Raw genomic sequence first — 71,658 nt, forward strand, 5'->3', positions numbered from 1 at the left:
ACTTATGTCTAGAGGCATCGTAAAACATTTGCCATGTGGTTATAAATATATTTAAATTCTTAGTCGTTAAAACTCTTTGTGTTCTAGCTTGGTTGCTGATTGAGCTAAGGTTGGGTTTGGTTTTTTTTACTTTTAAAGTTATTGTTGATACTATATTGTTTTTGTTGACCCTCTTTTCCACTTATGGAACTAGTTTACTGTTTTTCTTTGAAATAAATATTCAAAAACATTTAACCTACTGATGCCTCAAGTAATGTAATTTTATTGGTATCTATTTTTATTTTTGAAATTTACCAGTAGCTGCTGCATTTCCCACCTTAGGCTTATACTCGAGTCAATAAGTTTTCCCAGTTTTTTGTTGTAAAATTAGGTGCCTCAGCTTATATTCGGGTCGGCTTATACTCAAGTATATATGGTACTTGTTTTGCCTAGTGGGAGTCAATCCTGACCATTAAGGCCTCCCATGCTTGCTTGACAATTAGATTTCCTAAAGTCACACCTCTGTGTTCTAATGCTCATGAACTTCTTTCCCTTTTTTTGCATTGCAGATGCTTGCTACAAGCTCCTCAGGTGAGTGATAAGTCTGGCTAAAGAGGGGGAGTTTGCTACATCTGGAAAACTGGAAGCTGGAGGGTAGAGAGCTACTCCCCCCCTTTGGTAATGTAGTAATGGGCAGCCAGTGTCCAATGGTGAGTTAGACTACCTGGAATCAAGCTATCTGGGAGCAGAGAGACAGGACAGCACTCAGATACCAGGCACTGGAGGCTCTCGTGGTCTGTTGCGGGGATGGGAAACATCAGCAGCTGCCTAGATGCAGTTCGGCTACAACTCTCATCAGCCTCAACAAACATGGTCAACGGCCAGGGATGACGGCAACGAGCATCAAAGACCAAGAAACCTCAGGAGAGTTTCCCACTCCTGTTTGCAGCCAATCCTTTTTCCAGGGTGCAGTGACTGTCATTCAACAATCATTCGGGAGCCCAAGGAATCCTCAGACAAGTCCAGAAGCTTGTTTACAGGCAGATGTGGACTTTTCTCTCCCAAGGTTGTCAAGGGGAGGGAGGCGAGGTGTGCATCTATGTGCAGGAGCAATAGCAAACCAAGCCCCACAACAAGGGCCTGCCAACAGCTGCCCCAAGGAAACAGGGCCCTGGATTTTGCTGGCATCACACCAGGGCAAGTGTGGGGAAGCCTTGGCCATGCTGGCTGGGGCTGATAGGTGTTGTAGTTCAGGAGCTGCACCTGGAAGTCCAAACATTGACCAGCCCCACTGCAGGGCTTTTCTGAGCAGATCTGCCATCTGTTGGTTGCTGTGAAGAAGGTTTGTGAATGGACAATCCAAGAAGAAAAAGAGGAAGAGGTAGTAGTTGGGACAAAATTTTGATATAGTGCCAGTTGCACAGTTCAATGCTTTTTCCACATACCATCCTGCCTTTTGTTTTGCAGTGCCTGAAGAGAACCCAATTCATCAGCAGCCAAGGCTTGCCCTCCACCCCACTGCAGAAGTCCCGCTAATTCAGAAATCATTGCTGCTGATCCGAGCTCTCTCCCTTTTCCCACTACAAGCGTTCCCCACTCTGCAATCTGACTTCTGCTTCATCCACACCCCATCCCTTCCTGCTGAATAAACAGCTTTACAAGGTGGATTCTTTTTTAGTAATGTGTTTCTTTGAGATAGGCTGTTTTTAGCAAGGATGATGAGGTCTATTGCAGATATTAATATTGCACAGTTTGAAGCTACTGGATGCATGAAAACCGACTCCTTTTTGGAAATAAAACATTGTCAAGGTCAATAAGTTTAATTAAAACTTTACTTGCAGAACTTTCTTCAAAACATGACAAAAAGCAGTAAATGATACATCCAAACAGTTCCACAAGACATGTGCCAGTCCAAAGCATAGGCTCAGCATCTTAGAAAATATGAAATCCTCCAAACAGACCTATAAGCATTTTTATTTCCACAGAGCCTGCAAAGAAAAAACACGAAGGCAGCTCCCTTCTCATGTGAGCTAAGGTTAAACACTCACGCATTAGCTAGTAGAAAACAACAATAATTAATGATCAACTCAGTTAAAACTCAGTTTCCCCCATACTATGTGAATATAGTTTAAAAGTACCAGAACATCGGAAAATATCAAAAACTTCAGACCAAACGAAATATATCAGTGGACATACATGTACCATATGCTTCAATGAGGCCCTTGCAGCATCACAACCTCAGCATCTACCTGCCTGAGATGATGCCTTCCTGTACACCCATTTGGGTGGAACAATCTGCGTTTCAAATCCATTCTGTATAGCAGTGTTTCTCAACCAGTGTGCCTCCAGATGTTTTGGGACTACAACTCCCATCATTCCTGACCACTGGTCTTGCTAGCTAGGGATGATGGGAGTTGTAGTCCCAAAACATCTGGAGGCACACTGGTTGAGAAACACTGCTGTGTAGATCCTCAAGCGATTTCCCATAGTTAAGGTTGTATAGAATATTTTAATTTCCTATTCCACAACTCTACATTTTTAAACATCTGCTTTACAGAAATCCAAAGAGCATTTATAAACAGAGTTATAGATGTAGCTTTCTGAGAAGTTCTGGAAAGTCCCTCCAACAATTTAGGAGATGCCAAAGTGCTCAAAGCAGACACCAGCAGATGTTGCCTTTGTAGATATTGCCATTCAACATTCGCCGGTGAACCTATCTGCTGATCTAATATATAAATCCCACATATCAACCCACTTTTTCCAGGAAAGAGGCTGACTTTCCATCTTCAAATCTGTATTGCCCCATCAAATTAAACTGCCATGAGCAAAAGGGCCAAATTATAACTGATGAGACAATACATGCCATGTCTTTGCAGTTGCTAAAATTGTAGCTGCGATAAGGTGGTATTTCTCTTTTCTCCAAAGCTACCCATCCTAGGAGAGGTGCTAGAGAAGTCATCTCTAAAAATACCCATGCTGGGGTAGTCACAAAATAGTAAGGATTCGAAGGATGGCTGTCTTTCTGTTCCCGTACTTTTTCGGAAAGGATGGGTGTGGTATGTTTCTCATTCATTGTGAGCTGAAGGCGATGTTCCCCTCAGGGAGACCTCGGTTCTGCAACCCCGGTAGGTGCTGATCTTGTTATGCACACCACACACCCTGCAACCCTGGGACTTCCATTCACCCAAATGCACAAAGACTGATCTCTCACCCCCTGTCTCCTAGCCCCCTCCTCACTTTCCTTCCTTGCAGATCCTCCCATGCACCCTCCCCTGCAGCTCTCAGACCACCCCCCCCTTCACCCAAATGCACAAAGTCTGGGCTAGGTGCTCACCAGATTCGAGAAGGTGTTAACCTGCAGTGCTCAGGAGTGAAAGAAGCCAGCCAGGAGCCTGGCAGGATAAGACTTGTTGAATTCATTTGTGATGCAAAGCCATGGAAAGGACTTTGGGGGTGGAATGGGGGAGAAAATAATATTTCCTCTGCAAAATGATTCCTCCTTCTCACATTCCTCTCCTCCCCTTTCTGGGACGGAGCTGTGCACTTAGGAGGTGCTCCCTGCAACGGGGGGGTGAGGGGAGCTGCTGCTGCCATCACCACCGTTCAGCTGGTGCCTTTGGGGAGGCAGCCAGACCACTTCTCTTGGTGGGCTACGTTCACAGCTGCCTCTTTTGTGGGGCTGAAAGGAAGATTCTAGCTTCTCCTTCCTCAGCAGTCTGGGCTGGAAGGTGGGTCACTCCAGCTGTAGCCAAGGCTCAGAAGTGGGGAAACATCCCTCACCCAACTTGCACCCTTAAATTTTTGCACCCAGGGCAACTGCCCCAATGGCACCTACCATGCTATGTCCCTGCCTCCTATAGCCTACAGTGGACTAACACCAGCCTGCCTATTCCTTTCAATTATTACAGTTCCACATACTACAATTAACTATACTGGTGGTGCAATAAAATTGAATGGTTAGCATTGGCATCAATGCCTGGAAGGTTTCGTTCCAAAACTATTATATGGTATCAGACCATTAGCCTAATTGCCTTGTATAAAAGGGTGTTGTAAGTATGTGGACAGAGAAAGAACATCCTACACAGCCAGAAGTGCTAGATGGAAACAAGTGCCAGAGTGAGAGAGAGAAGGCAGGGAAATGTTGGGCATACGATTATTTTTGATCGCTCTGCTGGTGGGTCTTTTGATTCTGTACTTCCTGAAACAGCTCTGGTGGTCACGCAGACGCTTCCCTCCAGGGCCCCTTCCACATGCTTGGAAGCATGTGGCTTATTGCAATCAGGCTCTTTCAAGAGACATTCACTAAGGTACTTATTTCTAAATAATTGGCTGAGAAGGAGAATTCGTGAAGCGAAGCATGAATTATTTTCTTCTCATGGTAACTGTGGATAACTATGGTCTTTGGGAAACCTTCTGGCATGAATTTTATAGGAGAAATCCGTATGTGATATCTAGGAGACTTGGGGTGGCAATCTCCTGGGAGGTGAGGGATGTTGAAAGGCTGTTTAAGCACTTGTGTTATTTTCACACCAACCCTGTGGTTGGGCTGAGAGCTAGAGACTAGCCCAAGGTCACTCAGAGCGCTCTGGGGCAGAATTGCATTTCTGATTCTCCCCAACCCCAGTCCAACACTCTGACCATTGGAAAGTCATCAAATAAAAGCATCTCCCCAGGCCTGGGTACTCTAATAGTTCTAACTTGAAATACATTTTGAAAGTGCCCAACCAGGGAACAAATATCCTAGTATTTCTCGGTGGTCCACTCAGGAACTTACTTCTTGTTAGGATCTCTGGGTTACAGAAAAACTTCTGAAGTGTCCTCAGAGGCCAGTGCACTCTCGCACACTTGTGGGTAGAATGAAGATTCAGGGACAGAAAATCTGATAGCTTAGTTCAGACTGGAGAATAAATAGGCTTCTTCTTTTTTCAGCAGCCCAGATAAAAAGTGAAATGTGCAAATACTTTAAAATCCGAATCACAGTATGAATGACCAATGCCAAATGGGCAAACCCCACTTGCTCAAATAAATTAAAGGGGCAGGAAAGGTTAGCCATGTAGGCATGCTAGGATTGAAACATGAGGTTGTGCAATGAGAGTGGCTCAGAAAACTTTACAGAAGCGGGAAGAAAAAAGCTAAGCAATTTATCAGGAGCTAGTGATCAGTATGTCTATTTCAGTTCAGAAGCATAACATTTAGTGGATCCACAACTTACACTCTTTGCAATGATGTGTTCCCAGTAACTTCCAGCTAGGAGGCTTATAAGCTCATAAACACAGGTGCTGATTCATTTATCTGATTTAAAATGTTGTTGCACCAGCATTCCTCAAGTATTTAGTAGCAGTTGGCTCCAAAGGTGGATGGACTACCAGTCAGTGAAATTATCAGGCACCCTATCTAAAACATACCACACAGCTAGCTGAAGCATTTAATATGCTCCATAAGTAATATGCTTCAAATTAAGTGGAACAAAACCAAGAGCACAGGCATCTCTGGGTGCTGTCCTGTCTGTTTGCAACATCACTTTTTGTGATGGCCATACTTTTTGGTGTGGCTCCTGTGATGGCCTGGGACTTGGAGCCGGAGGACTTGCAGCCTGCACCGGACCCTTTGCCTGGGACGTCGGCTGAACTGAGGTTGGGACCCGATCCTGAGGAGCCTCAGTCTACTCAGCCTCCCCTGCAACCAGCACCAGCTGAGCCAAATCTGGGGCCTGAGCCTGTCTTGGGTCCAGGTGCAGAGGAGACCACTGCCGGCTAGAGCTGAGGTGGCTCCTAGGTCCAGCCACCCTCCGGGGTCTCCCAAGTTCTGTAACTTGGGAGGCTCAGGGCTGAGAGGAGGAGAGACCTAAGTACACGCAGGAGGAGTGCTTGCATTCAGGCAAGGCAAGGTGGTGAGTCATCAGGGGATCAGGACTGGCCATTACCTCGGCAGAGATAAAAGGTGGTCAGACCCTGTCCCAGGTTGCGGAAGCAACATTGCTGACTGCTAGACCCCACCTGTGTGCCAGTACCTGACCTGCCTGTGTTCCTGCTTCAGACCTGCCTTGGATTCCTGCCCGTGTTCCTGCTTCTGACCTCGCCTAGTTTCCTGCCTCAACTTCATTGGACTGACCTCTTGTGGACTCTCTAGACTTCAGACTGGCCCTGGACCTCACCTCTCAGTTTACCCTTGGACCAGCACAGCTGCATAAGGAGCTTACAGATGGGTGGAGATTTAAGACGGGCATGCACAGGGAACCCCTGATTTCTGCAGGGGTTGCAGTCTAGGTCCTTGCATGCAACAGCGGAGCACATGTAAGTCCTGTTAAGTATAATTATTTAATTGACACTGAAATGGGGAGTGCCTGTTTGTAATTGAAATGGACATGGGTGATTTTCCACTGGAGTATACCTGTCAGGGACTGGGCAGAGGAGGAATGGTGGAGATCGCCTCCCCATCCTGACCTTTCCAGGGAGGAGCAAGAGGAAGACAGTATAGAATAGATTTACAACAGGGGGTTGAGGGAAGTCGCAGCTCAGAGGCAGATGAGGGGGAAAGCTGGGAAATCATGGGAGAGCCAGAACAACACCCAGCTTGCCATCAGAAAGCATTCCAGACCCTCCATCTCCCAGAACCTGGCGAGCCTTAGAAGTAGAAGTAAAGAAGTAAAAGAGCTCAAAGACAGAGGGCACGGAGCAGCACATGTAGAGGAGACAATGAGAGTGATGAATGAGGGAGTGGGCAAGACAGGGAGAGGGGGTGGAGATTCACTTGGGACAACGCCATTATCCAAGAGGTTGGGTTCTATAGCCTCTCTCTAAATATTGAAATAAAGAAGGACGCTAAGAGACTTTTCCTTGTATTTATACTTTCCTGAGCAACCTTCCAGGAGTCACTAACAGCATGCTGACAATACCAAGTTAGAAACGGCTCTCTCTGAGTGCCCAGAACAGTTGATTCAGGTAGGTAGTCGTCGTAGTTGAAATAAATAAATAAATAAATATTGTCCAGTAGCACTTTAGAGACCAACTAAGTTTGTTCTGGGTATAAGCTTTCGTGTGCATACACACATCTTCAGATACACTGAAACAGAAGTCACCAAAACCATATATATAGTGGGAGGGTGGGGAGGGGTATTACTCAGAAGGGTGTGGGAATGGGTGATTGGCTGATAGGAGTGGTAAACCTGTTGACGACTTAAAACAAAATAAAATAAAAAATCCTTCCAGTAGCACCTTAGAGACCAACTAAGTTTGTCATAGGTATGAACTTTCATGTATCTGAAGAAGTGTGCATGCACACGAAAGCTCATACCTATGACGAAATTAGTTGGTCTCCAAGGTGCTACTGGAAGGATTTTTTTTCTTTTGTTTTGACTGCGTCAGACCAACACGGCTACCTACCGGTACCTGTAACTGTTAATGACTGTTAATGACTGCAATTGGTCTTGCAGGAAAAAGCAAGGGGTGAGGTGGCTAAAGATAGCTTCATCATGTATAATGAGATAAGACTCCAATGTCCTTATTCAGACCAGGTCTCTCCATGGTTTTAAGCTTGGTAATGAGTTGCAATTCAGCAACTTCTCTCTTTCCAGTCTGTTTCTGAAATTTTTCTGTAATAAGACAGCTACTTTGAGATCTTGTATAGAACGTCCTGGAAGATTGAAGTGTTCTCCTACTGGTTTCTCTGTCTTGTGATTCCTGATGTCAGATTTATGTCCATTTATCCTTTGACGTAGGGTTTGGCCTGTTTGTCCAATATAGAGAGCTGAAGGGCACTGTTGGCATTTGATGGCATACACAATGTTAGAAGATGAGCAATTAAATATTCCTGAGATGGTATGTTTGATGTTGTTGGGGCCAGTAATGGTGTTGTCCGGGTGTATGTAGCAGCAAAGTTGGCATCTGGGTTTATTGCAGGCTCTGGTACCAGTGTCCATGTTAAGTCTGGTGGTGGTATTATTGTGGGTGAGGAGTTGTTTAAGATTGGGTGGATGTCTGTAGGCAATGAAAGGTCTTCCTCCCAGAGCTTGAGAAAGGGAGCTGTCATTGTCCAGGAGAGGCTGTAGATCTCTGATGATGTGTTGTACTGTTTTAACTTGGGAGCTGTATGTGATGATTAGTGGTGTTCTGTTATTTTCTTTTTTGGGTCTGTCTTGTAGCAGGTTCTCTCTTGGTATCAGTCTGGCTCTGTTGATCTGTTGTTTAACTTCATCAGGTGGATATTTTAGTTCAAAAAAGGTTTGCTGTAGATCTCTTAGGTGAGATTCTCTGTCTGTAGAGTTGGAACAGATGCGGTTGTAACGTAGGGCCTGGCTGTATACGATGGATTGTTTGGTATGTTTGGGATGGTAGCTAGAAGCATGTAGATATGTTTGTCGGTCAGTTGGTTTTCTGTATAAGGTGGTGTCTATATGTCCATCCTGTATTTTTATAGTAGTGTCCAAAAAATGTATTTTGGATTCTTATCTCATTATGCATGATCTAGCTTTCTTTTGTGCCTTGCTTTTCCCCGTGTCCATGTTAAGTCTGGTGGTTAACCAGTGTCCATGTAAGTCTGGTGGTTGTATTATTGCGGGTGAGGAGTTGTTTAAGATTGGGTGGCTGTCTGTAGGCAATGAAAGGTCTTCCTCCCAGAGCTTGAGAAAGAGAACTGTCATTGTCTAGGAGAGGTTGTAGATCTCTGATGATGCATTGAACTGTTTTAACTTGGGAGCTGTATGTGATTGTACATAACCTTTAATTAGTTTATGTTTAAGTAAACAATTTTACTAGTCCAGTCGCGCTTCCGGACATAAATCTTCCTTTTCAGCAGAGCGTTTGCGCAACGGCAAAGGTTAAGGATCAGTCAGCGGGAGTCGTAAATTCAGGAACTCTGGAGCACGTTGCAAACTCAAAACATAGCCTGGAGATAAGGCAGACATCCTTCATCTCTGGGCAAGAAAAACTTAAACAAAACTTTGCCTCAGTGCACAAGCTTGAGGCATGATTTCTACTATGATTTCTACTACAAACAGCAACCAAGAGAAAAAAACCGTTACTAAGAGAGCGAGCACATGTAAGGAACTGACTATTTATACAGACAGACTGTCTAACATTCCCAGATGGTCCATGATGCTCAGCTGCTCAGTTTTCAGAGCGTCTAGTACAGGGGTCTGCAACCTTTAAGACATAAAGAGCCACTTGGACCCGTTTCCAAAGAAAACAAACAAACTGGGAGCCGCAAAACCATTGCGACATTTAAAACAAATATAACACTGCATATATTGTTTCTTACCTTAATGCTATATAATTCAGTGGGACTTACTTCTGAGAAACATGGTTAGGATCATTATCTACTGGCTTTTAGACTTCTCAGATGTTCAAATGTAGTTACTGGCCAAAAAAACCCCCTCTGTTTAAAAATGCCTATTTAAAAAAGCGAAAATATCTTTAGAAACATGTCTTTTTAAAAGAATATACATTTCAAAATGTGTGTTTTTTGGGTTCTTGTTTAAATAGGTGGCAGATTAATGGAATGGACTTGTGCAGAATTAGTATAGACCAGAAATAGATGGATTTGTCCAACCATACAAAAAAGCCACCAGCCCCCCCGGGGGGGGCTATATGCCAACGAGGGACGAAGGCGGTGAGGGGCAGTGGCACGGCTCCGACTCCTCACCGCTTCCCCGGGCGTCTGTCAGTGGCAGCAGCAGCAGCAGCAGGGGCCGGGGAACGGGAGCCTCCTCAGCGCTGGAGTGGCAGCAGCAGCAGCAACCGCAGGGGGCAGGCATGGCTAAAGCGCCCTCTGACTGTACCTTGGAGAGACTGAGTGGCTGGCGAAGGAAGGAAAGGGAGGGAGGGAAGGAAGGAAGGAAGGAAAGGATGGAGGGCGCCCGGGACGTGTGTGTGTGTGTCCCTCCTTTTCCTCCACACACACCCCGCCACCGCCCGCTCAGCTCTTCTCCTCCTTCCTCCCCTTCGGTTACATTTTTCCACAAGTAGCTGCTCGCCTCGTAAAAGCCCTTTCCAAGAAAGAAGACGTGGTGGAAATGTGAGACTGGAGGCGCGCGCGCTGCTGGCCCCCTCGGGAAAGCCAGCCGGAAAGCCGGAGTCATGTGCTGCCCTGCGCCTCTTTAAAATGCTGTTGATGGCGCACGGCAGTGGAGGTCGCCCGGCAAAAGTGCGTGCCTCGCGATCGAGAAAAGCCGGAGCGCGCCCGGCGGACAAGGGGCGGAGCCTTGTTGGCCCAGGCCAGTTGGCCTCGTTAGCAGGGCCGGTGCTAGGGTTTTTTACGCCCTAGGCAAGATCACCTTCTGGCGCCCCGCCCCCCCGAGGTGGTGGACTCTCCTTCTGGGAAGGCTTTGAAACAAAGGTTGGAGGACCATTTGGATACGTTAGTTGAGATTCCTGCATTGCAGGGGGTGGACTAGATGATCCCTGGGTGCCTTCCAATTCCACCCCATTCCATGATTCTATGATGCCTCTCTTAGAGGGTGGGGTAAAGCCTGACCAGCCTCCCTCTTCGGCCTCCCCTCCTTACACCCCTATTGGCCGATCACTCCATGCCTATCAAGCAATTCCCCACATGGCATTGGCCCACTTTGTACAGACTAGGGATGGGAGGGAGGGGAAGAAACAGAGAAGGGGGCAAGGCTCCCCCCTCTCCTTCACAGTCTGTTTGTCTGTCTGTCTGTCTCTCACTCACTCACTCGCACACACACACCCACACACACACACCTTCTATTTCCTCAGCTAAGTTCTCCCTGTCCCAGGAGACTCCGCTGAGGAACCAGGCACCCAAGGCTTGCTGGCTTGCCCAGCCGTCTCCGGCCCTGGCGCTTGGCAGCACGCCCTGGCAGGCAGGGCTGCCACTCCGTGCCCGCTGGCTCAGGCATAGGCTCTGTGCCCGGAGGGTTGCTGGGCGGGGCTCCTCGCTCGGCCGGTGCTTCCTTTTTAATTTTCTCTTTTCCCGGCGTTGTTGGGCGAGGGGCTGGCCAGCGAGGAGGGGCGTCACGCCAGTCAGCCACTAGCGTGGCGCCTCGCTAACCCGCCCCTCGCCCGGCAACGGCGGGAGGAGAAAAATAAAAGAGGAAGCTGCAGCCGGCATGGAGGCGAGGGGCGGGCCAGTTAGGAGGGAGGGGCGTCAGCGTCAGCCAGCCAATAACGCGCCGCCATGCTAGCCTAGCCCGCCCCTCACCTCCTCCCAGGTCCCGCCCCCCAGCCCGGCAGCTTCAGGAAAAAAAGAGAGGAATCCACACGCGCGCCGGGGGGAAAAAACCAAAAGAAAGGCGCACAGGGGCGCCGTGGGAGGGCGGCAGGCGACGGTGGCGTTAGTATCCGCCCCGGAGCCGCGGCAAAGGTGTAAAAGAGCCGCATGCGGCTCCGGAGCCGCGGGTTGCCGACCCCCGGTCTAGTATAACTTAACCCTTTAATACCAACAGTGATTAATAGTGGTGTTCCATTATTTTCTCTTTTGGGTGTGTCTTGCAGCAAGTTCTCTCTGGGTATCAGTCTGGCTTTGTTGTTGTTTAACTTCATCAGGCGGGTATTTTAGTTCCAAAAAGGTTTGCTATAGATCTTAGTTGAGAATCCCGGTCTGTTGAGTTGGAACAGATGCGGCTGTAACGTAGAGCCTGGCTATGTACGATTGATTGTTTGGCGTGTTTGGTATGGTAGCTGAAAGCATGTAGATATGTTTGTCTGTCAGATGGTTTTCGGTATAAGGTGGTGTCTATGCGTCCATCCTGTATTTTTATAGTAGTGTCCAGAAAATGTATTTATTGCATAGATTGGTTCATTGTTAAGTTGATGGTGGGGTGAAAGTTATTGAATGTCTGGTGGAAGGTGTCCAGGGTCTGTTGACCATGGGTCCAGATAATGAAAATATCATCACTGTATCACAGGTACAAGAGAGGTAGAATAGTTGATGATTAACTATTGTTTTTTTTCTCTGCTACCTAACACGTGAGTGTTTAACCTTAGATTACATGAGAGGTTTTGAATTGCAAAATCACCATCTTGGAAGGGTGTTGGCTGATTTTTTTGTTCTCATGCTTTCTGAGATTAAGGGTGCACAGCCTCAGGCAAAAGGGAGGTCTGTCTTATAGGTCTGTTTGGAATTATCTTTTATTTGTAAAATGGAATTATGATGTATGGAATTATTTGGTTGAATCATTTACTGCTTTTTTGTTCTGTTTTGAAGAAAGTTCTGCAAGTAAAGTTTGGGTTCAAACAAATGGGTCTAGACCATTTTTATTCCAAAAGGAGTCCATTTTTATGCATCCAGTCACTTCAAGCTGCACAATATTAAAATCTGAAATAAGCCCACTCCATTACACCCCGCCTCCTTTTACTGCTGCTTCCGGGTTGTGGCAAGGTGTGTATGCATGCTTACATCTGCAATATTTGTTGCCTTTATAGGAAGTGGAAGATGGGAAATCATAAAGAAGGAATATACACAAATAGCCAACAGTTGCAGGGTGAATGTCAGACGGGCTAATGCTCAGAATGAGCTCAGGCTTGCAAGAGAGGTAAAAAAAACTTTTAAAGGCTTCTTTGGCTGTGTTCAAAGCAAGAGGAAGAACAAGCAAGTGGTAGGTCCTCTGTGTGGAGAAGAAGGAGAAATGCTAGTGGGTGACAGATATAAGGCGGAACTACTCAACAACTACTTTGCTTCTGTTTTTACCCAAAAAGAAAGCAATGCCCAGCCTGGTGATAATAAATGGAGGGAGCTGCAGCCAAAAATAGATAAGGTGGTGGTAAAGGAACACCTAGTTACCTTAAAATGAATTAAAATCTCCAGGGCCTGATGAGCTGCAGACTGTTCTTGGAGAACAGGTGAGGTCCCTGTGGACATTTTCATATAATTTTCTCTAAGACCATAACATGCTGTAAGCATCAGGAAGAACTTTCTGACAGAAAGAGCTGTTTCTTAGTGGAACGGACTCCCTCAGGAGGTTGTGGACTATCATTCATTGGAAGTTTTAAAGCAGAGGTTGGATTGTCATCTGTCTGTCATGGATGCTTCATCTGAGATTTCTGCATTGTAGGGGGTTGGACCAGATGACCCTCAGGGTCCCTTCCAACACTACAATTCTTATGGTTTTTATGAGGAGCATGAAAGGGGGTGACCGAATCAGGAGAGAAAATGAAGTGCAGAAAGAGGAGTGATCTGTGTGTAGGAGAGAGTTGAGGAAAGTGACAAGGAGGGTGGAGGAAAAAAAGGGAGTGAGAGTAAGAATGAGGATGAGGATGCAAATTAAGTTGCAAAAAGGAGGGAGTAGGAGGCTTGGGGATAGGGTTGTAGATGAAAGGGCCTGAAAGGGCCTGAAAAACAGGAGATGGAATGAAGGTGTTATAAGAATTTTAAGATCATATATATATTTAAAGAAAAATGTTCATAACTGTATATATAAACCACATGTCTGAAACTTCACAGAAAAAAAGTCCTAAACAAATTGACCTCAAATATTTCTCTGCAAGGTCAAAGTGGGAAACCTCCCCATTGTCTCTTTCCTCACAAATCCTGGCTTAAGGGCACATTCAAGATATGAATAGGGTGTGAGCCTGTGACCTGGCTCAGGAACTAAGTATTTATCATTACAAAAGTATTTAAGTATTTATCATTACAAAAGACTAGCCAGGCTCCCCAGGTAATCCAGTCAAATGGCCATTAACAGGTAACTTGCCAGGCAGGATAAAAACAATGCACTTGGATTTCTGTTGTAGACTGCCTCTTCTGTGATGTAGGTGTGATGTGTTTGGGGGGTGGTCTTGGGCTACACCCCTTCTGTGATGTATCTATGATGTTTCTGGGGGTGGTCTTGGCAGGTGCGTAGTAAGGGAGGGACAAAGGGGGTGGGCCGCCCCTAGCTCCACTCTGGCGGGGGGCAACACCCCCAGCCCCTGGCCCGCCCCTCACCTCCTCTGCCTGAGCAGGAAGAAGCAGAGTGCGCTATGTAGCGGGTTGCCGCCAGGCGGCGGCGGCGCCAGCAAACTGCAAGGTAGCCTCTCTGCTTCAGAGCGTGCCGGCCGAGCAGAGCAGCAGCGCCAACTCGGACGGATTGCGCATGTGTGGACATTCACAGTCTGTCCGGGCTCGCCCTGGTGCGTGCGTCATGACGTCACGACACATGCGTCAGGACGCATGCGCGCTGCAGAGAGATGCCCCGCCCCCAGGGGGTGCCGCCACTGGGTCTTGGACTCTAGGGCGGGCAATTTAAAATGTCTATTAGGGTGATGACTTTTTTACAACCTCATTTCCCTGTATCATAATTTGATGAGCTTTCATTAAAGATTAGATTAAAACTTATTTCAAAGAGATTTGATTAAAAAAACCTCACGCACAAAATGATTTTAAAATTTTTATTTATCAGTTTTTTGACCATTTTTGAAGTCACTGTAAGCAGATATAAAATTTAACCCAAGCTTTAGAGTCACATATATACGACATTATATAGGGGCATCAAACACACAAGGAGGTTTTTTTTAGCTGCAGTAACAGTATAGATGCCGCTAGAGGACGATGTTTTGCTACCTCTCCTGTAGGTTCTTTTCCCAGCATGCCCGGCAAGGTCTGCTGGATGAGTTTTGAGGTCGCAAAAAGGGGCTTTTACCTTGCGCAGGTGTGACATTTGTATACCCTATGTTGCTAAGAACACTCCCCATTGTGGAATGTGGTGTTGTGTCCAAATTTGATATGAAATATATATAGAATTGTTAATACAATTTTATCAAATGGTAAAACGGCATACAAAAAAATAAAAACAGTTTGTGCATAACCTTTTTAAATATTTCAATGGAATATACCTCATTTTTGTCATTAATACGCAAAAGTTCATCCATTTGTGCTACAGGAAATAATTTTTGAGAAAAAAAATGAAAAAGTCATCACCGTAGTAGGCAACCTATGGCCCGGGGGGCGGATTCGGCCCAATCGGCTTCTCAATCTGGCCTGTGGACAGTCTGGGAATCAGCGTGTTTTCACATGAGTAGAATGTGTGCTTTTATTTAAAATGCATCTCCGGGTTATTTGTGGGGCATAAGAATTCTTTCATTTTTCCCCCAAAATATAGTCTGGCCCACCACATGGTCTGAGGGACGGTGGACCGAACCACGGCTGAAAAAGGTTGCTGACCCCTGCTCTAGGGGGATAAGGTTTCAGGAATGGCAAAGAGTTTGGCAAGTGGAGGAAGCATGAGTGCAGCTCCCTGGAACTTTCCTATTTTATTATGCCTTGCAGCGGGGAACAGCACAGAGTTTATACGGATGGGGATGTGTTGTACCCCCTGGCATAGCCTCCATATTGAGTTCTTTCACTCCTTCTGGCAGCTGGAAGCGGAACATTCTCAGCAGGCTGGTCAGGAAGATGAAAACTTCGATCTTTGCCAGCTGCATTCCCAAACACATGCGAGACCCTGAGGAGGAGACAAGGGGAAAGCAGCAAGTGAGCAATAATTTACTTTCCAGTGTCCATTTCTTTGTACTCTACATAATACTTTGGTGAACTAGACATAGTTAGGATAGGGAAATAATCAAGGCTGTTGTCAATTCCCTAGCCTGCTGAGTGCCAGCATTTCATGGCTGATTATGAAAGACAAACTTTGGTCAACTGCCCTGAGCAATAGCGGGGATAAGTCACAAACCCAGACTGAAGAAACTGAAAGAGATGGGAAGGGAGGGAGTAGAGGTTGTAGTAGCTGATTACCTTGTGCTTGCACCCCTGGCTTCAGTGTGAAGGTTTCTGGGTTTCTTTGTTTATTTGGTGCTCGACTTAAAGAGAGCTGTAAGGCTTTTAAAAAAATACTCATCTGCCTCTGCACAGTCCCCAAGGGTTATGTTCAATGAGCTTAATAGTCTTCTTCTAGACTCTAGAGTATAGCATTGTGCAAGAAGGTCCAGCACAGGGCCTTCTTGACAACCAATCAGAAGAACCTGTAAAACCATGCTGTATAATAATACAAAAATGGCTGGCTCATCTTTACTTTAAAACATCATCATCAACAATTGAATAGGCATAATTACTTGTATAAAAAGGTTAAGAGATGTTTGGAAGTTAGCAATGAGGATGTCTGCTGAATTTCTGCAGGAACAATACTTTACAGCATGTGGCAGATGAGGCTAAAAGCCCAGCTCGTGACAGATAACGGGACAAAAATATTCCTTTGCTCTTTCAAAAGGGAAAACTGACACATACCCCAATCTCCTATAGAGCTCGGGATGAAAGAAGTAGGAAATGGGGTGGTTTCATTGCAGACTCAGTTCTGAGTGTGGTTCCAGACCAGGCTAAATTACATCCCAGGAAAAGATGTAGGGTAGCTTTAGCCTAAATGTGCCACTGCCTTGCGATGTTCGGCTGCCCAGCAGTGCTACTCCTGCCAGAAGGATGTTACTTCTGCTCTGCCTCCCTTGGTGCTGCTGCTGTTGTCATCTCCTGGAATATCCCCAATAAGCATGCCTACAAATCACAACACAGCTTGGACATTGGCATTTACCTGCACCAAATGGCAGATATTCTTCTCTAGCCACATATTGTCCGTTCTTGTCCAAATAATGATTTGGGTTGAACTCTGTTGGTGTCTCCCATCGTGTGGGATCAAGAAGAACAGAACGCAGATCGGGAATAATAGCAGTCCCCTGCAAAGAAGAAACAATTGAATGGGAATGCACTCAGAACAATACATTTCTGGATTTGTGAAATTCAAACTGAATTTAAACTGGGTGAGGTTTTTGTGGGGAGAGTGGCATTTACCAGTGGCCAGATTCATCTCCAACTTTTTTACATTTAAAAGCTGCCAGTATGGGCAGGGGAAAGGACGGCCTCATTCTCTCCATCCCTCTTTTAAAAGGGAAGACCCAAAACCAGAGGAAGACTTCTGGTCACCATATTTTCCTCCCCTTGATACATGAATAATAGAATTCTAGAGCTGGAAGGATTCCAAAGGTCATCAAGTCCAATCATCTGCAATGCAGGAATCTGAACTAACGCTTAAATTACAGAAGACCTTTCAACCTCTGCTTTGAAATCTCCAATGAAGGAAAGTCCACAACAGCTCTGTCAGAAAGTTCTTCCTGATGTTTAGTTGGAATCTCCTTTCTTGTAACTTGAAGCCATTGGTTTACGTCCTGCGCTCTAGCAGGAGATAACAAGCTTTCTCCATTTTCCATGAGATAGCCCTTCACATAGTTGAAGATGACTATCATAGAATAGAATAGAATACTTTATTACGGTCAAAGACCAGCTCTTATAAAAATCCCTTTGGAGGAACAGTTGGGCCAGCGTTTTGGCCTTGAATAGCTTAAGGGCCGCAGGAACGAAAGAAACCCCTTGTGTTCTGAAAAATTTGAGGATGCAGTTTGCGGTTTTTTCCGCTGAGCTCCCGATAGAATTTATGTGAAGTTTGTTGGATCCTGAGGCCTGTACTACCATTCTGATATATTTGTAATTTGTAACTTGTTCTAATTTGTGGCCTTGAAGTTCCTAGCTTCTGAGCTTTGATTTTTTTCCCCAAAGACTATTATCTTGGTTTTTTTGGTAATTGATTTTGAGGCGTTTGGTTTCACAGTATGTAGCAAGCTTCCTTAGTGCCCGTTTGAGTCCAATAGGGGTTCTGGATAAGATTACTGCATCGTCGGCATATAGTAAGACCGAGATGTGCCGGTTTGCGAGCTTCGGTGGATGGAATTCTAAATCATTTAATGCGGCTACTAAGTTATTTAAATAAAAGTTGAATAGTAGTGGGGCCAGAAGGCACCCTTGTCTGACACCCTTATAGGTTTTAATGGGATCGGTTAGATGTCCTAGGTGGCTGCACCTAACTCTGAGGGCTGTGTTTGCGTGCAGTTCCTGAATTAATAGTAGAAGCTGTTTATCAATTGATGTGCCCTGCAGTCTGTCCCAAAGTCTAGTTCTGGATACAGTGTCAAAGGCTGCTTTGAAGTCTACGAAGGCGGCGTAAAGTGAGGCCTGCAACTATTATATCTCCTCTCAGTCTCCCTTTTCCCCAGGCTTTAGCATAACCAGCTTTCTCAACCATTCCTCATAAAGCTGAATTTCCATACCCTTTATAATCTTGCTCACCCTCCTCTGCACACATTCCAGCTTGTCAATATCCTTCTTAAACTGTGGTGCCCAGAACTGGACACAGGACTCCACATGTGGTCTGACCAAAGTAGAATAGAGCAGTACTATTACTCCCCTTGCTCTGGACACTATACTTCAGTTGATGCAGCCTCGTATAGCATTTGCTTTCTTTGATGCTGCATAACACTGTTGACACTATACTCCTGACCCCCCCCCCCAAAAAAATGTCCCATGGAATGGCACTACAGTAGCCGATGGTGAAACAAGTCTGCAGATGGAGCGCCTGCTCTTGTGTGGTTTTCTTGCTCTTCAGGTTTTAGACAACACAAGCTCCTGAATGGCTGCCTGCAACACTCAATACACTGCAGCCCAATGATGCTGTTTGTTCTTGGGATACAGAAGTGCAGTTGTATTATGCTTCTATACCTTGGGAATGAGGACACCATGAATCTTCACATCCTCTTTACATTGCCTGACAACCCCAAAAAGTAAGGCATATTTAAAGCGCTGCGTTTCATGAATCACAGCATTGATGTAGGGCAATTTCTTCTTATCTTGATAGCTGATTGAGTGAGCAGAACCTATGACATCTTCTATCTCCTTGTAGACTTTATCTGAAGAAAATGGTGGAAACATATGGTTTATTTTGAATATTGCATTTTTTTTCAGATGGACATTTATTTCCCATGAACTTATTCCATAAGATTCTGTGAATGAGTCCCTGTTTCTTACATTTATAGCCCACCTTTTCCTCCAAGGAGCTCATGTCAATGTACATGGTTCTTCCCCACTCTAGATCCCACGGGTGAAAAGGGGGAAAGTGAATCTCCTCTCAGCTGTTTCTGGTTACATGAGCTGGCTGGATTTGCTGAAGGGCTGTGATCCAAGACTGTCTGTTTTACACATTTTTGAAAAAACATAGCCCCCACCCCTCAATATTTCCTACTTTGTTTTATCAATCCTCTTTTCCTTATTTGATCTTGGCAAACATCAATCATGTAGTAGGCAAGGAGAGGGCTCAGGCACTTATTTCACAGCAGAGGCAATGATGGCATCTGCTGGGGACCTCTTGGCCTTTCCTCTGCATGGGATCCAACTGTTAGAGGTTGAGGTCCCTTTGCTCCCCCCAAAAAATATTTGAGGGGGCCAGACGTCCCAAAGTTGATGGATGTTACCATTCAAAGGGGTGGGGGTTGTGCCACATCTTGTAATCAATTATGTGGACTGGGGCTTACCTGCGCCCCAATCATTCATTCGATTTGGCACCCCTGCCTCTTTAGATCAAATAAATGAGCTTCTCTCAAAGAGAAAATCACCCGCTAAGCTGTGCAGAGGAAAAGGTGGCTTCATTGGCTATGTGTTAAACTGCCATTTATATTTTGAAAGATTCCAAAATCCTTTTATCATGGCCAAAGAAAATGCAAAGAGGGAGTGAGTGAGCCCACCAGAACTCTTCCAGGCTGAATGTTGAGCAAAGAAGGGGAGAGAGACTAAGAAAACAGGTGGCTTGTTACTGAAGTCATAATCTGTGCATTGGTTAACATTTCATATTTGTTTCAGTTTTAGAAGGGGCATGGCTTGCGGGTTGTCATGAAGGTACCTGAACTTCTGGATTCATCACTATACCCCTAGCAAAAACAATGACCTCTTTATGCATCTTTCTCTCCCTTCCTTTGGCCATGCCATTTCCCAATCTTCAAATTGTCTTCCCTCTATTTGCACAGCCATTCCTATCCTTCAGGAAAACTTTCATTGACTCACTTAGCTTCATCCACTGCCCACAACCGTCTCCTGTTCCAACTTCTTTACACATTCAGACCCTCCATCTCTTCCTGTCCCAGTAATAATAGATTGGAAGCTTCCTATGAGGACAGGGTATTCAGGGCATTTTACATTTCTGCTTCTGTCGACCTTGATTTTAGGTTCCAGAAGCTATGTAGGAAAATGTTGGTGGCGAAAAGGGTACTTTCTAGATGTGCAAGTCAAAAACATTTAACTGATTTTGATAACCCTTTGTCTTCCAAAACTTCCATCATAAACTCACTTACTTTTAACTATTTCTGTGCCTTTAAGTTCCTCATTTTAGCACCTCATTAGATGTGAATGAAACCTTTAAAGAACTACATTCCACTGTCAAGAGGTCAAGAGAAGCCCAGACTCCCATTGCTCCCTCTCTCACCTTGGATATCTGGATGAGTTGCCAGGAGGAGAAGAGCCCATTTCAGAGAAATGGTGGTTGTGTCTGTCCCTGCCACAAAGAGGTCAAAAATGCACTGGGCTAAGTTTTCTTCATCATAGGTGGACTCTGGGTCATTCTTGCTCTGATGTTGAAAATGGGGAAGGTGACAAGTCATTTACATGCATTACAATCTGTCCTTCAGTACTTACTTTATCTACTTTCACCCAGTTATTACCATACCACCAGGAAATGCTTAATAAGTGCCTGCAAAGTGGCAGCAGCAGCAACAGTGGTATCCAGTAAGATCTTGTGAGATTTTGATTCCACTGCCAAAGGCTGTTGGCAATTTCACCCCTCCCAACCTTCTTTTTAAATCTTATTTGAACAGTTTGTTATAATACTGTTGTTGTTGTTTTGTTGTTGTTGTTGTTTTAAAATAAATGTTTTAAAAGCCTTAGCCCCAGCCACTAAATTGCTTCAGGAAACAGGTGGTCCCTGGGGTGGCCTACAGAAAATTGGCCTGAATTGAGAGCCACAGATTGGGGCCACAGGCCACACTGGAGGAATTGTATACATTCCTGCAAAGGATAGCATGAGTTAGAACTATGTGCCAACATATCCTCCACTGAAGAAAAGTGAGATAAAAAAATGAAACCATTGAAGCAGTACAGCTTTTCTGTTGTCTCTGCCCATGTTTGAATGCGAGATGAACACCAATCCAGAATAATTTATGCACAGAAGCAGTGCTCCAAAGGGAAGACCCCTTACTTGACACACACAAATTTCCACTCATTCACACTCACGTTTGGGGTTATGGAAATGCCTGGCATTTCCTACCCATTTCAATAGATGCTTATGGGTGGAAGTCAACCTACTTTAGCAACTAAAATGACTAGAGGGAAATTTGGCGAAACTCAATGTGCTTTTCAGCTGAGATTCAGAATAAAAATATTGGTGTCTTGGCAAGAGATTAGTATTCATATGTAAGAGGGAATATAATGACTCTTTGGATGAGCAGTATTCAATTTCAAAGCAGGTAGAATCATAGAATCATAGAGTTGGAAGAGACCACAAGGGCCATCCAGTCCAACCCCCTGCCAAGCAGGAAACACCATCAAAGCATTCTTGACATAAGGCCGTCAAGCCTCCGCTTAAAGACCTCCAAAGAAGGAGACTCCACCACACTCCTTGGCAGCTCTTACTGTCAGGAAGTTCTTCCTAATGTTTAGGTGGAATCTTCTTTCTTGTAGCTTGAATCCATTGCTCTGTGTCCGCTTCTATGGAACAGCAGAAAACAACCTTTCTCCCTCCTCTATATGACATCCTTTATATATTTGAACATGGCTATCATATCACCCCTTAACATTTTCTTCTCCAGGCTAAACATACCCAGCTCCCTAAGCCGTTCTTCTTAAGGCATCATTTCCAGGCCTTTGACCATTTTGGTTGCTCTCTTCTGGACACGTTCCAGCGTGTCAGTATCCTTCTTGAACTGTGGTGCCCAGAACTGGACACAGTATTCCAGGTGAGGTCTGAACAGAGCAGAATACAGTGGTACTATTACTTCCCTTGATCTAGATGCTATACTCCTATTGATGCAGGCCAGAATTGCATTGGCTTTTTTAGCTGCTGCATCACACTGCTGACTCATGTCAAGTTTGTGGTCTACCTAGACTCCTAGATCCTTTTATCATGTACTGCTCTCAAGCCAGGTGTCATCCATCCTGTATTTGTGCCTTTCATTTTTTTTTGCCCAAGTGTAGTACTTTACATTCCTCCTTGTTAAAATTCATCTTGTTTGCTTTGGCCCAGTTGTCTAATCTGTTAAGGTCATTTTGAAGTGTGATCCTGTCCTCTGGGGTATTAGCCACCCCTCCCAATTTGGTGTCATCTGCAAACTTGCTCAGGATGCCCTCAAGCCCATCATCCAAGTCATTGATAAAGATGTTGAATAAGACTGGGCCCAAGACAGAACCCTGTGGCACCCCACTAGTCACTATTCTCCAGGATGAAGAGGAGGCATTGATGAGCACCCTTTGGGTTCGGTCAGTCAGCCAGTTACAAATCCACTGAATGGTAGCATTGTCTAGCCCGCATTTTACCAGCTTCTTTACAAGAATATCATGGGGCACCTTGTCAAAGGCCTTGCTGAAATCAAGATAGGCTATATCCACAGCATTCCCTTCATCTACCAGGCTTGTAATTGTCAAAAAATGAGACCAGATTAGTCTGACATGACCTATTTTTCAGAAACCCATGCTGACTTTTAGTGATCACAACATTCCTTTCTAGGTGCTTACAGACCGTTTGCTCTAGAAGATCTGCTCTAGAATCTTTCCTGGTATTGATGTCAGGCTGACCAGGCAGTATTTGTTTGGGTACTTACTTTCTCCATCTCAAGTAGATAGTAATCAATGAAATCCTGTGGTTCATGCAGAGCCAGATTCTCCTTATGCTTCGCTATCTCCTCCTTTGCGAATGAAACTACCATCTCTATGCAGGACAAGGCCTTCTTGTGGGGCCCTGGGAGATGTTTCATAAGCCATGGCAATATTTCATACAGCTAAAGGAAAGAGAGCAGAAATGCTTAGTCACATGTTTCATGTTAGCACTTTAATAATCTGCATAATTCTTCAGGGCTAGCATAGTACTTTGAGTCTAACTCAAATGATGAAATTTCATGAGAACTTTTTTTTAAGATCAGAAATTGACGTAGAAATGAGAATTGTACTGTATTTAAGACAGGAAAAATGAGAAACTGAAATTGACAGGTCTGCCCACCCCCCAGTTCAAAGGGGATTAGTTGGGTCATACAGAAGGGAGCTGCTTTTTTTAAGCAGTGGGAGCAACCATTAAAAAAATTCCAGGAAAGGTGGTGGCTGCAGGGGGCACACCATCATGACTGCCACTGCTAAATTCAATCTCCCCCCTCCCAATTCAAATCAGCAAATTGCTTTGCTCCCCCCCTTGGGAAAATCAGTGCACCTCTATTGAATTTAGGGTTGAACTCTTCAACAGTTATTGTAGCACTCTTGAAACATGGGCATTTATGGCTCTCTTTAAATGTTTCCAAAATTTAGAGATGCTCACATGCTCCAGTTGTAATCTTTGCAGTGTAGGGCTTACAGATCCAGCCAGCCTTGCTGTCTTTCAGGATATCCCCTTCTATGCCTCCTTAGTCCCTGCTTTACCAAGTTATTTCACCCACAGACTCTCAGGGTTCTGTGGCCATTGAATTTTGGGAGACAATCAGGGGTATCAAACTCAAATTCATCGGGGGCCGCATCAGCAGTTTGGTCACCCTCAAAGGGCCGGTTGTATCTGTAGGACTATGTGTCCACTCTTTATTCTCATAAATTATTGTCAGTGCATTCAATTATTACTGTTTTTTGTAATAATGTAAGTAATAACTAGCTCTGAAAGCAGAAACATAGTCAGAATAATGGCAAGTAGATATTCAAATGTACAATTATTGTACAATTTATTGAAAAATGATTTTTGGTAACTGCACTAGGTGGTGGAGGCTCGCTAGGGTTTCATGCAGGACCTTTGCAGAGCTACTAGTACCTGGAGATGGCTGGGGTCCTTCTGCATGCAGGACAGATGTTCTGCCAGTGAGCCACCACCCTTCACCAAAGGGACTGGCTGAGGTTGACTCACTGAAGCTGCTCTCCTGGTTCCAGGGTTTAAGGGCCAGAAGTATAAAGCAGCATCCTATGTTTCTGAGGAGAGGGAGAGGGAGAGGGAGAGGGAGAGGGAGAGGGAGAGGGAGAGGGAGAGGGAGAGGGAGAGGGAGTGGGAGTGGGAGTGGGAGTGGGAGAGGGAGGGGAAGGAAGGAAGGAAGGAAGGAAGGAAAGAGGGGAGAGAAAGAAGAGTAGGAAATAAGGAAGGGAATAGAGAAGGAAAGAAAAAGAAAGAGGGAGAGAAGACGGAAAGGGAGAAAGAAGGAAGGAAGTAGAGGGAAAGAAAGAATAAGAATGAGGGAGAGGAAGAAAGTTGGGAAGGACGGAAGGAAGGAAGGAAGGAAGGAAGGAAGAAAAGAGGGAGCAGGAGGGAGAGAGGAAGGAAAGAGGTGAGAGAAAGAAGAGTAGGAAAGAAGGAATAAAGAAGGAAAGAAAAAGAAAGAGGGAGAGAAGACAGAGATAAAGAAGGAAGGAAGGAGAGGGAAAGAAAGAATAAGAACGAGAGAGAGGAAGAAAGAAAGGGAAGGGGGGGGGTCGCCGCCTTGATTCAGCGCCAGAAAAGAGCGCGAAGGGACCCAGGGGCAAAAAGCATTTCCCCGGCCCCAGCTGTTTGTCGGCGCTTTGTTGCCGCGGCGCTTCAGCAGCAAGGTCCCACTGCTGGGTCCCGCTGGCTGGGGCGCTCGGTGGGCCACATGACTAGGTCTGGCGGGCCGGATTTGGCCCCAGGGCCTTGTGTTTGACACCCGTGCAATATACCATATTAGGTCCCAGTGCCTCAAAAATATTTTGTCTGTCTTAAAACCTGAAGATCTTAAACTGGTCCATAATAGATTACAGGTAGGTAGCCGTGTTGGTCTGGGTCGAAGTAAAATTAAAAAATTCCTTCAGTAGCACCTTAAAGACCAACTAAGTTTTTATTTTGGTATGAGTTTCGTGTGCATGCACACTTCTTCAGATACACTGAAATAGGAGTCCCCAGGCGCTTATGTGGAGAAGGGGTGGGGTGGGGAGGGGGTATCACTCAGAAGGGTAGTGGAAGTGGGTGATTGACTGACTGATAGCTGTTGATGGCTGAAAACGACTGCAAATGGTTTTGCATGAAAAAGCAAGGGTTGAGATGGCTGAAGATCGCTTTATCATGTATGAGATAAGAATCCAATTTCTCTGTTCAAACCAGGTCCCTCCATGGTTTTGAGCTTGGTGATAAGTTGTAATTCAGCAACTTCTCTTTCCAGTCTATTTCTGAAATTCTTTTGTAGTAAGACAGCTACTTTGAGATCTTGTATAGAATGTCCTGGGAGATTGAAGTGTTCCCCTACTGTTCTCCTACAGAAAAACCAGTAGGAGAACACTTCAATCTCCCAGGACATTCTATACAAGATCTCAAAGTAGCTGTCTTACTACAAAAGAATTTCAAAAATAGACTGGAAAGATAAGTTGCTGAATTACAACTTATCACCAAGCTCAAAACCATGGAGGGACCTGGTTTGAACAGAGACATTGGATTCTTATCTCATTATACATGATAAAGCGATCTTCAGCCATCTCAACCCTTGCTTTTTCATGCAAAACCATTTGCAGTCGTTTTCAGCCATCAACAGCTATCAGTCAGTCAATCACCCACTTCCACCACCCTTCTGAGTGATACCCCCTCCCCACCCCACCCCTTCTCCACATAAGCGCCTGGGGACTCCTATTTCAGTGTATCTGAAGAAGTGTGCATGCACACGAAAGCTCATACCAAAATAAAAACTTAGTTGGTCTTTAAAGTGCTACTGAAGGAATTTTTTAATTTTATTTGGTCCATAATAGGGCTGCCAATATATTACCTCAGGCTCAGTAAACAAGTCCCATGAGTCTTGATATTCAGTGGGCAGAGAGAAAACAAATTTAATTTCCTATGATGGCCACCAAACTATGTAATTCCCTTCTAGAGAAGATTATTATGCGAATCCCTGGGCTCTAGAAGACCTTTTTGAAGGTCATTGTTCCATTTTTATCCCATCTTTCCTCCAAAGAGTCCCCTGTGGCTGGACATAGTCTCCTCATTCTTTTTTTCAATCTTTATAAGAAAAAGAAGAAGAGTTTGGATTTGATATCCCACTTTATCACTACCCGAAGGAGTCTCAAAGCGGCTAACAATCTCCTTTCCTCTCCTCCCCCACAACAGACACCCTGTGAGGTGGGTGGGGCTGAGAGACTTCAGAGAAGTGTGACTAGCCCAAGGTCTCCCAGCAGCTGCATGTGGAGGAGCGGAGACGCGAACCCGGTTCCCCAGATTACGAGTCTACCGCTAGAATAATCTTGAGAAATGATTTATGCTATGAGATCATAAATGGCCCTTATCTTAGATTAGATTTAAACCTAATCTATCTTCTCCAACACTCTATCCTCTATCATAATGGATTCCAGAATGCTGAGTGGGGGGTCCTAAGACCCTTGGGAGACCTCTCTGGCTCAATAGGAATTAAAATGTCTACTCACAGACTGATAGATGCTGCCTTGAAATTTTAGGACAAAATCCATGTCTTCTATCAACTTTTGGAACCTTTCATCTTCAAGAGCAAACCGGTGCCCAAAAGCCATAGCACATATCACGTTGGAGACTGAATTAGTGATGGGCATGGAGGGGTCAAGTGGTTGTCCTGCAAAATAAAGTTATACTAATGTGAGTTCAGCTGCTCCAGTTGATACTGAGAGTGGGACTTTATGATGGTCAAGAGAAACCGCTATGATCTCCAGCACAATGGGTCAGTGTGTCTCACAGAAGGTTGGTGATTCAAGTCCACCCAGGGACAGCTGTGGTTAGGATTCCTGTATTGCAGAAGATTGGACTAGATGACCTCTGGGTCCCTTCCAAGCCTGCCATTCTGTGATTCTAAAGCATATCACATTCCTTTCCAAAATGGATAGAGGCAGGACACATAGATTTCTGCAGACTGGAAAATAAGAAAACCCATCACCATCACCTAGGATCATGTATGGTACCCTTTGAACGTGCAATGATCTCCACAAGCTGACGGGCCTCCTCTGCTATCTGGTGCTCTATGCCTTTCTTCCCCAATCCCAGCTTCCGCATAGCAACCACTCCAAGCCGTCTCTGCTGCTTCCAGACGTGACCATTTGATAATATAATACCTATGGGAAACCATTGAGAAATTATTATTTACAGAAATTAATGTAAATAATTAAGTTGCCAGCCTGGAAGAAACCATGTTCACTGAAGTTCATGTCCTTGAATTTAATAACCACCAGTACTTGCTCTCTCTGAAGCAAAGAATTAGAAGATGATGCAGAATCCGTCTCAGTGTATTATATGGGTGCATCTACGATATTGGCATAACACAACCTCACTTTCTGTTGTCTTTCGTCATTCAGAAATTCATTATTCATTATTGTGTGATAATAGAACAGAAATCAGGTGGTTCCAGAAGTCCCTGCACTTTACAGTATCAGAAAAATGTGAGATCTCCAGACATATGATATCTACGATGGGGGATTTTATCTGGCATTTAAAATTATGGAAAACTCAGGTGATACCCGCAAGTTCAGTCTTTCTTGCACAAACTACCAGTGTTGATAAAGATAAACCCAACTTCTGTAGCATTAGCTATCCCTCCCAGTTTGGTGTCATCTGCAAATTTGATGAGCATCCCCTCAATTCCATTTATAAAGACGTTGAACAACAACATGCCCAGGATGCGGCACCCCCTTGCCCCCCCCTTTCCAAAGTGATGAGGAACTATTAATGAATACTCTTTGGGTTCTGTCAGTCATCCAGCTACAAATCCACCTAAGAAGTACTTCATTCATCCCACATCTTAGCAACTTCCTTGCAAGAATATAATTGGGGGGGGTTGTCTTTGACTTCTGGGAAATGAAATTGTCAGCGAGGCAATGGAGGAATTTGCCGGACCTTACATTCTTGGCAGAGTTTGAGTTACAACAGATATCAGGGAAATTGAAGTCTCCCATGACTCTCCTTTTTGAATGTTTGGTAATCTGTTCTAGGGAGGCAGCATCTAAATCTTCATTCTGGTTTGGCAATCTATAGCAGAGTCCCACAGTAAGGTCACTGATGTTTCTCTCTCTCATACAATTTTTACCCATATAGTCTCAATCTGTTTTCCTTGCTCAAGGTCTCTTCAACAGGTGTATATTTTATATTGTTTTTGACTCATATTTAGTTGCTGATTCTGCACTGTTTTAAAACCATTTTAGCTGTTTTATATGTCTGTAAGTTGCTGTGAGACATTCATGCAGAAGGCAATTAATAAATTAATTAGTGACAATGATGGTGACTACCCACTAGGTCTACCCTAAGTAGGATTAAAATAAAAAAATTCGACTCAGACCAACACGGTTACCTACCTGTAACTAAGTAGGATTGTTGTTCAGTATAACCAAACTCAGCTGCTCTCTACACACTGGCAGATGAAGAGGAGTGCAGGGGAGCGCACCGCCCCGGGCAGCACAATCCCGGCGAGGTACCATTGCAGCTGCCCCCTCGCCAGTGCTGGGTGCCACGCCCCCGCAGGCAGCTCACCACGCCCCCAGGACGCGTGCCAGCCCCACCCACACCTGCTCTCCATCCCCCGGTGCCAGAGCATGAAGCTCCGCCACTGTCTCTATACTCCTTCCACATGTACTTGAGTTCTTGTACGTGGAGCAATATCGCTAGCTGTTACTATGCTATACACATATACCTATGTGCCTCTCTTCTACTCCCCTCAGTTTTCCTGCTCTGGCCTCTCATTAGTTTCCAAATCCTGCACCTGTCATCTGGCACCCTGCTGATTTCAAGCCAATAAGTTTTGCTCTTGAAGCCCCTTATCATAAATTTAACTACTTTTAAATCATTTATTAGTACGTTTATACCCCATTTTTTCTCCCAAAGGAATCCACAACTGCAAACAACAAGCAACACAACAACAATAAATCTTTTTTTAAAAAAATCCTTCATTTAAGGTGCTACTGAAGGAATCATTTTAAAAAATCAAATACAGATGCAGACTGGGAAAGTTTTCAAATGCTTCTTGGAAGGGGAAGGTCTTTGGAAAGTGCTGAAAAGACAACAGGGGGGGCACCTGTCTACTACTCAAAGGGAGGGAATTCTAAAGGGAAGGGACCAAAACACTAAGGATCCCATGCCTACATTGTGTGCAATGGGCCTCCTACGATGGTATCTGCAGGAGGCCCTCACCCACAGAGTGTGGTGATTGACTTAGGTATATAAGGAATCAGATGCTCTTTTGAGTATCATGATTCCAAGTTGTATATGCCTTTATACACCAAAACCAACATCATGAACTCATAGAATCATAGAGTTGGAAGAGACCACAAGGGCCATCCAGTCCAACCCCCTGCCAAGCAGGAAACACCACCAAAGCATTCTTGACATATGCCTGTCAAGCCTCTGCTTAAAGACCTCCAAAGAAGGAGACTCCACCACACTCCTTGGTAGCAAATTCCACTGCCGAACAGCTCTTACTGTCAGGAAGTTCTTCCTAATGTTTAGGTGGAATCTTCTTTCTTGTAGTTTGAATCCATTGCCCCGTGTCCGCTTCTCTGGAGCAGCAGAAAACAATCTTTCTCCCTCCTCTATATGACATCCTTTATATATTTGAACATGGCTATCATATCACCCCTTAACCTTCTCTTCTCCAGGCTAAACATACCCAGCTCCCTAAGCTGTTCCTCATAAGGCATCGTTTCCAGGCCTTTGACCATTTTGGTTGCCCTCTTCTGGACACGTTCCAGCTTCTCAGTATCATTCTTGAACTGTGGTGCCCAGAACTGGACACAGTACTCCAGGTGAGGTCTGACCAGAGCAGAATACAGTGGTACTATTACTTCCCTTGATCTAGATGCTATACTCCTATTGATGCAGGCCAGAATTGCATTGGCTTTTTTAGCTGCTGCATCACACTGTTGACTCATGTCAAGTTTGTGGTCTACCTAGACTCCTAGATCCTTTTATCATGTACTGCTCTCAAGCCAGTATTTGTATTTGTGCCTTTCATTTTTTTTGCCCAAGTGTAGTACTTTACATTTCTCCTTCTTTGCTTTGGCTCAGTTGTCTAATCTGTTAAGGTCATTTTGAAGTGTGATCCTGTCCTCTGGGGTATTAGCCACCCCTCCCAATTTGGTGTCATCTGCAAACTTGCTCAGGATGCCCTCAAGCCCATCATCCAAGTCATTGATAAAGATGTTGAATAAGACTGGGCCCAAGACAGAACCCTGTGGCACCCCAATAGTCACTACTCTCCAGGATGAAGAGGAGCCATTGATGAGCAGCCTTTGGGTTCGGTCAGTCAGCCAGTTACAAATCCACTGAATGGTAGCATTGTCTAGCCCACATTTTACCAGCTTCTTTACAAGAATATCATAGGGCACCTTGTCTAAGGCCTTGCTGAAATCAAGATAGGCTACATCCACAGCGTTCCCTTCATCTACCAGGCTTGTAATTCTGTCAAAAAAACTATTCTGTGAGCCACCCCGAGATCTTTTGATGAAGGGCAATATATAAATTTAATAAATAAAATAAAATAAACCCAGTAGCTAATTGGCAGCCAGTGGAATTCTTTCAACAGTTGCATAACTTGTTGGCTGTTCCTGCCCCCATGAGCAGTTGACCCATTGCATTATTCATCAGATGCAGCTTCTGGACTAACCTCAAGGGCAGCCCCAAATAACAAGCATTGCAGTAATCTAGCCTGGAGGTTACTAGTGCATGAATGGCAGTAGTTAGGCTATCCATAAAGCACTTGCTAGAGGATTGGGTTGTATCTAGGTAAGTTTTACTCAGAGTAGACTCATGGAAATTAATAGACCTTCATTAGCCATGCACATTAATTACAATGGATCTTCTGTAGAACTAGCATTGGCTCCAACAACCTATTTCGTGCAGTTAATAGAGAAGCTTTGTTCTGTATATCCAGACAGTCATTTAAATATAGGTAGGTAGCCGTGTTGGTCTGAAGTAGTCGAAACCAAATAAAAAAAAATTCCTTCCAGTAGCACCTTAGAGACCAACTAAGTTTGTTACAGTATTGGTATGAGCTTTCGTGTGCATGCACACTTCTTCAGATACACAGAAGTGTGCATGCACATGAAAGCTCATACCTGAAGAATATGTGTATCTGAAAAAGTGTGCATACACACGAAAGCTCATACCAATAACAAACTTAGTTGGTCTCTAAGGTGCTGCTGGAAGGATTTTTTATTATTATTTTGAGTCATTTAAATGTTTTCTCTGGGGGAAATACCAGTAGATTGTCTCATTCTTCACTACTCACCCTGTCCTTTTGCTGTAAAGAAAGACATCACTGGTCGCTCATCAAATTGTTCAGAGTGGTCAATGAGCGCTTCTTTCACTGCTTGGAATCCAGACAGGACTACAAAGGGTATATGTCCCATCCATAAGGTGTAAACGTTGCCATATTGCTTTGCTATCTACCATTTAGGTCAAAAGAGAGGAGAGGAATGTTATGTTCAAAGTAAACAGGTGGCTATTTCAACTTAACACATGAGCTCTAGCCTTCCTTACTTCTACAGCTTCTTTTGCCAGCATCTATTTTCCTTCCTTCCTTCCTTCCTTCCTTCCTTCCTTCCTTCCTTCCCAACCCATTTGTTTTACTCTCTCTTTTTGCAGGGATGTGGAAACTGGAGCTCACCAGAGGCTGTAAAACTGCAACTCCCATCATCCCTTCCCATTGGCCATGATGGTTGGGGCAGAAGGGCATTGTAGTCTGGAGGGCACCAGGTTGGCATAAGCTGGGCTAGAGCACTGGGTCAGGTTTCTGACCCACAGTGGGCCACAGCAGGAGCATTGCCACCATAAAAATGTATGGTAAGGAATTAAAAAGATACATCTCTGGGCTAGAGATTATTACCAATTTCAGATGTTTTAAAAGTTATGTTCTTATCTGATGGCTGAGTAGTCTTGTATTCTTGGAATTGTTTTCTCTGAAACAAATGGCTTATTAATGGATTGTTGTTGCTGTTGTTTAGTCGTTTAGTCGTATCCGACTCTTCGTGACCCCATGGACCAGAATACGCCAAGCACTCCTGTCTTCCACTGCCTCCCCCAGTTTGGTCAGACTCAAGTTGGTAGCTTCGAGAACATTGTCCAACCATCTCATCCTCTGTTGTCCCCTTCTCCTTGTGCCCTCAATCTTTCCCAACATCAGGTTCTTTTCCAGGGAGTCTTCTCTTCTCATGAGGTGGCGAAAGTATTGGAGCCTCAGCTTCACGATCTGTCCTTCCAGTGAGCACTCAGGGCTGATTTCCTTCAGAATGGATAGGTTTGATCTTCTTGCAGTCCATGGGACTCTCAAGAGTCTCTTCTAGCACCATAATTCAAAAGCATCAATTTTTCAGTGATCAGCCTTCTTTATGGTCCAGCTCTCACTTCCATACATCCATACATAAATGGATTAAATAATCAAATAAATAAAAGAAAATATGACAAGGAGTGAATTTTCTCTTGTTCTATCTAGCTGCATAGATTGCTGCTGCATCTAACAATGGTTCAGAAATTTCAGATAGTGCAGAATTCAGTGGCCAGGTTGCTCATCAGGAGAAGACTGTTTGAGCATATTACAGCGATTCTAGTCTGGCGGCATTGGCTGCCAATTAGTTTCTGGGTCCAATTAAAAGTGTTGGTTTTGATCTACAAAGCCTTAGGTTCTCAATACCTCAAGGACTGCATCTCCCCATATGATCTGATCAGGACCCTGTAATCATCATCTGAGGCTCATCTTTGTGTCCCTCCTCTACAAGAGGTCCAGAGGATGGCAACACAAAAGCTGGCATTTTCTGTAGCCTCTCCTTTTTTGCGGAATGTTCTCCCAAGGGAGGTTCAGCTGGTGCCTTCATTATACACTTTTAGGTGTTTAAGATGAAACTGTTCCTCTTTAACCAGACCTCTTGGTGATTAACATCTTATACCTTTTCAAAATGTGTTTGTGGAAAGGGTTACTGGTTTCTTAGTTTTTAGTTCTTGTTTTTAATCATGTATTTTATGTATGTTGTATTCTAACTTTTAGAAAACACCTGAAGGCAGCCCTGTTTGGGGAAATTTTTAACGTTTGAAGTTTTATTATGTTTTCATATTCTGCTGGAAGCCACCCAGAGTGGCTGGGGATACATAGCCAGATGGGTAGAGGGTATAAATAATAAAATTATTATTATTATTATTAGGTTGGGAACTGCCCTGAGCTGTGGATTAAGGGTGATATTTATAAATTTAATAACTAATAATAGCCACATGTGAGGTGCAAGCTCCACCTCCATTTTCTTGGAAAGAGATTAGGAGCTCCTACTTCATTGCCAAGAGGACTTGGTGCCCATTAATCTGTTGGAAGGGGAGAGGTTCCCAGCATTCTAGGTCATGGGCAGAATAAAATGGAAGAGAAGTAAGACAAATTCCAGAGCCTATTGTAATAAGCTGTTTGATTAGCTCAGCTTTTCATTTTGCAAGATGTGTTTCGGAGATAAGCCTCCTTAATCCAGCTGGAATGGATGAATCCCAAGCCAGAATTAAGATTGCCGGAAGAAATATCAACAACCTCAGATATGCTGATGACACAACCTTGATGGCAGAAAGTGAGGAGGAATTAAAAAACCTTTTAATGAGGGTGAAAGAGGAGAGTGCAAAATATGGTCTGAAGCTCAACATAAAAAAAAAAACTAAGATCATGGCCACTGGTCCCATCACCTCCTGGCAAATAGAAGGGGAAGAAATGGAGGCAGTGAGAAATGGAGGCAGTGAGAGATTTTATTTCTTGGGTTCCATGATCACTGCAGATGGTGACAGCAGTCACGAAATTAAAAGACGCCTGCTTCTTGGGAGAAAAGCAATGACAAACCTAGACAGCATCTTAAAAAGCAGAGACATCACCTTGCTGACAAAGGTCCATATAGTTAAAGCTATGGTTTTCCCAGTAGTGATGTATGGAAGTGAGAGCTGGACCATAAAGAAGGCTGATCGCCAAAGAATTGATGCTTTTGAATTATGGTGCTGGAGAGGAATCTTGAGAGTCCCATGGACTGCAAGAAGATCAAACCTATCCATTCTGAAGGAAATCAGCCTTGAGTGCTCACTGGAAGGACAGATCGTGAAGCTGAGGCTCCAATACTTTGGCCATCTCATGAGAAGAGAAGACTCCCTGGAAAAGACCCTGATGTTGGGAAAGATTGAGGGCACAAGGAGAAGGGAACGACAGAGGATGAGATGGTTGGGCAGTGTTCTTGAAGCTACCAACATGAGTCTGACCAAACTGCGGGAGGCAGTGGAAGACAGGAGTGCTTGGCGTACTCTGGTCCATGGGGTCACAAAGAGTCGGATACGACTAAACGACTAAACAACAACAACAACAATCCATTTATAAGCCATTTTTTTCAGAGAAAATAATTCAAAGAATACAAGACTACTCAGCCATCAGATAGGAGTGCCTGGCATTCTCTGGTCCATCGGGTCACAAAGAGTCGGAGACAACTAAACGTCTAAACAATCCAGCAGCTACAAGCAAGACACATAGTAATAATAAAGGGCAAGTGTTGAATTGTAAATGGTCCAATAAAAAACAGACCAAGATCTCAGGCAATATTAGATTCAATAGTGAGAATAATCCCTACTGACAAATCAAATATGAATAGCAAAAACAAGAATACATATAGCCACACAGAAGTTGTAAAAGCTAAAAGGATATATACAACAATAATCTGTTACAGCATTACATGTGAGAGTCTTTAAATTGGGTCAAGTTCATGCTAGTCCAAAATCGGGATATATCAGTGTCGTGTTTGTAAATGGTAGCAGGATCAGCCTGTGAACTTCCTGTCCCAGTCCCACTCTTTTCACAGTGGCAGTCAAAGGCGAAGTTTGTAATATAACGCTCTGGGCAAGAACAAAATTTGGCACCCCCAAATAGACCTTCTCAGTGAAGGATCTTCTCAGTTTTGCACACACACCCCTCGGTACCCTCAGTGCTGGACCTCAGTGGAGGCTGAACCTGAAGGCTGAATGATGGGGGCAGAGACGCTCCCTCAAGTATACTGGACCAAGGCCATTTAGGGCTTTAAAGGTCAGTACCAACACTTTGAATTGTACTTGGAAAGGGACTGGGAACCAATGTAGGTCTTTAAGGACTGGTGCAATATGGTCTCAGCTGCCACTCCAAGTCACCAGTCTGGCTGCCGCATTCTGAATTAGTTGTAGTTTCCAGATCACCTTCAAAGGTAGCCCTACGTAGAGTGCATTGCAGTAATTCAAGCAGGAGATAACCAGAGCATGCACCACTCTGGTGAGACAGTCTGCAGGCAGCTGGGTCTCAGCCTGCGTACCAGATGAAGATGGTAGAAGCTGCCCCGGACACAGAATTGACCTGCACCTCCATGGAAAGCTGTTAGTCCAGAATTACTCCCAGACTGCACACCTGGTCTTTCAGGGGCACAGTTACCCCATTCAGGACCAGGGAGTCCCCCACACCTGCTCGCCCCCTGTCCTCCAAAAAGAGGACTTCTGTCTTGTCAGGATTCAGCCTCAATCTGTTAGCTGCCATTCATCCTCCAACCAATCTGAGTAGGCTGAAAGCAAAGTGCAAGGTTACCATAATTTCCATCATAGAGCTTCAGTATGCTGATGACAATGTAGTGTGTGCACACTGAGAGGATGACCTCCAAGCCATCCTAAATATCTTCGCAGAAGCTTACAAAAAGCTTGGCCTATCACTCAACATCCAAAAACCAAAAAACCAAAGTGCTGCACCAACAAGCACAAAACAACTCCTCTGCAGCACCACAAGTCCAATTCAATAGTGCAACATTTGAAAATGTTGATCACTTCTCCTACCTGGGCAATTATCTTTCCACAAGGGCTGACATTGATGCCAAAATCCAGCATCGCCTGAGCTCTGCGGGTGCGGCTTTCTCCCGACTGAAGTGCAGAGTGTTTGAGGACTGGGACATTTGCAGGGAAATCAAAATGCTTGTTTACAAAGCTATTGTACTACCAACCTTACTGCATGGACCACTTATAAATGCCATCTCCAATTCCTCTACAGATTCCATTAACAGTGTCTCAAAAAGTTTTTACATATCACTTGGGAAGACAGGCAAACTAATGCCGGTGTACTGGAAGAAGCAAAGATCACCAATGTTTGTAAAAATTTGTAAAAATTCTGGGTGACTTGAAAATGAATTAAGTTACTTTTGCGATGGAACCTTGGATGATTTTTTAAATTAAATTCAGTTTTAATTTTAATTCAATGATTTTTAAGTGTAGGAGTTTCATCGCATTTAATTGTGTATTAAATTGTGGCCCTTGCAGTTAGCATTTAAAACCATGGTACTGTTTAAGGTTAAATACCAGAATGGTTCCCCTTCATGGATCAATGCCTTGTCGTGGCGAAGGGGCTTGAATAACTCAGAGAAGCTATGAGCTATGCCATGCAGGGCCACCCAAGATGGACAGGTCATAGTGGAGAGTTTTGACTAAACGTGATCCACCTGGAGAAGGAACTGGCAAGCCACTCCAGTATCCCTGCCAAGAAAACTCCATGGACAAAGACAACAGGCATATAAAAGTTATGACGCTGGAAGATGAGCCCCTCAGGTCGGAAGGCGTCCAACATGCTACTGAGGAAGAGCGGAGGACAAGTACAAGTAGATTCAGAGCTGATGAAGCGGCTGGGCCAAAGCCGAAAGGACGCTCAGTTGCGGATATGCCTGGAAGCGAAAGGAAAGTCCGATGCTGTAAAGAAAAATATTGCATAGGAACCTGGAATGTAAGAACCATGAGTGGAGGTAAGCTGGATGTGGTCAAAAATGAGATGACAAGAATAAATATCGACATCCTGGGCATCAGCGAACTAAAATGGAAGGGAATGGGCGAATTCAGTTCGGATGACTATCATATCTACTACTGTGGGCAAGAATCCTGTAGCAGAAATGGAGTGGCCCTCATAGTCAACAAAAGAGTGGCAAAAGCTGTAATGGGATGCAATCTCAAAAATGACAGAATGATCTCGATACGAATCCAAGGCAGACCTTTTAACATCACAGTAATCCAAGTTTATGCACCAACTACCGGTGCTGAAGAAAGTGAAATTGACCAATTCTATTAAGACCTACAACACCTTCTAGAAATGACACCAAAGAAGGATGTTCTTCTCATTACAGGGGACTGGAATGCTAAAGTAGGGAATCAAGAGATAAAAGGAACAACTGGCAAGTTTGGCCTTGGAGTTCAAAATGAAGCAGGGCAAAGGCTAATAGAGTTCTGTCAAGAGAACAAGCTGGTCATCACAAACACTCTATTCCAACAACACAAGAGACGACTCTACACATGGATATCACCAAATGGACAGCATCGAAATCAGATTGATTATATTCTCTGCAGCCAAAGATGGAGAAGCTCTATACAGTCAGCAAAAACAAGACCTGGAGCTGACTGTAACTCAGATCATCAGCTTCTTATAGCAAAATTCCAGCTTAAACTGAAGAAAGTAGGAAAAACCACTGGGCCAGTAAGATACAATCTGAATCAAATCCCTTATGAATACACAGTGGAAGTGAGGAACAGGTTTAAGGATTTAGATTTGGTGGACAGAGTGCCTGAAGAACTATGGATGGAGGCTCGTAACATTATACAGGAGGCAGCAATGAAAACCATCCCAAGGAAAAGGAAATGCAAGAAAGCAAAATGGCTGTCCAACGAGGCCTTACAAATAGCGGAGGAGAGGAGGCAAGCAAAATGCAAGGGAGATAGGGAAAGATACAGGAAACTGAATGCAGATTTCCAAAAAACAGCAAGGAGAGACAAGAGGGTCTTCTTAAATGAGCAATGCAAAGAAATAGAGGAAAACAATAGAATGGGGAAAACCAGAGATCTGTTCAAGAAAATTGGAGATATGAAAGGAACATTTCGTACAAAGATTACCATAATCAAGGACAAAAATGGTAAGGACCTAACAGAAGCAGAAGACATCAAGAAGAGGTGGCAAGAATACACAGAGGAATTATACCAGAAAGATATGGAGGTCTCGTACACCTCAGGTAGTGTGGTTGCTGACCTTGAGCCAGACATCTTGGAGAGTGAAGTCAAATGGGCCTTAGAAAGCATTGCTAATAACAAGGCCAGTGGAAGTGATGATATTCCAGCTGAACTGTTTAAAATTTTAAAAGATGATGCTGTTAAGGTGCTACACCCAATATGCCAGCAAGTTTGGAAAACTCAGCAATGGCCAGAGGATTGGAGAAGATCAGTCTACATCCCAATTCCAAAGAAGGGCAGTGCCAAAGAATGCTGCAACTACCGCACAATTGCGCTCATTTCACACGCTAGCAAGGTTATGCTTAAAATTCTACAAGGCAGGCTTAGGCAGTATGTGGACCGAGAACTCCCAGAAGTGCAAGCTGGATTTCGAAAGGGCAGAGGAACCAGAGACCAAATAGCAAACATGCGCTGGATTATGGAGAAAGCTAGAGAGTTCCAGAAAAACGTCTACTTCTGCTTCATTGACTATGCAAAAGCCTTTGACTGTGTCGACCACAGCAAACTATGGCAAGTTCTTAAAGAAATGGGAGTGCCTGATCACCTCATCTGTCTCCTGAGAAATCTCTATGTGGGACAAGAAGCTACAGTTAGAACTGGATATGGAACAACTGATTGGTTCAAAATTGGGAAAGGAGTACGACAAGGTTGTATATTGTCTCCCTGCTTATTTAACTTATATGCAGAATTCATCATGCGAAAGGCTGGACTAGATGAATCCCAAGCCGGAATTAAGATTGCCGGAAGAAATATCAACAACCTCAGATATGCAGATGACACAACCTTGATGGCAGAAAGCGAGGAGGAATTAAAGAACCTTTTAATGAGGGTGAAAGAGGAGAGCGCAAAATATGGTCTGAAGCTCAACATCAAAAAAACCAAGATCATGGCCACTGGTCCCATCACCTCCTGGCAAATAGAAGGGGAAGAAATGGAGGCAGTGAGAGATTTTACTTTCTTGGGCTCCTTGATCACTGCAGATGGTGACAGCAGTCACGAAATTAAAAGACGCCTGCTTCTTGGGAGAAAAGCAATGACAAACCTAGACAGCATCTTAAAAAGCAGAGACATCACCTTGCCGACAAAGGTCCGTATAGTTAAAGCTATGGTTTTCCCAGTAGTGATGTATGGAAGTGAGAGTTGGACCATAAAGAAGGCTGATCGCCGAAGAATTGATGCTTTTGAATTATGGTGCTGGAGGAGACTCTTGAGAGTCCCATGGACTGCAAGAAGATCAAACCTATCCATTCTTAAGGAAATCAGCCCTGAGTGCTCCCTGGAAGGACAGATCGTGAAGCTGAGGCTCCAATACTTTGGCCACCTCATGAGAAGAGAAGAATCCTTGGAAAAGACCCTGATGTTGGGAAAGATTGAGGGCACTAGGAGAAGGGGACGACAGAGGACAAGATGGTTGGACAGTGTTCTCGAAGCTACGAACATGAGTTTGACCAAACTGCGGGAGGCAGTGCAAGACAGGAGTGCCTGGCGTGCTCTGGTCCATGGGGTCACGAAGAGTCGGACACGACTAAACGACTAAACAACAACAACCAGAATGGTTGGGTAAAATTGATAAAACAATTATTGGCGTTAGACTGAGTTATTACTAAGAAGTAAGTACCTTAATTAAAGTATCTTCGCGAAGCTTCGCCCCGGATCGCCACAAACCTCCAATGAGAGGAAGCGGGAAAGGTCCTGGAGGATATTGCCTGCGTGACCAGAGTTGTTTCAGGAAGTGCAGAATCAGAAGAGCCACCAGCACAGCAATCAAAAATGCCCGAATCTCCATCCTTCTCTTGCTGTCTCTTTCACCTTGTTTCTTTCTAGGATCCCTGGTTAGGTCCAACTCTCCTTCTCCAAGAGCTTTTTGATTTCCTCAGAGACCTCGGCATTTCTCTCTTTTTATATACTCCATTATTAGAAGCAATTAAGAAACAAAGGTTCTGGCATCCCATCCAAATAGCACTGTAATGATACCTCGAGGCATGCACCACAGCCAGACTCTATAATCATTCTTATGTGTGTCACTCAAATGTCAGGAGTGTGTTTAATATGAATTCCAATTAGAATTCTAGGCAGTGTAAGACTGATTTGTGCCACAAACATTTGGGGAAATGCATACCATACATTCATGAAATTAAAAATGTATGTGAGAAAAGGCCTGCTGAATCAGACCAAAGTCCTATCGAGTGCAAGTCCCCATGGGAAGCCCTCAGGCACAACATGAAGGCAATATCCCTCACCCACTATTGTTCTCCAGTATTTGCAGAATCTGATCCTGGAAATCTGGCATTGTCCATGGGTGCAATGGGAAACCTGAGTCCTACACACACAGACACACACACATAGAATCATAGAGTTGGAAGAGACCACAAGGGCCATCCAGTCCAACCCCCTGCCGAGCAGGAAAGACCATCAAAGCATTCTTGACATATGCCTGTCAAGCCTCTGCTTAAAGACCTCCAAAGAAGGAGACTCCACCACACTCCTTGGTAGCAAATTCCACTGCCGAACAGCTCTTACTGTCAGGAAGTTCTTCCTAATGTTTAGGTGGAATCTTCTTTCTTGTAGTTTGAATCTATTGCTCCGTGTCCACTTCTCTGGAGCAGCAGAAAACAACCTTTCTCCCTCCTCTATATGACATCCTTTATATATTTGAACATGGCTATCATATCACCCCTTAACCTTCTCTTCTCCAGGCTAAACATACCCAGCTCCCTAAGCCGTTCCTCATAAGGCATCGTTTCCAGGCCTTTGACCATTTTGGTTGCCCTCTTCTGGACACGTTCCACCTTGTCAGTATCGTTCTTGAACTGTGGTGCCCAGAACTGGACACAGTACTCCAGGTGAGGTCTGACCAGAGTGGAATACAGTGGTACAATTACTTCCCTTGATCTAGATGCTATACTCCTATTGATGCAGGCCAGAATTGCATTGGCTTTTTTAGCTGCTACATCACACTGCTGACTCATGTCAAGTTTGTGGTCTACCAAGACTCCTAGATCCTTTTCATATGTACTGCTCTCAAGCCAGGTGTCTCCCATCCTGTATTTGTGCCTTTCATTTTTTTTTGCCCAAGTGTAGTACTTTACATTTCTCCTTGTTAAAATTCATCTTGTTTGCTTTGGCCCAGTTGTCTAATCTGTTAAGGTCATTTTGAAGTGTGATCCTGTCCTCTGGGGTATTAGCCACCCCTCCCAATTTGGTGTCATCTGCAGACTTGCTCAGGATGCCCTCAAGCCCAAGCTTGGACATGGACAGTCTTTCTCACATCTTCTTTCTGCTCTATGTGTACTGGATCCAACTTTGGAAAAGCAAAGTGTGTATGAGCAAATTCTCCTCTCTCCTTCTCTCTTCCTCCTTTGGTGGTGGTGGGGCTCACCTGGGAGAGTGAGCCAAATGCATGGTGCTCATAGCACTAATCCCAAATTCCCAAGGTGTCCATGTGCCTAAAATGGTTTGTGATCCCTCCTGGAAGTGGAAGAGAATTATCACCTGCAGTTTCTTGAAGATGGACTTCTGGCAAGTGATGGGCTGCACCTCACAAAGGTTGGGAGGAATGTTTTTGCCATGAATCTCAAAAACCTCATCAGGAGGGCTTTAAACTGACTTATGTGGGGGAGGGAGACAGTGGTCCTGAAGGTAGGAGTCTATCAAGTGCTGAATATGATCATCCAAATGTCAAGGACCAAATGGAGCAAACAGCACGCAGACCTAGTGGTGGGACGAAAATATCCTTAAATAAGAGACATGGGGGAATGATCAATGGTCTTCAATGTCTGTATACTAATGCACAGAGCATGGGAAATAAACAAGATTAACTTGAGCTCTTGGTACAGCAAACTAAATACGACATAATAGGCATCACTGAAATGTGATGGGATGAGTCTCATGATTGGAATGTAGAAATAGAGGGATACAATCTATTTCAGAGAAATAGACCAAACAGGAAAGGAGGAAGAGTAGCGTTATATGTCAGGGATGTGTATACCTGTGAAGAGATCCAGCATTTAAAACTTCAAACCCAAATTGAGAGTATCTGGGTCAAAATTAAGGGAGAGAAAAATAACAGTGATCTCATTGTAGGAGTTTACTATTGATCCCCAAGCCAAACTGAGGACACAGATGATGCCTTCCAGGAACAGATGACCAAGCATTCAAAAGGAAGTGAGATAGCAGTAATGGGGGATTTCAACTATCCTGATATTTGCGGGATGTCAAACTCAGCCAAGAGCATAAGGTCAAACAGATTCCTCACTGGCCTTGCAGACAATTTCATTGTCCAGAAAGTGGGAGAAGTAACAAGAGGATCAGCCATTTTAGATCTGGCCCTAACCAATAGTGATGACCTGGTTAGTGGGGTAGAAGTGGCAGGATCATTAGGTGGGAGTGATCATGCTCTTCTGGAGTTTATTATTCAGCAGAAAGGAGCAACCAAGCATACTAAGACTCAAATCCTAGACTTTAAGAAAGCCGACTTCAGAAAACTTAGGGAAACGCTGGGTGAGATCCCATGGACAGTAATACTAAAAGGGAAGGAAGTTCATGATGGTTGGGAGTTTGTTAAAAGGGAGATATCAAAAGCACAACTTCAGGAAATACCAATGAGACGGAAACATGGAAGGTGCCTAAAGAAGCCAGGGTGGCAATCTAAAGAACTTTCAACTGAGTTAAAATTTAAAAGGGATATGTACAAACATAGCTGTCAACTTTCAGATTTGAAAATAAGGGATCAGCAGCCTTACCTGTCCACTTTCGGATTTGAAAATAAGGGATCAGCAGCCTGACCTGTCCCGGGGACAGTCTGCGGTATATCTAACAATCCAGGATAGCAGCGGGAAATGGTGCCGGAATAAGGGAATTTCCAGCAAAAAAAAGGGAAAGTTGATAGCTGTGGCTTGTAATAAGAGAGTTTCCCGCAAAAAAGGGGGAGAGTTGGCAGCTATGGTGTACAAAAAATGGAAAAAGGGGGAAATCACAGAGAGGAATTCAAACAAATAGCCAGCACGTGTAGAGACAAAGTCAGAAAAGCTAAAGCACAGAATGAACTCAGGCTTGCTAGAGAGGTTAAAAGCAACAAAAAGGGCTTTTATGGGTATGTCCGTAGCAAAAGGAAGAACAACGAAACAGTGGGGTCACTCAGGGGAGAAGATGGTGAAATGTGAACAGGGGACAGAGAAAGGGCAGAACCCCTCAATGCCTTCTTTGCCTCAGTCTTCTCCAAAAAAGAAAACAATGCCCGACCTGAAGAATATCGTGCAGATGATTTAGCAGGGGAAACACAGCCCAGAAAAAGTAAGGAGGTGGTACAAGAATACTAGGCTAGCTTAGATGTATTCAAGTCTCCAGGGCCAGATGAACTACATCCAAGAGTATTAAAAGAACTGGCAGAGGTGATTTCCGAACCACTGGCAGTAATCTTTGAAAATTCCTGGAGAACAGGCGAAGTCCCAGTACACTGGAGGAGGGCAAACATTGTCCCTATTTTCAAAAACGGGGAAAGAGATGACCCAAAGAATTACCGCCCAGTCAGCCTGAGATCAATACAGTGGTGCCTCGCTTAACAAATGCCCTGCTTAACGAAATTTCCGCTTAACGAAAGGATTTTTCTAGCAGAGGTTGCCTCGCTAGACGAATTCGTTTTACGAAAAATTCATCTAGCGAATCGCGGTTCCCCATAGGAATGCATTGAAATTCAATTAATGCGTTCCTAAGGGCAAAAAAAATTCAATGCATTCCTATGGGATTCGCTAGACGAATTTTTCGTTATAAGAAAAGACCCGTGGAACGAATTAATTTTGTCTAGCGAGGCACCACTGTACCAGGAAAGATTCTAGAGCAGATCATTAAGCAAACAGTCTGTGAGCACCTAGAAAGAAACGCTGTGATCACTAAAAGTCAGCATGGGTATCTGAAAAATAAATCATGTCAGACTAATCTGATCTCTTTTTTTGACAGAATTACAAGCCTGGTAGATGAAGGGAATGCTGTGGATGTAGCCTATCTTGATTTCAGCAAGGCCTTTAACAAGGTGTCCCATGATATTCTTGTAAAGAAGCTGGTAAAATGTGGGCTAGACAATGCTACCATTCAGTGGATTTGTAACTGGCTGACTGACTGAACCCAAAGGGTGCTTATCAATGGCTCCTCTTCATCCTGGAGAGTAGTGACTAGTGGGGTGCCACAGGGTTCTGTCTTGGGCCCAGTCTTATTCAAAAAAATGAAGGCACAAATACAGGTGGGCGACACCTGGCTTGAGAGCAGTACATGTGAAAAGGATCTAGGAGTCTTGGTAGACCACAGACTTGACATGAGTCAACAGTGTGATGCAGCAGCTAAAAAAGCCAATGCAATTCTGGGCTGCATCAATAGGAGTATAGCATCTAGATCAAGGGAAGTAATAGTACCACTGTATTCTGCTCTGGTCAGACCTCACCTGGAGTACTGTGTCCAGTTCTGGGCACCACAGTTCAAGAAGGATACTGACAAGCTGGAACGTGTCCAGAAGAGGGCAACCAAGATGGTCAAAGACCTGGAAACGATGCCTTATGAGGAACGGCTTAGGGAGCTGGGTATGCTTAGCCTGTTGAAGAAAAGGTTAAGGGGTGATATGATAGCCATGTTCAAATATATAAAAGGATGTCATATAGAGGAGGGAGAAAAGTTGTTTTCTGCTGCTCCAGAGAAGCGCACACAGAGCAATGGATTCAAACTACAAGAAATAAGATTCCACCTAAACATTAGGAAGAACTTCCTGACAGTAAGAACTGTTCGAAAGCGGAATTCACTACCAAGGAGTGTGGTGGACTCTCCTTCTTCGGAGGTCTTTAAGCAGAGGCTTGACAGCCATATGTCAAGAATGCTTTGATAGTGTTTCCTGCTCAGCAGGGCGTTGGACTGGATGGCCCTTGTGGTCTCTTCCAACTCTATGATTCTATTATCATGAATGATGTCCATTAGTAGCATATCCTTCACGAACTTGTCTAATATCCCTTTAAAGTCATTTAAATTGGTAGCATCATGGTTCTGTGAATGTTTTCTTTCTTTCTTTTTTATTTCCATGAATTCCTCTGCTTCATCTCTCAAATGCTCAGGGAAGTCTGAGGTATCTGTCGTATAGCCTTGCTTTTCCAAACAGTGCATACAGGCAGGGCTGGCACAGCCTTTAGGTGGGGTGAGGCCATTTCCTCAGATGGTGGAAGCCGCTGAGGTGGCGCCCCAATGCCAGGGGCAGAGAAATGGTGCTGGCATAGACAATATTTTGGATAAGATCTTCATTGAGATCTAGGTGCTTAGACGAATGAAACCAACCACCTGTCTCCTTGATCCTTGCCCATCCTGGCTTATAAAAGCTAGCCAGGAAGGGCTGGGCGATGGGCTTCGCGGGTTGGTAAATGCTTCTCTCCATGAGGGAGCCTTCCCAGACCCGCTGAAAGAGGCGGTTATTAAACCGCTTCTTAAAAAACCATCTTTAGATCCGGCCAATATGGCCAACTATCGCCCAGTCTCAAATCTTCCATTCTTGGGCAAGGTGATTGAGCGAGTGGTTGCGGAACAACTCCAGGCACGCCTGGAAGAAGCGGACCATTTGGATCCCTTCCAGTCAGGATTCAGGCCTCATCATGGGACTGAAACTGCCTTGGTCGCACTGGTCGATGATCTCCGGCGGGCTAGGGACAAAGGTAAGAGCTGTTTCCTTGTTCTGCTGGATCTCTCAGCGGCTTTTGACACCATCGACCATAACATCCTTCTGGACCGTCTAGAGGGCTTGGGAGCTGGGGGCACTGTCATGCAGTGGTTCCGCTCCTTCCTCCTGGGCCGTGTTCAGAAAGTGGTGGTGGGGGATGAGTGTTCAGACCCCTGGGCGCTCACTTGTGGGGTGCCTCAGGGTTCTGTCCTCTCCCCCATGCTTTTTAACATCTATATGCAGCCGCTGGGAGAGATCATCAGGGGGTTTGGGCTGGGTGTCCATCAGTATGCTGATGATACCCAGCTCTACCTCTCTTTTAAATCAGAACCAGTGAAGGCGGTGAAGGTCCTGTGTGAGTGCTTGGAGGCGGTTGGAGGATGGATAGCGGCTAACAGATTGAGATTGAATCCTGACAAGACAGAAGTACTGTTTGTGGGGGACAGGAGGCGGGCGGGTGTGGAGGACTCCCTGGTCCTGAATTGGGTAACTGTGCCCCTGAAAGACCAGGTGCGCAGCCTGGGAGTCATTTTAGACTCACAGCTGTCCATGGAGGCACAGGTCAACTCCGTGTCCAGGGCAGCTGTTTATCAGCTCCATCTGGTACGCAGGCTGAGTCCCTACCTGCCCAGTGACTGTCTCTCCAGAGTGGTGCATGCTCTAGTTATCTCTCGCTTGGACTACTGCAATGCGCTCTACGTGGGGCTACCTTTGAAGGTGACCCGGAAACTACAACTAATCCAGAATGCGGCAGCTAGACTGGTGACTGGGAGCGGCCGCCGAGATCACATAACACCGGTCCTAAAAGACCTACATTGGCTCCCAGTACGTTTCCGAGCACAATTCAAAGTGTTGGTGTTGACCTTTAAAGCCCTAAACGGCCTCGGTCCGGTATACCTGAAGGAGCGTCTCCACCCCCATCGTTCTGCCCGGACACTGAGGTCCAGCTCCGAGGGCCTTCTGGCGGTTCCCTCATTACGAGAAGCCAAGTTACAGGGAACCAGGCAGAGGGCCTTCTCGGTAGTGGCACCCACCCTGTGGAATGCCCTCCCACTAGAGGTCAAAGAGAACAATTACCAGACCTTTAGAAGGCATCTCAAGGCAGCCCTTTTTAGGGAAGCTTTTAATGTTTGATGGATTTCCGTATTTTAGAATTTCTGTTTTTTTGGAAGCCGCCCAGAGTGGCTGGGGGAACCCGGCCAGATGAGCGGGGTATAAATAATAAATTATTATTATTATTATTATTAGGTGATTTTTGACTGATTTTTGACTCAGCAAAAATCGCTGAGATCTTTCCTGTCATGTACTGGCTGGAAGCAGAGGAGTGGTGGGAGGCACCAGCTGGGGAACCCCCAATGAAAGAAGGCTGAGAGTCAGGGGATTGGTGGTAGGGTGACAATGAGTGGGCAGAGGAAGAAAAGGGGGCAGGTATCAGCAGCTGAAGAGACAACAGAAGGAGTCTGTGGCAGGGAGCAGTCCAGAATCAGAGGCAGAAGCGGAGGCTGGAAAGGAGGAAGGTCAAGAGGCAGATATGAAGGAGGCTGCTGAAGAAGCCAAGGGGTCTTGCCTTCTTGCTGCAACATTTGCCACATCCTTTTCTCCTGCAAGAAGAGGAGAGATGGACTCTCCCAAATGGGCAATGTGGGCAACCAAATGGGGTGATTTGCCCTATAGGGCAGAAATGGAGATCAGACTAATTAAGCCCACTTCGTACCATACTGCATACTCACCTCTGACTAATATGAGAGCCAGGGTGGTGTTCAGGTCTCTCCAGCACATCTGGGTGAACTCTCGCCTATGGGGCCACGTTGTGCAAGACAAGTTCATATACCAAATAAACAGCAAGCATTCAAAAAACAGGGAGGAGTTTCCTAGAGTCTTGAGCGGCTGGCAGCTAGCTCAGGAAGATGGGAGAGGTTATATCCTTCCTTCAATCCACTCGCCAACTGAACCTCATTGGTTTTGGTTAATTTGGTTGAATTATTCCGATTGCAAATTCTATAGTTGCTATATTTTAATAAATATAACCTGTTAGCCACCTTTCTGGTCTTGAGTCTTCTTGGGTGTGTTGGCAATTAACCAACAATTAGTACAGTGGTACCTTGGTTCTCAAACTTAATCCATTCCGGGAGTCCATTTGACTCCTGAAACTGTTTGAAAACCAAAGAATGGCTTCCTGCAGTCAAGCAGAAGCTGTGTTGGACGTTCAGCTTCCAAAAAACATTCACAAACCAGAATACTTTACTCCCGGGTTTGTGGCATTCAGGAGCCAAAATGTATGAGTACCAAGGCATTCGAGAACCAAGGTACAACTGTTCTTCAAAAGAACTGGGTATTACTTATTTAGGAACAGCAGAATGAGGAGAGATGGTTTCAGGAAGTGGAGAAGGAATCTTGATTGCATGTGCCCTGGAGACCAAGATAGGCAGCATAGCAAAAAGGAGGCTGGTGATGCTACCTTAAGGTGTGTTCTGGGCTGCTGCTGCGGCTGTGTTCCCCTCCACGGAATACTAAAGGTTGTATATATGTGTAAAATAAGCCATATATCATAAAACACTACAGCCTCTGCCATGTCTCAACTCCCAACAGAAACATGACCCTGGGTGGGTGCCTGGAACCCTTGTGGCTGGGCGATGAGGAGTGGTGGGAAGATCTAGCTGGAGAACCCCCTAGGGAAGCCTCAGAAGAGGCAGGCTTAGAGTCAGAGGAGTGGTGGTGGGACACTGAAGACAAGTCAGAGGATGAAAGGGCAGCAGAATAGTTGGATGCTGAACAAGTAACAGGCTTGAGTGAGAGAGAGGAAGAAGAGGCAGAAAGCACTGCAGACATAGGTCAGGCAGCTGAGGAGGACGATGAGGGGACAGAGGCTGCGACAGCTTCACAGGAGGAGGAGGAGGAGGAGGAGGAGGAGGAGGAGGAGGAGGAGGAGGAGGAGGAGGAAGAAGAAGAAGAAGAAGAAGAAGAAGAAGAAGAAGAAGAAGAAGAAGAAGAAGAAGAAGAAGAAGAGTTGGTGGTTTCCTTGTAGATCCTTCTCCCTCAAGATTTTGTGCTACATGTGTGCATTTAAAGTGCCACTATTAAGTGCTCTTTGCTCTCAAAATATACAACTGCTGCCTTATCTATATCCTGTACCTTTGGAACATGAAAACCATGCATTTCCAAATCCTTTACATTTAGTCTGGGGATCCCAATTAATAAGGGATATTTTGCACGCAAAATTTCACGCATCACCGCGTTGGTGTAAGGCAGTTTCTTTCGATCTTCATAGCAAATGGAAAGGGAGGAACCAAAAACATCTTCCATTTCCTTGTAGATTTTATCTGCAGGGAAAAGTGGGAAATGAAGCTTTATTTTAAAATACCCTGGTTTAAATCTGAGAAACTTCTGACAATCAAGCTGTATAGGGTGGGGTGAAAAGACCCCGATATATTAAGTGAAGCCTATTGATATATGCTGGCAGCACCCTGAAAAGAAGAAGTTAACAATTAAATAAATGCAGCTGCATGTGGAAAAGGTATATTCCTCTGTGGTAGAACATCTGCTTTGCATGCAGAAGGTCCGTGATTCAATTCCCAGAATCTCCAGGTAGGGCTGAGAATGTTCCTTCCCTGAAATCCCATAGAGCCGATGGCAGCCAGTGTAGGCAATACTGAGCTGGATGGACCCTGGCCCTGACTCAGTAGCAGCCAATTTCTCATGTTTCCACAAATTCATAGGGGAGTTCCTTACTCTCTGGGAAGACTATTTCACCAGGAGCCAGATCAAATGTTTCTTTCACCCACTCAGTTCTGCCCTTGCTGAAACTCAGCGCCTAGTTTTTAATGCTGGAAGTATGCCTGGCTTCTCTCCCACACAGAACAGAATTGCAGCCAGTGCATGGAAACAAAAGAGGCTAGTTAGCATACATCTATGGCTGCCCATTTTCCCCGTCTTCTTCCTGGCAAAGTGGTTGCTTGGCCACAGTGGTGACCCACACTGTGCCCTGCTCAGCCAAACCCCAAGGCAAACACCTCTGTGGTGAAATCTGCAAAGCAGGCACAAGCGTGTTGCAGAGGAGGAGAGCTGGCGATGATGCTCCTGAGTCAGATTGAGGGCCAACAAACCCTCCTGCTGCTGCCATCTTTGGAGGCAATGTAGAAAACGCCAAGGAGGTGGCAGGAGTAGCAGGGATTAAGCAGCTTGCTGCAGCAGCAAAATGGCATTTGGGCACAACTAGAACCCACAGATACTAAAGGAGGAGGCAAGGTGCCACACAGAGTCCTCTGGGGCCTCTCTTCCTTTTTCTTTTACCTCAGGAATTTTACCAATAGCAGCCTGGTAACTCCGGCCTGCCTTTTCCTCTCAGTGCCAGAGAGACAGGGCTGGAAAGGGGAGAAGGATGGTTAACAGCAGGACTGAGGCCTAGCAAGTGCGGTTTTTAAAAAGTGAAAATTAGTAGCACTCTTGCTTAATTGGGGGGGTTCATATTAGGGGGGGGCGTTGCCTCCCAGTGGATGGAGTGTGAGGGGGAAAACAAGCAACTCCTTGCGGTGGTACTTAAAATGGTTGTTAGGAATTAAGTAAAATGAGGGGATTATAGAGAGCTCTGGCTCATTATTCTCCTGAGAGAGCAGCTGCTTCTTCCCTTCCCTCTTGAGAAGAAGAAGAAGAAGAAGAAGAAGAAGAAGAAGAAGAAGAAGAAGAAGAAGAAGAAGAAGAAGAAGAAGAAGAAGAAGAAGAAGAAGAAGAAGAAGAAGAAGAGGTGGTGGTGTTCATAGCTGCCAAGTTATCCCTTTTTTACAGGGATTTTCCCTTATGCTGAATAGGCTTCCTCACGAGAAAAGTGAAAACTTGGCAGCTATGGTGGTGTTTGGATTTGATATCCCACTTTATCACTACCCGAAGGAGTCTCAAAGTGGCTAACATTCTCCTTTCCCTTCCTCCCCCACAACAGACACCCTGTGAGGTGGGTGGGGCTGAGAGACTTCAAAGAAGTGTGACTAGCCCAAGGTCACCCAGCAGCTGCATGTGGAGGAGCGGAGACGCGAACCCAGTTCCCCAGATTACGAGTCTACCGCTTTTAACCACTACACCACACTGGCTCTCAGGAGCCTGCCAGTCCTACTGTATTCCACTCTCTTCCTTCGTTGTCTCCAAGGACATGGAGGGCCTTGCATGTACCGTAGCAGTGCCAATAGCACAGAGAGCACAGGGCCCCCCTCCCTGACAGAGTTTAAGACTGCTGGGGAAACATCCAACCAAAGAGGAGACTTAGGGGGAACTAGGAGGCACAGATTGTCAGTTATGACAACTGCTTTACTGGGACCAGTCTTGCCTGTAGGTTTTCTGTTTGTATTCTGTTTCCTTGAGTAAAGAATCAACTTCACTGCTCATCTCTGTGCTGACCTGCAACCAACCAGCTCTGACATGCTGGAATCTTGCCTTCGCTCAGCAGAGATTGAGGAACTTGGCACCCAACCTTTGTAGCAATATATATACCACATCTTTGTGAAGGAGGAGAAAATAAATAAGTGCATTTTTTCTGCTTTTAAACACTTAATTATAGTACTCCCCCCCCCATATCTTTTAATTTCTAGAGTTCCCTGGGGGGGACTCTAGATTGTGAAAACTCTCTGGGAATTGTAACTCTGTGAGGGGAATAGGGGACCTCTAACAACTCAAAGGGACGCGGGTGGCGCTATGGTCAATGTGCCGATCGAAAGGTCAGCGGTTAAATCCCCGCGACGGGGTGAGCTCCCGTTGCTCTGTCCCAGCTCCTGCCAACCTAGCAGTTCGAAAGCACGTCAAAGTGCAAGTAGATAAATAGGTACCGCTACAGCGGGAAGGCATTTCCGTGCGCTGCTCTGGTTTCGCCAGAAGCGGCTTAGCCATGCTGGCCACATGACCGGAAAAACTGTCTGTGGACAAACATCAGCTCCCTCAGCCAGTAAAGCGAGATGAGCACCGCAATCCCAGAGTCATTCGTGACTGGACTTGACTGTCAGGGGTCCTTTACCTTTTTAACAACTCAACACCCTGAAGAAATTACACTTCCTATTATTCTCTGGGGGAAACCATGGCTGTTGGTGCAGGTGATGCCCTTTATGCAGCTCATGAACCAACATCCTTGGCATGGATAAATAAGGAAGCATTTCCTTCTATGCAGCGGAAACCAAACAGTGTGCACTTGAAGAATAATAAGTTGGTAGCATCAGATAGGTAAGAAACCTGGGAACATTGTAATTATACTATGATATCTGATGTGAATTGGCCTACAAATATGGTATGCAGGTAAAGCTTGTTGGATAATGCCACGTGGATGACTCAAGACCTAGCAAACCTCTCCAAACACAATGTCAGAGCAGGGTCATTGGCAGGCACATAATGGCAGTGGCAGGTGACAGGAGGGCCACAATAATGACACAGGAGACAGGTATTGGGTTGTATTAGGCCACAACTTGTTTGACTGCAGGAACTCTATGATTCTATGATTAAATATCAAAAACTTCCCTAAACAGGACTGCCTTCAGATGTCTTTTAAAAATAGGATAGCTGCTTATTTCCTTGACATCAGATAGGAGGGCGTTCCACAGGGCAGGCGCCACTACTGAGAAGGCCCTCTGCCTGGTTCTCTGTAACCTCACTTCTCGCAGTGAGATAAGATAAAATAATCTTTATTGTCATTGTTCCCTTGCAGGAACAATGAAATTACTCAGTTACCACATCCACTCAGATAAAGCATTCCACATAATCCAAAATTACGACAAAACCCTAATTAAAACAATGCAATACGGTACAATATAACAAGTAAAATAAGATGACTTCAAAGAACAGCCAGAAGGTCCTCAGGGCTGGATCTCAGTGGATCTCAGGAATGAATGATGGGGTGGAGACGCTCCTTCAGGTATACAGGACCTGAGCTATACTTGAACTAAAGCTTAGTGGAACCACAAGACAAAGCTATGCAGACAATTGCATGGTGCGGGGATTGAGCTTTTTGGGACTGTGTACCACCATACCATCCAACATTCCTCAGATAAAAATAGGGACATTCTATTCTATGTCTGTATCACATCTGGGGAGGGGGCTTTTTAAAATCCATTTCCAATGTTACATTTTTATATGATTCTTATTCTATATATGTGGATGTTTGCTGTAATGAATACCAGTGTACAAATATTTTTCTTAAATGTTTTTCTTAAATATTTTTCTCAAATAAAACATATTTTCACATATTAAGTAGCCACCCTTAGGCTTGTGGATGGCAGGATCTAGAATCAGCCTACAATGAAAGCAGTATGTTGAGGAAAAGCATGAACAATTCTGGATTGAGGGGAAAATATTAAATAAATAAAGTTTAAATAAAACATTGTTAGACCTCTGGGTCCTCGCTTTGGCCTTGGGTCCCTGCCAAATGTCCCCAACTTGCCACCCTCTGAAGTTGGCCCTGGATATTCAATTAAGTTTTACTCAGAGTACAACCATTGAAATTAATACTGTAGACATGACTGAGTTAGGGCCCTTAATTTGAATGGGCCATTTCTGAGTAAAACTTGCTTGTATACCATCCTATAAAACCATTTTTGAAATATTTCAGTTGTTACTGAGTAAAATGATAGGGTTACATGCATTAGCCTTTTTTAAATAAGGTGTTAGCCTTTTTTAAATAAGGTGTTAGCCCTTTTAAAACAAGGTGCCTAAATATCAAAATAATAGGTGCTTTTCTGATTTTGGCTGGCAACTTATTCCAGCTGGCTGGAGCTGCGGTACTAAAAGCCCAATTTCTATGCATACCAAATACAGTCATACCTCAGTTTAAGTACACTTTGGTTTGAGTACTTTCAGTTTAAGTACTCTGCGGACCCATCTGGAACGGATTAATCCACTTTCCAATACTTTCAATGGGAAAGTTCACTTCAGGTTAAGTACGCTTCAGTTTAAGTACTCCGCGGACTGTCTGGAATGGATTAATCCACTTTCCATTACTTTCAATGGGAAAGTTCGCTTCCGGTTAAGTATGCTTCAGGTTAAGTATGGACTTCCAGAACCAATTACACTCATACTTCGGGTTAAGTACGCTTCAGGTTGAGTAATCCGCGGACCCATCTGGAACGGATTAATCCACTTTCCATTACTTTCAATGGGAAAGTTCCCTTCAGGTTAAGTACGCTTCAGGTTAAGTACAGACTTCTGGAACCAATTGTCTACTTAAACCGAGGTACCACTGTACAGTATAGAAAATGCACTTGTCAGGCAGGGAGATAGGGAAACTTCTAGGTAAAGCTGTTGCTAGCTAGGGAGTGGGGAGAAGCATCTAGGAAGCTCTTTTCCAGGTGACAGGTTGCCCCAATATTTCCTTTTCCTCTTTACTGCTTTACAGCGGCATTTCCCCCACCTACACAGGTAAAGTGGCTCAGGAGGAAGAGAAGGCTGCCTGGCAGACTGCCCTTTCATCCTGGAAGGAGATAACCATTCTCATCCACATGATACACAGGTCACGTGGAATCCACTGAGAAGTGGCACCAGGACTGGTCTTGCCACCAAGAGCCAATGTCAGGACCAAACTAGACATGGCAGCTGGCAGCTCCACCTCATGTTTTCCTTAACTATTCACAGGTATGGGAGGGCGTAATTCTCATGGAAAGGGCATTCCAGGGGAAAGGTGGGGCTTATGGCGGTTTGCATTCTTTCTCTCTCTGCTTCTGCTTTGTTTTGCCAGGCAATGGTGTGTGTGAAAATGCAGCGATGGCCTTATTCTGGAGGCATGTTAGCCCTTTGCAAAGAGGAAAGCAAAGAAGAGATTAATAAATTAAAAAACCGCAAGTAAAACCGTCTTCCATTGTGTTTTCTAGTACAGTGGAACCTCGGTTTTCTAACATAATCCGTTCCGGAAGACCGTTCAACTTCCAAAACATTCGTAAACCAAAAACTCAATACAGAAGCCTCAAAACAGAAAAATTAACACAGAAAACTCAATACAGAAGCCTCCTTGGAAGTTCAACTTTCGAGGTGCATTCAGAAATGGAAGGCTTTACTTCCCGGTTTACGGCATTCAAGCTCCAAAACGTTTGTCAACGGAGACATTTGAAAACCGAGGTTCCACTATATCTTAAATCCACATTTAAGTGAGCTATAAGGTACTATGTCATTAATTTCCAGAGATGTTGCCCTGTTAATCTTTTTGCAGCATCAACAAAGAGCCTTGGGATACTTTAAAAACACAACACATTCCTACGTTTCTTCATAAAAAGGTCCATTGATACCTGGGTGTAAGCGTTAGTTGCAAGAGCTACTGAATACAGAGGGAGGTGCACTGCAGCCATGAGAGAAGCAGCTCAGTGAGAGCAGCCGGGAGCCATATGAGGTGAGAGAAGGAGGGATGGGCTGCAGTCAGGAGGAGCTCCTGTAATTCCCTGTCCAGCTGCTGCCGTTTTCCTCCTACTCCTTGTCAGAGGTTCACTTCAGCCAGCAGTGAGCCTGACTCCTTTCCTTGCCAGTCCTTCTCCCTGTCCCTTTCAGTCCTTTTGAGTTGCATAAGCACAAATTTCAGTGGTTCACTGTAACACCAAAATCCAGCGCCCCTCTCTTCTTTGCCTTTCATTGCACATAATAGTTGGGCTGCCCCAGAAGCTACGTGCCTGGTGCCACTGGTATCTAAGCACCATAACCCTGAAGCGAGCACGTCACACATAACCTGCTCGGCTGCTGAGCCTGAGGAATCATTTTCCGACAGTCTCAACTGCTAGGCTGGTTATTCCCAGCTTAAACTGGGATTTGGAGGGACACAATGTGAAAGCAGGGTTGCTAAACAGTTTCTGTGGCTGCCATGGAAGAAACGGGGCAGTTAACAGTATATTGTGTACTGACTTGGGCCTGTGTACAGATCCTTCTTGAAAGTTTTGTCATTGCTTTTTGAAATGCTGTTGATTTGTCCTTTCTTTATTACGACAGAGGATGAGATGGTTGGACAGTGTTCTCGAAGCTACAAACATGAGTCTGACCAAACTGGGGGAGGCAGTGCAAGACAGGAGTGCCTGGCGTGCTATGGTCCATGGGGTCACGAAGAGTCAGACACGACTAAAAGACAAAACAACAACAAATTATATTTTAGGAATTGTTCTGATAACTGGGTGTGTGTTTGAAAGCTGCTTTGTGCTGCAGTAGCACAAAGGAAATAATGAGCCAGGCCTTTGTGTTATGCAGCCCTCTGGCTCAAATATGTTGAAAGTTTGCCAACTTGCGTCCTACAATGGGTGAGGACTGGATAAGTTGTTGGAATGCAGAACTGTGACGAGGTGTGCAGCGAAGAGAAAGAGGAAGGCTTGAAGAAAACCTGAAGGACTGGAATTTCCTTGAAAGGAATAAGCTATAACTAATTGTTAGAAGTGTTGTCAGAAGTGTAATAGTAACTGTTGTTAGAAGTGTAATAGTCTTTTATCATCTGTTTTAATTATGTGTGTTATAATGCCTTTCTTAACTTGTATGTAATCCCTATACAATAAGTGGATCTGCTCTGTTTCAGCATCCAGAAAAATGTCCTAACACTTGCAGTCAGGAACCTTGATAGAGTTTGTGATTCTGGGCAGCCTCGAAAAATGTTGAAAATAAAACAAGCGAAAAAACACAAATTGAAGACCAGCATCAAATAAAACCATATAAAGGGAATGAAACTGATTATACCTGAAGGAACGTCTCCACCCCCATTGTTGTGCTTGGATACTGAGGTCCAGTGCCGAGGGCCTTCTGGCAGTTCCCTCACTGCAAAAAGCAAAGTTAAAGGGGCCTTCTCAGAGGGCCTTCTCAGTAGTGGCACCCACCCTGTGGAACGTCCTCCCATCAGATGTCAAAGAGATAAACAACTACCTGACGTTTAGAAGACATCTGAAGGCAGCCCTGTTTAGGGAAGTTTTTAATGTCTGGCATTTTAATGTATTTTTAATCTTCATTGGAAGCCATCCAGAGTGGCTGGGGAAACCCAGCCAGATGGGCAGGGTACAAATAAATCATCATTGTTGTTGTTGTTGTTTAGTCGTTTAGTCGTGTCCGACTCTTCGTGACCCCATGGACCATAGCACGCCAGGCACTCCTGTCTTCCACTGCCTCCCGCAGTTTGGTCAAACTCATGTTCGTAGCTTCGAGAACACTGTCCAACCATCTCGTCCTCTGTCGTCCCCTTCTCCTAGTGCCATTATTATTATTATTATTATTATTATTATTATTATTATTAGCTGGCCCTGTATGTGTTGCTGTGCGTTAGTCTGTGAAATGGAGGGTAATAGCCCCCCTTCAGATACCCCTGAGCCTCAGAGTCCCCCTGAGTCGAGGTGAGATATTGTGGAGAGGGCAGGTTTCATCCCTGTGTCCCCCCCCCTGTTCTGACCCATTACGTATCCCTGCCCCATTACGTATCCGCGCCCCCCCTACCTCCACTTGGCCTAGTCTGGAAAGCGGCCTAGTCTGTCTGATAATAGCCGCCTTGGTGGTTGCAGTTGCTTGGTTGATGATGTCATTTGGTTTGTAGGTGTGGCTTAGATTTCACAGGAAGGGAGGGGGTGGAGGAGGGTACTACGCCACTTGAGGGCGCTGTTTGAGTTGGTGGAAAACCAGGTCTGTACCTGCGCAGGTGTGCGATTTGAGGGATTTTTGCCCCCAACAACGCGTGGGGAGTGGCCTGGATCGTTGTGTCAAAATTTCAGGACGATCGGTCAAGCGGTTACGGAGAAAAGTGGAACCTGGATTTTCACGATTTTTTACATTTTTATATATATAGATTACTAGCTGACCCGGCCATGCGTTGCTGTGGTTTTTTCCTGTGATCCTACCCCCCCCCCCAAATCCTGTCCTGATCCATGATGTATCCTGCCCCTCCTCCCTCCACCCCAGCTCATTCCTGTGTTTCGGTAGGATAGCCTTTCCTCTGTTGTGCCTGGGGAGTGTTGGCCCCTCCCCCATGTATCTCCATACCTTGGCCCCCACCATTGGAGAAGGAACTGTTAGTTTATGGGTTGGGTTTGTTTAATTTTTTTTAATGTGATAGTACTTGTGGGTAGACAATATTTTTAGTTGTTCCATTTGTTGTGAAGATGTAGAGATTATCTGGTTTGCCGACTCTTGAGCATGCAACATATAGTTGTCCATGTGAGAAGCAATCTGATTCTAGGTATAATCCACAGAATTGTAATGATTGGCCTTGTGATTTGTTGATGGTGATAGCGAATGCTAAGCGAATAGGGAAGCCTTGGTTTGCTCTGGGTTCCCCCCCCCCGGCCTGTCAGGGGCCTACATAAAAGAAAAGCCTAGTGGTGGTTCCCCCCCGCCTGTAAGGGGCCTACATAAAAGAAAACCCTAGTGGAAGCCTTGGTTTGCTGTGGGTCCCCCCCCCGGCCTGTCAGGGGCCTACATAAAAGAAAGCCCTAGTGGAAGCCTTGGTTTGCTGTGGGTTCCCCCCCGCCCCAGCCTGTCAGGGGCCTACAAAAAAGAAAAGCCTAGTGGAAGCCTTGGTTTGCTGTGGGTTCCCCCCCCCGGCCTGTCAGGGGCCTACATAAAAGAAAAGCCTGGTGGTGGTTCCCCCCCCCCGCCGCCTGTAAGGGGCCTACATAAAAGAAAACCCTAGTGGAAGCCTTGGTTTGCTGTGGGTTCCCCCCCCCCAGCCTGTCAGGGGCCTACATTTGCTGTGGGTTTCCCCCCCGGCCTGTCAGGGGCCTACATAAAAGAAAACCCTAGTGGAAGCCTTGGTTTGCTGTGGGTTCCCCCCCCCCCGGCCTGTCAGGGGCCTACATAAAAGAAAAGCCTAGTGGTGGTTTCCCCACCACCACCTGTAAGGGGCCTACATAAAAGAAAACCCTAGTGGAAGCCTTGGTTTGCTGTGAGTCCCCCCCCCCCGGCCTGTCAGGGGCCTACATAAAAGAAAAGCCTAGTGGTGGTTCCCCCCCCCCCCCGCCTACATAAAAGAAAAGCCTAGTGGTGTGATAATGGCCGCTTTGGAGGTTTGATTTGCTTGGTTGATGATGATGTCATTTGGTTTGTGGGTGTGGCTTAGATTTCACAGGAAGGGAGGGGGTGGAGGAGGGTACTACGCCACTTGAGGGCGCTGTTTGACTTGGTGGAAAAGCAGGTCTGCACCTGGGCAGGTGTGCGATTTGAGGGATTTTTGCCCCCAACAACGCTCTAGGAGTGGCCTGGATCGTTGTGTCAAAATTTCAGGACGATCGGTCAAGCGGTTACGGAGAAAAGTGTCAAACGGAATTTCACGATTTTTACATTTTTATATATATAGATTATTATTATAGATTACTGGGATAAAACAGTTTTCAAGGACTGTTTAAGGGTAGCAAGAAAGTAAGTCAAGCAGTGTTCAAGTGGAGGACCACCACTGAAAAGGTCATTTGTCACTGAAACTCATGAATCTGATTGACCTTAGTAGTGTAGATTAGAGAGCAGAACATCTAAGCCTTGGAGGTTCTAAGGCCATCTTCAAGTCCAAGCTGATTTACATGAGTATGGGCAGCCAAGACCTGCCCTTGTAAGTGCCTGGCTGACGTATTTAGCTATGCCATTGAAACGCTCATTAATCTCTGGTTTAGGGACTCGTGCCCATCATATGTGCTTGACTCATTCCCCTTTGTGGTTCAGTAAGTGTCAATAAGATTATTTTGATTTGCCTATGATTACTGCTTTACTGTGAAGTGGCACTTCCGCAATTGAAAGAGGCTTGTATTATGTCATTACACCTCTTTCATCTGACCTCACATATTCATACCTGCCAAGTCCTGGACGGAAAGATCCTGGATCGGCAGCGCGCGACACCGGAAGTTGCGTGAACGCAACTTCCAGTGGCGCTTTGCCCTTCTATGGGCACCAGAAAATGGCGGCGCCAGCGCCGGAAGTCGCTTCCAGGCATGACCGGAAACACGTAAAAGCGACTTCCCGCGCCGGTGCCGCCATTTTCTGATGCCCATAGAAGGGCAAAGCGCCACCGGAAGTCGCTTTTACGCGTTTCCGGTCATGCGCGGAAGCGACTTCCGGCGCCGCCATTTTCTGGTGCCCATAGAAAGGCAAAGCGGCACCAGAAAAATGGCCGCCGGCAGAAGCAGATTTAAGGGAGAATATCAGGATTAAAAACTAAATGGGAGACCGCCGGGAAACGGTAGGAAAAAAGGGGTTTTCCCGGCGGAAACGGGATACTTGGCAGCTATGCATATTATAGATCAGATTATAATTTGCTATATCGGTCCTCCCTAAACAGAGGGCACGCGTTGCGATGGGACCCGGCAATCAGGCCTTGTGTTGTGGGTGGGATCATTGGAGCAGCCACAACACCCTATTGGTGGTTCCCCGAACCTGGGAGCAATTGGGCTAGTGGGACGCCAGTCAAAGCAGTTCGAGGGACCACTACTTAAGCACTGCACGTGGCCCTGAGCTTCCTCTTTCGGGCTTCAGTGCATTGGAACACCCACCCACCTCTCCCTATATTTAGGGCTTGCGTTTGACCTTGCCATGCCGTCGTGTGTTGCCTGTCTTTGGGACAGGGGCACGGCAGGAATTTCCCCCACTTGGCTGATTGGCTGGTGCCATTTGGGTTTGGCCTGCCGTGTAGGTTGTGGATAGGCTCTGGTTCTTGTGGGTAGGGGTGGCAGGAAGCCTAGCCATCCCTATGCGTTGGGTATTTGTTATGTACTGAGCTGAATCATAGAACAATAGGATCCAGAATCAGCAGTCTGATTGGTCCGCAGAAGCATAGCTGCCAAGTTTTCCCTTTTCTCATGAGGAAGCCTATTCAGCATAAGGGAATTTCCCTTAAAAAAGGGGAGAACTTGGCAGCTATGCGCAGAAGCCACCCAATCCAACTCCAGGTGGAAGTGAATCCGCAACCTGATTGGCCTGCAAGAGTAGCCAATCAGGCGGCTGGCAGAAGTGAATCCGCAACCTGATTGGCCTGCAGGAGCAGCCAATCAGGCTGCTGGCAGAAGTCAATCCACAAACTGATTGGCCCAAAAACTGATTGGCCCCATTCTTCTTCTCTTCTTCTCCTTGATGACTATGAGCTGAATAAAGAGCATGAAATTCACTCTCGGCTCCGAGTATATTTCAGTATTCCTTTAAGAAGGAATCCAAGGACTCATGGTTGGTCTTCCGCGTGCGGGGCTGTGCCCTGAGCCTGAGTTCAGGGCACATCTGGGTGGAGGCATGTAAGACACCTCTACCTGCCTCTGTCGCAGGTGTTCACCCAAGGTTGGTGCCCAGAGTCAGCGCTGCCTGCAGGGCTGCAGCTAGCTAGTCAAACCAGAGCCTATGCAGCCACTCACTTGATTCGTAATCAATAAAGTTGTGCCCTAAATTCTGCCAAATACCAAAGCAAAAATATGAGTCCTGTCTGAATTTATTTCTAGGCCTGGTTAAAGGGTCTCCACACACAGATTGATTAAAGGTACTGTGCACCAGCTACAGGACTTCTTGGATGGCACAGGTTTCCTTTATCCTTCTAAATGTGGTTTCTTAGCTGCTTTGTGGATTGAAAGTGCCTCTTCTTCCTTGTTGCTCCTTACTAGCACTGGGAGAAGGACAAAGGCAGGGAGGCCCAGCTATCTCCTTATGGCCTTTCCGTGGCTATCAGTACTATCAACCATGATTTCCTTTTCAGCTGCCTGTGTAGGTTTATGATAGCTAACATGGGAATGAAGTGGCTCCCTACCTACATTATGGGTAGGTTATGGGAAGTTGGTTCTGGTAGACAATTAACTTATTGCAAAGGACTTCCCTATACTATTCAGCAAGAATCAGGGCTGTTTGCCATTCTGATTCATATTCACATGAAGCCTTTGTACATAGTCATCCAGAGAATCTTAAATACAATGTTTTTAGTATGCTGTCATAGAATCGCAGAATCATAGAGTTGGAAGAGACCACAAGGGCCATGCAGTCCAAGGAATCAGATGCTCTTTTGAGTATCTTGATTCCAAGTTGTATATGCCTTTATACACCAAAACCAACATCATGAACTCATAGCATCATAGTTGGAAGAGACCACAAGGGCCATTCAGTCCAACCCCCTGCCAAGCAGGAAACACCATCAAAGCATTCTTGACAAATGGCTGCCAAGCCTCCCCTTAAAGACCTCCAAAGAAGGAGACTCCACCACACTTCTTGGTAGCAAATTCTACTGCCGAACAGCTCTTACTGTCAGGAAGTTCTTCCTAATGTTTAGGTGGAATCTTCTTTCTTGTAGCTTGAATCCATTGCTCCGTGTCCGCTTCTCTGGAGCAGCAGAAAACAACCTTTCACCCTCTTCTATATGACATCCTTTTATATGTTTGATATATTTTATATATTTGTTGTAGCTGCAAATCTCCTTTTCATTTAATCCACAGGCAGCAGGGATTCTGTAACCATGACATGACATGAGTGATAGATTGAACAAGGAAGAATCAATCAAAGATCAATCTAGGCAAAAATTGTAGAAGAGAGAAACAACAGTGAGCTTATTGTGGGTGCCTGCTATAGACTGCTGAGTCAGACTGAAGACTTGGATGATGTCATCTTAGAGCAGATTGCCAAACATTCAAAAAGGATAGATAAAGTAGTCATAGGAGACTTCAACTTCCTTGAAATCTGCTGGAACTCAGAGTGATCCTTAAAACTTAACAAAAATATAGTGCTTTCGTGTGCATGCACACTTCTTCAGATACACTGAAACAGAAGTTTCATTTCTTACCGTGTATTGGACGAGGTTTTTTGACTTAAAAAATCACGTAAAAAACCTAAGGTTGTCCAATACATGGATAGTAGCATGGCGGGGGTGGGGGAGAGAAGCACCGCACCACCAGCCATTCGGTTGGCGGGAGCACGGCTTCCCCAGATGCCGCAGTGAGTGGGGAGTGATCTGGGGGGTGCTTCCTGCCCGCAGCTGCGTGGGGGGGGGGGAGAAGCTGCACACTGTAAGCCAGCTCTTTGGTGGGAACACAAAATTTCACCTGATGCCGCTGCGCACCGGAGGCACTCCCTGGATCGTTTCCTGTGCGTGGCGGCATCGGGGAGGTTGCGCTCCTGCAAACCGGATGGCTGGAGGGAGTGCAAATTCACTTGATGCTGCTGCACGCAGCAAACAATCTAGGGAGTGTTTCCTGCCTGCAACTGCGTGGGGGGAGAGGCTCAACAACTTTGGGCCATCTCCCCTCATTTTCTTAAAATTTAGTTCCCCAAAATGGGGGGGGTGTCTTATACGAGGGGGCATCTTATAGACGAAAAAGTATGGTAGATTTCCAGGTGGGAGTTGATCACGATAAAGGTTTAGCAAGCATGTCTTTCACTTGGCACATTTCTCCCTTTCGTCCTGAGTTCAAGTGTCTTCAAAGCCCATGACACCTTTGGTAAAGGCTGTTCTCCAATTGGAGAACTCGCAGGCCAGTGTTTCTCAGTTGTCAGTGTTTATACTTTTTTTTTTTTAGATTTGCCTTGAGACAGTCTTTAAACCTCTTTTGTTGACCACCGGCACTACGCTTTCCATTTTTTAGAGTAGTTGCTTTGGAAGACGATAATCAGGCAGCCATACAACATGACCAGTCCAATGAAGTTGATGTTGAAGAATCATTGCTTTGACACTGGAGATCTTTGCTTCTTCCAGTACACTGGCAATAGTTCGCCTGTCTTCCCAAGTGAGGTGTACAATTTTTCAGAGACACCGTTGATGGAATCTTTCAAGGAGTTGGAGATGGCGTTTATAAGTGGTCCATGTTTCACAGGCATACAGTAAGGTTGGTAGTACAATAGCTTTGTAAACAAGCATTTTGGTTTCCCTGCGAATGTCCGGGTCCTCAAACACTACTTCAATCGGGGGAAAGCTGCACTCGCAGAGCTCAGGTGATGTAGGATTTTTTTAAAATTTAAATAATCTTTATTGAAATTCAAACCAAACATACATACAAAACATACAAATAAAACATACACATAAAAACCCCTCACACATGCATAAATAAAATCAATTAATACAAAAACCAAAACCAATGAATATATATAACCGCTGTCTCTCAAAACCTATCAAAGCATAAGCTTATATTCCCTATCCTCAAAGTGCAGGTTCCCTCCCTTGTCTCCCCATTAGCTGGATACTACAAAGTTTACAGCCTATCATGACCGCCTAATTTCCCTGCTAACATTATTTATTATTTCCCATATTTGGTCAATATTCCTATGCAATTACTTGCTAAGCCAAGCAAAAATGCCGCCTTCTGATCACAAGCTCTAACATTTCCAGTTAGCAAGTGTGAATCGATCTGGACTGCTGACAAATGTGTACTTATTACAACCACATCCTGGCCACAAACTCTAAATATCTCCAGTTGACAAGTGTGAGTCGATCTGGACTGCTGACACCGGTCTACTGTACTTATTACAACCACATCCTGACCACTAACAGGTGTAAACGAGTTCTGTATTTGCTGAAGCATACAAATAAATCATATTCCAGCTGCAGGCTGCCCTATCTACTGTGGTTATCTAGCAATTGCAGCATTTTGGCTTCTTGTAAAAAAGCAACATTATCATTACTCACATACTATTTGATGAGACAGCCCCAGCAGAGACATAAAATCACAAGACATGCAGCCTAGTAAAGTGTGGAAATATAGGCTGTTAGAGCTTTAAAATGTCCCCTTGTAAGTTCCTTCCAAAGTCACACAATTCCCTTAGCATGGAAAGAGACTGTTGGTGAAATTTGGAAAAATGGGTGAAATTGCACTAAGTGCTTGGGGCATGTCTTGAACAGCCTCTTCTCCATGTCTGGGTTCTGCTTAGAGTTAGAGTTAGCATTCCAGCTGCACTGGGTGGCTCAGAAACAGTCCAAGACTAAATATCTGGAGCATGACTCATCCACTTTCCCTTTCTCTAAGGAATGTATGTATGTGCAGAGGCAGCTATAAGGCCTGCCTCTTCTTATATGGAGAGAGGCAGTCCTTGGGACTGTTTGAGGCTTTATAGGTCAAAACCAGCACTTCGAATTGGGCCTAGAAACTAATTGGCAGCCAGTGCAGTCTGGCAGGGATCCGTGTAATATGCTCATACCATCTTGCCCCGGTGAGCAACCTGATCACTTAAATTTGCACTAGCTGAAGTTTCCAAACCGTCTTCAGCGGCAGGCCTACGTATAACACATTGCAATAATCTAACCCAACTGTAGTTAGACTGTCCTGGCTCAGATAAGAGCTCAGCTGGGCCACCAGCCAAAGTTAATGGAAGGCGCTCCATGCCACTCAGACCACCTGAGCTTTGAGTGACAGCAAAGGATCCAGGAGTACCTGCTTCTTCAAAGGGAGTGTGACCCCATCAAGAGCAGGCAACCTTCCAGCCATCAGGTCTAGGGAACCACCCACTAACAGTGTCTCAGTTCTTATTTGGATTGAGCTTCAGTTTGTTGGCTCTCATCCAGTTCATTATTGGGGCAAGATTGGAAGAAGAATCAGAACTGTGTGTCATCAACATATTGCTGACAATGTATCCAAACCTCCGGATCTTCTTCTTCTTCTTCTTCTTCTTCTTCTTCTTCTTCTTCTTCTTCTTCTTCTTCTTCTTCTTCTTCATCTCTGGTGATCATTCGTAGCCAAGATTGTCTTCCATAAACACAGTTTTAACAATGAATCCGTAAATGACTGTGGAGGCCAATTCTGGATCCACACATCCTTCCACAGTGGGGACATTGGTTTCAGGGCGGGAGTTGAATGGTGTGGATTTGCCAAGCATGCCTTCCTCTTAGTACATTTCTCCCATTTGTCCGGAGTTTGAGCATCTCCAAAGCCTATGACACCTTTGGTAAAGGCTGTTCTCCAATTGGAGCGCTTGCAGGAAAGTGTTTCCCAATTGTGGGTGTTTATACTACATTTTTTAAAATTTGCCCTGAGGCAGTCTTTAAACCTCTTTTGTTGACCATTTTTACACTTTCCATTTTTAAGTTCAGAATATAGTAGTTGCTTTGTATGATGATAATCAGGCATCTGCACAACATGACCAGTCCAATGAAGTTGATGTTGAAGAATCATTGCTTTGACACCATTCCATTGATGGAATCTTCCTGAATGCTTTACTGTAACGACTTTTCTTGTTGGCGCAGCACTTTGGTTTTTTGAAAAAGTCAAGCTTTTTGTAAGCTTCTGCAAAGATATTTAGGATGGTTTGAAGGTCATCCTCTGAGTGTGCACACACACTAACTTGTCATCAGCATACTGAAGCTCTATGATGGAAGTTATGGTAAACTTACTCTTTGCTTTCAGCCTCCTCAGATTAAAGAGCTTTGCACCTGTTCGATATATGATTTCTACTCCAGAGGGGAGTTTCCATTTGACAAAGTGTAGCATCATGGCAGTGAAAATAATGAATATAGTTGGGGTGATAATGCAACCCTGTTTAACACTTGATCTCTGAGTGAATGGTTCACTCTGAGAGCCATTGTTATCTGTGATTGTTGCTGTCATATTATCATGGAGGAGCCGAATGATGTTCACAAATTTATCTGGGCAGCCAATTTTCAGAAGGACAGTCCACAGGACATTATGATTTACAGTGTTGAAGGCCTTAGTCGGGTCAATAAATGCCATATACAGGGGTTGGTTTTGCTCTCTGCATTTTTCTTGAAGCTGTCGAGTGGTGAAAATCATGTCCCCTGTCCCCCTAGAAGGCCAAAAACATTTGGGAAGGGTCACCTCGGAAATTGTTAAGAAACAGTTTGTTAAGATCCTTGCAAGAATTTTGCTGGCTGCAGCTAATAGAGAGATATATCGATAGTTTCTGCAATCAGGTCTGTTACCTTTTTTAAAGAGATTGATAGCGTCCCTAAAGTCTGCTGGGATCTCTTCTCTCTCCCAGTTTTTTTTTCAATGAGCTTGTGAAGTTGCTGTGTAATTTCTGTTCCACCCACTTTGAAGACTTTGGCAGGTATCCCATCAGGTCCGCTGGCTTTCTGGTTTTCATGTGGTTAATACCTGTACACAACTCTCCCAGATTTGGAGATACTGCAGGCTCATCTCTAACTTGGTTTTGCAGAATTTGTGAGAAGACCTCAGCAGCTATGGGAGACTTGCGGTTAAGGAGATGTCGGTAATATTCTTTCCAGTGCAAGTGTGGTACCATCTGCTGAGCGTAGGGGGCATATATGCCATGATTTATTGGCCCATAGATGGTCTTTGTGGCTTTAATGAAACTCTATGCATCTTGAGTGTCGACTAAGTGCTGGATCTCTCGAGCTTTTCTTATCCACCAGGTGTTTTTCAGTTCTCTGGTTCTTTTTTGAACCTCTGCCTTAGCGTTGGCATAGGTCTATTTCTTAGTGGCACAGTTTCTATCTCGTCATAGCTCTGGTAAGGAGCACATCATGGCACTCTTTAGCACGGACAATAACATAGTCTAAGAGGTGCCAGTGGTTTGACCGAGGAAGCCTCCATGAAGTTTTAAATTTATTTTTCTGTCGAAAGAGTATGTTGGTAATAACAAGGTTGTGCACTGCACATATTGTCAAAAGTAAGATTCCGTTCTGGTTGCTGTTGCCAATTCCTTCTTTCTCAGTAGTCCCAGGCCACAGATCAAAATCTCACCCAACTCTTGCATTAAAATCAGCCAGGAGGATAATTTTATCTTCCTTAGGTGTCTCTGATAGGAAGGTATCCAACTGAGAGTAAAACTTTTCTTTAATGTCTTCATCAGCATCCTTATAATAGTAGCCTGTCAGTTTTTGGTGAGTTTTATTCGAAGGGTTGAGGGTCACTCATTAATGGCCGGTAGGGACTTCACTCAGCAGCATAGCTGCCAAGTTATCCCTTTTTTACAGGGATTTTCCCTTATGCTGAATAGGCTTCCTCGTGAGAAAAGGGAAAACTTGGCAGCTATGCTCAGCAGTGGGGTTTAAAAGCATAGTGGATAGAATTTAACCCTATGGACCACTACGGTGAAGACCCCATGGGACTGAATCACTCTCCAAACAACACCCTCTAAGAACAACCATCCAAGTAGGGCTGGAACAACCACAAAGCGGTGCCACCTACACCTAACTTAGACAGCCGCTCTAGAAGGATACCATGGTCAATGGTATCAAAAGCCTACTCTATCCATTGCAACATACAGGTATGCTTTCATAAAGGCCAGATTCAATGCTTTCCCATCAAATGTCATAAGTAATAGACTCTCCAACGGCCAGATTTCACTTCTATGCGACTGTAACAGTGGTTCTATAGAATCTTTGAACCATATAATCTTTTGTTGCCCATTACATCTGGCTGCACGGACCAGGTTTCTGTGTCCATTTTTATCGCAAATTGTGGACAAAACTAAGGAAGCCCAATAAACTTACTTATTGAATGATGTAGAGTCGAGCAGATCCCTCATGGTCGCCAGATTTTTGATTAATGTTTTATTTTATAAGAAGAGAAATGGATCACTTTATGATTTCGATAGCTCAACTAAAACAAATAACCATTAATGGGAATCAAAATTTAGTTGTAAAATTACAATTTTATTTGATAGAACTTAAATTATGTTTTAGAAGGATGGATGGATGGATGAATAAAATTGTCTTAATTAATTGGAAATATGTATATATAGAGGCCGTTTTAAATTGGAAAATTGTTCAAATTATATCGGTAAATGATTACATGATGTATTGTTGTTATTGTTGTTTTGATATGGGCCAATGGCCGTAATAAAAACTACTACTACTACTACTATTGGTATCAAAAGCCACTGAGAGGTCGAGGAAAATTAACAGGGACTCATTTTTCCTGTCTCTCTGCTGACAGAGGTCATCATACAGGGCAACCTGTTGGATGTAATCCATTGGTACAGTCAAATGCAACATTCCTTATTTCCCTAGAGTGGGCACAGGCAGGGGAACATCCACTCAGTGTAACTTCCTGTTCCACTGACTGGATCATCCTCCCCCTGCATGTGACCTGGGAGATGGACGTGGCTCTGGCTGACTCCACAAAAGAGCCGAGTCACGCAGCCATTTTCTCACTTGCGCTTTTGTCTTGAAGTTGTCTTGTTCTATCTTTTGCTGCCATGCTGCTCTCCTGGCAGCCATTTTGTACTAATAATGTAATTTTGTTGTCTGCAGCTCTGCAGCTTTCAAAGAGGGAATCTTTCCCAGCCCTACGTTGAGTTACCCTACAGTGTGTCCATTTGAAAACAGATATAGACTATCCCAGCAATGGTGGCACAGGAAGTATCTACTCCTGACCAGTGGCATTGTGGAAGGGTGATATAGCATGATCACAATCACCATTTCCTTCTTGATTCATTTAGGGCAGTGATGGCGAACCTATGACACGCATGTCAGACGTGACACGCAGAGCCCTCACTGCTGGCACGCGCCCCATTCATGCTGCTGTTGTTGTTTTGCCCCCATTTGTTCTCCCACTCCTCCTACAGCTTGTCTTTGCTAGAGCTTGTCTCCGCTGTTAAAACTCTGGTCCTTTTTGTTGTTATTGTTGTTGCTGGTAGCCAGAGATTGGTTTTTAACCCTTTCTGTGCTGTTTTTCTGGCACTTTGGCAGACAATGATTGGGTGTAACAGCGTGCGTTTTTGAACCCGTTCTGTGCTGGTTTTTTTGGCACTTTGGCAGACTATGTCGGTGCTGCGTGTTAGTTCCAGCGAAGGTATTATTCGTCATATATTTCTGTTCTCTTTCTCCCCAAAAAAGCGCAGCAGCTTTGAGGCACCCCCCCCCCAAAAAAACCTCCAAAACTTTGGTCAGCAACTCCCCCAAAAAATCCCAACAACTCTGGGCACTTTGTGATAAATAAGGGGTTTTTGGTTTGGTTTGGTTAAATAATTAGTTTTTGGTTTATTAAATACAGTTATATATTACAATTATACATTTTTGTCATTTAAACCATAAATATCGTGAAATTATGGTTTTTTTCTCGAAGTGACAAACCGTATTATGCTCGGTTTTTTGGCGAATTTTGACACACCAAGCTCAAAAAGTTGCCCATCACTGATTTAGGGCATGTGCACAGAGGAAAGGCATGAAAAACACAATCATGAGGAGGGTTTTCACATATTAAGTTGCCACTTGTGGATGGCAGGATCTAGAATCAGCATACAATGAAAGCAGTCAAACATGAACAATTCTGGTTTGAGGAAAGAAATATTAAATAAATAAAGTTTAAATAAAACATTGTTAGACTTCTGGGTCCTCTCTTGGCCTTGGGTCCCTGCCAAACGTCCCCAACTTGCCACCCTCTGAAGTTGGCCCTGGATATTCAATTAAGTTTTACGCAGAGTACAAGCATTGAAATTAATAGACATGACTGAGTTAGGGCCCTTAATTTGAATGGGCCATTTCTGAGCAAAACTTGCTTGTATACCATTGTATAAAACCATTTCTGAAATCATACAGCTGTTATTGAGTAAAATGATAGGGTTACATGAATTAGCCTTTTTTAAATAAGGTGCCTAAATATCAAAATACTAGGTGCTTTTCTGATTTTGGCTGGCAACTTATTCCAGGCGGCTGGAGCTGCGGTACTAAAAGCCCACTTTCTATGCATACTAAGTATAGAAAATGCCCTTGTCAGGCAGGGAGATAGGGAAACTTGTAGGTTAAACCAGAAGTAAAGCTGTTGCTAGCTAGGGTGTGGGGAGAAGCATCTAGGAAGCTCTTTTCCAGGTGACAGGTTTCCCCAATATTTCCTTTTCCTCTTTACTGCTTTACAGCGGCATTTCCCCCACCTACACAGGTAAAGTGGCTTGCCACCAAGAGCCAATGTCAGGACCAAACTAGACATGGCAGCTGGCAGCTCCACCTCATGTTTTCCTTAACTATTCACAGGGATGGGAGGGCGTAATTCTCATGGAAAGGGCATCCCAGGGGAAAGGTGAGACTTATGGTGGTTTGCATTCTTTCTCTCTCTGCTTCTGCTTTGTTTTGCCAGGCAATGGTGTGTGTGAAAAGTCAGCAATGGCCTTATTCTGGAGGCATATTAAAAGTTCTCCAAGCCCTTTGCAAAGAGGAAAAATAATATGGACTGTATAGATTCGTGTCCATGCCGGCTATTGACCTGATTATAATGTATTATTTAATAGTATGTATGACATGATTATTGACTTATATTTATTTGATTTATTTTAGTTATAAAACTGAAGAAGCATTAACCGAAACAGATGATTACCCTGGATCACTGTCTGGTTTATGGTTTACCACAGATTAAAACAGTTTGCCCAAGAATTGGTCGATGTGTTGCCTCCTTTTCTCAGCACTTTGCAAAGAGGAAAGCAAAGAGGAGGTTAATAAAAAAGGTTAATAAAAACAAACCAAGGAAAATCGTCTTCCTTTTGGTTTTGTAGTATCTTAAATCCACACTTAAGTGAGCAATAAGGTACTACAGTACATCATTTATTTCCAGAGACATTGCCCTGTTAATCTTGCAGCTTCAATGAAGAGCCTTGGGATACTTTAAAAACACAACACATTCCTACGTTTGTTCAGAAAAAAAGGTCGATTGATACCTGGGTGTAAGTGTTACTTCAAGAGCTACTGAATACAGGGGGAGGTGCACTGCAGCCATGAGAGAAGCAGCTCAGCGAGAGCAGCTTGGGCCATATGAGGTGAGAGAAGAATCTAGAATCAGCCTACTTTGAAAGCAGTGTGTTGAGGGTAAGCATGAACGATTCTGGATCGAAAAAAGCTATGTTTTTGTGCTACAAATAAGGTTAGCATGTCAACACAGCACAAAATTCCACTATGGAGCCGTCTCAGCATGTAATTCTCCCTTTTAAATGTCTTATTCACTACTTCAGTGGTTCCCAACAGGTGGTCCGGGGACCCCCAGGGGTCTGCGAGCTATGCCAGAGGGGTCCGCAAGATGCTATTAGAATAAAAAATATATTAAATATATTTCGTATGATAACAGATTTTTTGTTTGGGCCGCTTCCTGCATGAGCAGAGTCTAGCGCAAAACTAGAATTAGATAGAGGCAGTAGTTCTGCTGTATGCCGTTAGGTGGCGCTTTACAAACACTACTGTTTTGCAAAGAGGCAGCGCACACATTCTACTAACACTCACCTCCCCAAGATG

At 44.7% G+C, this 71,658-nt stretch overlaps 2 protein-coding genes across 2 annotated transcripts in view; one reads left to right on the forward strand and one right to left on the reverse strand.

Annotated features, from left to right (window-relative positions):
* Positions 1–1,629, forward strand: part of LOC118093961 (lipocalin-15-like) — a 12,984-nt gene extending 11,355 nt beyond the window's left edge. The window contains exons 6-7 of the mRNA XM_088669264.1: positions 549–570; positions 1,447–1,629. Of these exons, the coding sequence (XP_088525390.1) occupies positions 549–570; positions 1,447–1,453 (29 nt within the window). The 3' untranslated portion in view covers positions 1,454–1,629. The remainder of the gene's footprint in view (positions 1–548; positions 571–1,446) is intronic.
* Positions 1,630–14,289: 12,660 nt separating this feature from the next.
* LOC118093817 (cytochrome P450 2J2) lies at positions 14,290–39,848 on the reverse strand. The gene is made up of 9 exons (XM_060274304.2): positions 39,561–39,848; positions 31,182–31,338; positions 26,872–27,021; positions 26,368–26,528; positions 22,587–22,763; positions 20,201–20,342; positions 18,448–18,635; positions 16,433–16,574; positions 14,290–15,355 (listed from the first exon to the last, which is right to left on the reverse strand). Exons 1-9 carry the CDS (start codon positions 39,726–39,728, stop codon positions 15,168–15,170), a joined length of 1,473 nt encoding a protein of 490 aa, XP_060130287.1. The 5' UTR covers positions 39,729–39,848; the 3' UTR covers positions 14,290–15,167.
* Positions 39,849–71,658: the final 31,810 nt, after the last annotated feature.

The sequence above is a fragment of the Zootoca vivipara genome, chromosome 5 (genome assembly GCF_965207765.1).
Source record: "Zootoca vivipara chromosome 5, rZooViv2.hap1.1, whole genome shotgun sequence".
Taxonomy (NCBI): domain Eukaryota; kingdom Metazoa; phylum Chordata; class Lepidosauria; order Squamata; family Lacertidae; genus Zootoca; species Zootoca vivipara.

What these genes read in the sequence shown, in the direction of transcription:
- LOC118093817 (XM_060274304.2), bottom strand. Translation starts at nt 39,728, where the DNA reads ATGGAGATTCGGGCATTTTTGATTGCTGTGCTGGTGGCTCTTCTGATT. An exon ending in GCGAAGATACTTTAATTAAG is followed by an intron (nt 31,339 to 39,560) that starts GTACTTACTTCT and finishes CCTAAATGGTAG; the next exon opens with ATAGCAAAGCAATATGGCAA. An exon ending in GATCATTGCACGTTCAAAGG is followed by an intron (nt 26,529 to 26,871) that starts GTACCATACATG and finishes TTTATTTTGCAG; the next exon opens with GACAACCACTTGACCCCTCC.